The sequence below is a fragment of the Mytilus edulis genome, chromosome 10, assembly GCF_963676685.1.
Source record: "Mytilus edulis chromosome 10, xbMytEdul2.2, whole genome shotgun sequence".
Classification (NCBI taxonomy): Eukaryota; Metazoa; Mollusca; class Bivalvia; order Mytilida; family Mytilidae; genus Mytilus; species Mytilus edulis.
In genome coordinates, this window is record NC_092353.1 from 70,872,476 (window position 1) to 70,944,564 (window position 72,089).

The window sequence follows — 72,089 nt, forward strand, 5'->3', positions numbered from 1 at the left end:
TGACCCGGCCATCAAATCAAGATGGCCGCCACGGCTAAAAATAGAACATAGGGGTAAAATGCAGTTTTTGGCTTATAACTCACAAACCAAAGCATTTAGAGCAAATCTGACAAGGGTAAAATTGTTTATCAGGTCAAATTCTATGTGCCCTGAAATTTTCAGATGAATCGGACAACCCGTTGTTGGGTTGCTGCCCCTGAATCGGTAATTTTAAGGAAATTTTGCTATTTTTGGTTATTATCTTGAATATTATTATAGATAGAGATAAAGTGTAAACAGCAATAATGTTCAGCAAAGTAAGATTTACAAATAAGTCAACGTGACCGAAATGGTCAATTGACCCCCTAAGGAGTTATTGTCCTTTATAGTCAATTTTTAACAATTTTCATAAAATTTGTAAATTTTTATTAACATTTTCCACTGAAACTACTGGGCCAAGTTCATTATAGATAGAGATAATTGTAAGCAGCAAGACTGTTTAGTAAAGTAAGATGTACAAACATATCACCATCACCAAAACACAATTTTGTCATGAATCCATCTGCTTCCTTTGTTTAATATTCACATAGACCAAGGTGAGCGACACAGGCTCTTTAGAGCCTCTAGTTTGTACATAAATTTGTTCGTTTGAATATTGTTTTACAACGTCATTTCAGTGTCTTTTATTGCTGACTATATGCGGTATTGACTTTGCTCATTGTTGAAAGCTGTAAATGACCTATAGTTGTTAGTGTTTGTGTCATATGGTCTTTTGTGGAGAGTTCTCATTGGCACTCATGCCACATAAGGGGGAGGGTTGGGATCCCGCTAACATGTTTAAACCTGCCTTATTTTATATGCACGTGCCTATCTTGTTTTTCGTTTATTTTTTTGTACATTAATTAGACCGTTTGTTTTCTCGTTTGAATTGTTTTACCTTGTCATGTCGGTGCCTTTAATAGCTGACTTTGCGGTATGAACCTTGCTCATTGTTGAAGACCGTGTGGTGACCTAGGCTACATTGTATAATTGTTAATTTCTGTGTCATTTAGTCTCTTGTGGAGAGTTCTAATTGGCACTCATGCACCAGCTTCTTTTATGTATTGTGTATAAGTTTTGTAGTATTTGGTTGAGGCAAACTAAAGTTAGGAGAGCGGAGCCCGTTTTTATGGGACGTTCGGGACAGACGGACTAGTGTAACTCTTTATGCCCCTAAATCATGGCGCCAACACAGAAGTTCTGACTATTGTGCTGGTGATACACATCCCACTAGCACTGTCATTAACACATGTACACATAATTTTATTATAAAAATATTCAATCTTAATTTTGATTTCTTTATTTTAGGCCGAATGAATATATGCATGCCCTTCACAATGACTGAATGAGTATCAAATTTGACAAATTTATTGTACATAATTATACATTTTATTATATTTTATAACTTTTTTTCCAACTCATTAAAGCTTACCAACTTATTGGTCATCACTTTCATTTATATGTCTTTTAACGTTCTGTTTTGAACAAAAATATTTGTTACATATACTTCACATGTATTTCTTTCAAATCTGACATTAATTTATTAAAAAGCCATTAAATAAAATTCAGTCGAACTTGATAATAAATGTGCAATCAAATATATATGCAAGTCGTCAACTGGTCAATTGGCTAGATGCACATATCGTTAGCCATATAAACAACATGTCCTAATTGGGTGGTTTTAAAACTTCTAGCATAGGCGGATCCAGGGGGGGGGGGGGTGCGCCCCCTCCCCCTTTCGTTAGAAAAATTTGGTTGATTATATAGGGAATCATTGAAGCATGACTGGCGCCCCCCCCCCCCTTTAGGAAAATTTCTGGATCCGCCACTGTCTAGATATATTTACGTAGATAAGGGATGAGTAAAGGAAAAAAACCAAAAAAAAAAACCCCGACTGAATTAAATAAAAGGATGTTCGATGTACTGTATACTTCGGTTTGTTTTAAAATATCTATACGATGCTTTATTTTTATCTAGTTTCCTTATCAAAATAATTAAAATGAGGAGATAAAAACCTTATAGCTTTCTTTACCGTCGATGCTAAAATGTTTAATGTTATAAAATAATTTTAGCGTCTTTGACCTACTTTACCTTTTTATTCGGAGACTTGCGGTTATCTTCTGTTATGTTCAACGGGAACATTAGAATGATCTAGAATAGAACCCAGATGGAACCAAGAAGTTGGGTTGCCTTAACCAAACAACCCGGATGTTGAACCAGTTACCATGGTATCGAACCAAAGAACCAAGGTTCAGAACCAGAAAACCCAGATGGAACCAAGGTTTAGAACCAGAGTGCCCGGATATAACCTAATTGCATTCGGAATTCTCATGACTTTTTATACCTTCAATGTATTTTCCAAATCATTTATTTATTTAGTATATTTATATATAATAAAATCAAATACAAGACGGGGACTTCCTATTCCGTCCGCAATTAGACACCGTCCGTATTTAGACGAATTTCCCCTAATCATAAATCAGGATAGTGTATGTACGATTAGAAATGTTCATTCAGCAACAACTGTATACTGATTATCATTGTATATTAAACATACTGTCTCAACGTTCTGACGAATGCACCAAACGTTATCTTCTTTTTGCTTTCATTCATTAATTTTTCCAATCCCGACATTCAATGATTCATGATCACGCCATTTGCAAATAGACATACATTTTTTTTATTTATACAAGATCCTACAAATAGAATTAGGATAAAGTTCATAATATCATATCGTTTGTTAATCTTTCTATAGCAAGAAACCAACCTGACAGCTAGTTCAAAGCTAAACAAAAAGTAATAGAAAAAATAATGCATCAATCAAAAATTAAATTATCAATCAGTTGACATCCAACATCCGATGAATTTAGTCACCGTGTATCATCGTACAGTGGATATAGGTACTAACCCAGCGGGCGTGCCGTGAGCGATTTTGACTTTACCATGTTTACACAGTAATCGAAAATCTTTGTTTTGTTCATATAATATCAATGTGTACTTCAATCTAAACACAATTGTTGTTTTAAGGAATGATTTGATCGTAGGTTGATGATAAGGGATGTCTCATTATTTCCCCAAAACATGAACGATTACCAAAACATGTGCAAATACTTGTCAAAGAAGTTGGCGCTCGTCTCTACCGATATAATTCTATATTCAATGCAACTCTTTTTCTGATAGAAGGCCACTGTGTGTGTGTAATAAGTATGCTGTTTCAATAATTGGCATTGCAATGTTTCATACATATGTTATTTTCGATACTTTATTCGGAAATGAAGCGTTGTGTACGGTGTTTAGCTGACCACAAAAATCCTTCTGTACGATGCATAGTTAAGTTGCTGTACACCGTACACAAAAACGTTATTTTGATACTCGTTTATTTAAGAATTGAAATTCAGAATGCTTCTTTTTGTAACTTTATTGGGCTGTAAAAGCGTTGACCTAAGTACATTTTGTATGAAGCGCGGAAGCGCTTCATAAAAATATGCGCACGGTCAAATCTTTTACAACCCTATGAAGTTACAAAAAGAAGCATTCAATACTTATAATTACATTTTTTAGGATCATGAAAACACGATTTACATCAAGTTTTTATTTAATTTACCTGTGCACTTTATTATTGGACCTCGTGTCTTCCATCTTCGCTAGCCAAGGGTTACGATCCACTCCCGATCTGGAGAGAGCGGGAGTGGATCGTAACCCTTGGCTAGCGAAGATGCGTGTCTTCATGAATGATAAGTTTTATTGTGTAATGCAATTGCTTAAGGAATAACACGTGATGTACAGTTAGCCAATCAGAAATTATAACGTATTATAATGAAACATACATCTAATGTAATTATTACCCAAAATGTTTCAAGAAATGAATAATCACAGGTAGGTTTATGATTGGTAACTATTACTTTTGCCCTGTATTAGCTTTCTTTCAGATAAAACATGTAAAAGTCTTGACAACTGTATCGAAATTGAAAGTTTGTTGACATTCACAACTATTTGCGCATATACAAGTTAATTGTTCTTTTTAGAATATCAAAGTTGTTTTATAAATAGAAAAAAATCGATGCAAAAATTATTTGGGAGCAGGAATTTCAGATGTTGAGAAATGTACACTGAATGTTGATAAAACAAAACAAAGATTTTCGTTACCGTGTCAGTTCAAAATCGACCATTCCCCCTTGGTTAGTATCTTTATCCGCTGTACCGATGATACACGGTGTTAGTGTAAAGTCTAAAGACGTCATAAACAGTCAGAGAAAAACATGATCTTGTACAATGCAAAGATAGAGGTATCGACAGACTGTAGAGCCATGAATGTATGAGTTTCACTTTGAATGTCCCTCAAGGATCTTTTTCTCTTTCATTTCCCTTGCAACTGGGATCATACCTGTTACCTGTTACCTATTCTGTATTTTCCACCTTTACCAGATGAACCACTTCAGTTTGAAAATCCTCTTGAAGTGTAGAATCCCTTATTGTTGATAAACTGACAAACTGTCACATTCTATTTGCTTTGCCACGTCAATAAAATCTTAAACACAAGAATTACCGTTTTACGGCGCTAAACTTTGAATAGATAGCTTGTGCCACAGTCAATCATATTCGGATTATTCCTCCTTCTTTGCATCAACCTGATGTCTTTCAAGAACTTCGGAAAAACTGATGATAGGTTGATTGATTGATTTATTATTGCTTAACTCGAATCGCCAATATTTAACAGTCTGCACGGTTAGCCACTAGTCCGATGCCCCCGACTATTAAAATTTCATTCGGTCTAGACTCTAGTAAGTTTTTGCAAAACTTTGTATGAACCAAAAATGTCAGAATATTGGTCTTCAGACTTATAGTTAAAAAAGGTTTTGGTGCAGACTGCCAATATTGCGACGGATTGGGTCATAAGTATTTGTCTTTATTGAGTACATATTTCTTTGTGCAGAAGTATCGAAAAAGACAAGTTATAACATTGAAACACCATTGTGACGTCCTCTCCTTACACAAATAATGAAATATCAATACAAATAATTCGATGATGACGAAAACATAGTAGTGCACGTATAACAAAAACCAAAAACAAACCCTATCACCGAAAAATCAAAAATACAATAGAATATGAAATAGATAAGACTGGACTAAAGTGAAATGTGATACAGTAGGAATTTATAATTTTATTGCTTGTATTAACATAACTACCCAACCCCAACCCACCCCAATAATAACTTCTTTTTGCAAATTCATTGTGGTGTAAAAACGTTGACCGACGTACATTTTGTGCGTATGTACAGTCAACGTTTTTGCAACCCTATGAAATTACAAAAAGAAGATCAAAGAAACATTCATTTAAAATTACAATTACATTTTTTTTTATCAAGGATCATGAAAACGCGATTTCTATCAAGTTTTTCTTTAATTTACCTATGCACTTTATTGTGGAACCCCGTGTCATCATGCGTCATGACTCATGAGGCATGTAACATTTCATTGTGTAATGAATGTTAATTTCAGAAGGACGCGAGATTACTGTTAGCCAATCAAAACAAAGGATCATAATGAAAAACACATTCAATGAAATTATTTAAATGTCACCAACTTTATAGTTAAAATAAACATAAATTGATAAAATGTTTGAATTTGATATTTCAGGCAGACGAAGAAGCAAGCATGGAGTTTTCCACGCAGCTAAGATATATTGTATTGATGTTTTCTGTATTGACAGAATACATAGCATGTGCAAACGATACATTAGGTAATCTTTTTTTTTTCTTCATAGCATCAGTTTTTTTTTAATACTTTTCATATATACAATGTACGTCTCTCGAAGACTTCAAGTGAAAGAAGACATCGAAATTTTTAACTCTCTTTACCCTTTTATACACAGAGAAATGTATTTTTAAGTCCGTTAGTTGAGCCGGTAACAGCATTTTTATTGATTTAAGATTGATTTTAAGGTCAAAATAACAGTAAGAATTGTTCTTATTCTTAATCATGTAAGTGTTTCCCAAATAACTTATACTTTAGAATACGCCTTTGACAAACAGCGACAACATTTTTTGTCAATCAAGACGCCCCGAGGAGCAGTACAACTACAGTTTGAATTAAAGTTTACAAATGATTGTAGTGATTTTTTTCATTGAACTATTTGAAATTACAATACATGACAATAAAACTAAAAGTATATAGGAGAAAAGAGGGACGAAAAATACTAAAGGGACAGTCACACTCATAATCTAAAACAAACTGACAACGCCATGGCTAAAAATGAAAAAGACATTAGAACTTAGGGAGACAACAAATACAGTATATTTTTCAAAAGATTATGAGTGAGTGAACATAATCAGTACCATAAGAAATTGTGAAATATTTAATTAATAAACCATGTATTTGTATTTCAGTGAGTTATTATGGTCATCCAGATATAAAGGCAGAAAGACTTTATGATATGGCGATGGGGATAGTTGTTGGTGTTAGTTTCTCCGCTGTGTTCTTGGTTTTGCTGTTGGTGACGTTTGTCTATTATCGGAGTATAAAAGCATAAATAGTAACGAAATTTCAATAGAACACTTTGGAAAAATAACTGCGCTCAAGGACTATGAAGTGACTAATTTACAGATAATTGTCAAAATTTTGACAAGATATAAAAACTAAAACAGTTGTTGTATGACAATTTTAATCCTGATTCATATGTGATCATGAATATTGTACAGTAAACTATTAAATGAAATTTCATGATTAAACTGTAGTTTTGTTTTACTTAAAAAAAAGGGGATGGCATGGGGTGCCATTAGATAAAAGTGATTATCAGGTATGTCACTAATACTAACCAATACTGTCTCATGAAAACGATAGAAAACAACACACACATTATTACAAAATTACAAAACTGATTGCGAAGTTTGAAGAATGAGAATTTTAACATGCATAGGTCACAGTGGTAGAGTTTAACAGAATAGTGAATTGTGGACCAAATCTACCGAAAAATTTACCTAAAAAATCAACATATAGACGCATAAGAGATAACTCCTTGTTATTGTCCATACGTTCATGTTTGTCGTTCAGAGTTACCGTGGGACAATTTTTCTCAAATCGCGCACCTCCTCCAGTATTCCTGAATTGATTTCTTCCATAAGTGTTGGCCATAATTGGTAAAAAGGCAGCTCCCTTTTGAATTAGTATTTTTTTGCATGATTTGAACTCTGACTCGGGGTATTCCTCAGCAGATCATGCATTGCAAACTGAGTAATATTTCCGATTTTCATGTATTTGTCAAATCACCGTCGTGTAACCGACAGAATTGTTTTTCCAATTATGCTAAATGGGAGTCTTATGAAAGAATACAAAACTAGGATGTAAAGATACGCAGCTACGTCCTTTATAAAAATGCATACACTATATGCAAGATTACATAAATCATAATTTAGCAATCAGTGGAAGTCAAAACGTCGAAAGTACTGACTACTGATCAGCTCTGGGTCAATATCGCTGTTGGAGTGATATTTCCCGATGATAGCAGCGATATTGACCTAATGCTATAGTAAACAAAAATAACGCTGTATATAAATTCATATATCTGAAGCACTGTTCTGGATGTACTTTCATCAGGAATGCTGAAACCATTTCAAAGGCAAGCGAAATATAAAGTCTCTGGTTTTTGGAAGAGAATCAGATATAAAGTGCGACATACAACCGACACTATAATCAATTTTGAAAACTGTCGCTTCAGCAAACATGGGAATGATTTATTTAAAAAGTAGTATGATAAGTATGATAAGAATATTTTTTAGAAAACAAATATTTTGTTTTAAAACAATAGGAAAATTAAAGTTATTGTTTCCAAGACAATAGTTCATGTTCTGCATCAAGTAAGATCATTCTGATTTCCACCAATACTGTCACCATCAGTGTTAAGGGATGGTTTGTGGTCCTAGAAAAACAAATCAATTGTATTAATACAGTAGTGTAAAGGTATGTCGCTTGCAGTTAACTAAAAACGGCTATACCGGGATCGACAGTTTGCCAAAACAATTATAAAAAAAGGGAATCATTACAATTGCTAACAAAGCAACATTTTTCATTTTCGTTTTTTTTTGATAAAGTATGCAAAAGGGTACACGAATTAGATGTGTTTAACCTGGACATTTAATATGAATAATTAAACCTTAAGTCATGTTCGAAGAAATTGATGATGAACGATATAAGTAAATTCAGAAAACACATTAAAATAGATTTTGTATAGGCCAATGGAAGTAGGTTCTTTATGGTTAAGACTTGAAAACTTTGATAGGACACTAACCTAATTGCCACATGTTAAGATAGTCGGTAAGATAAATTCTTTGCACAGTGTGCTAGTGATATAATACAATATATATATAGTGTCAGTAAATTCCGAATGGGTTCGCTCCAACACCACATGGAATAATCCGACCCAATATATATCTCGTAAATACGTACACTGTGTTACTAATATTACACGAATAGTACGATTTTGAGTCAACAATTAGCTTCATTGGCTAACGAAAGTCTGTAAATAAATGGGTTGACTCGGCTTTGCCATTGAATTTAATATAAAAGCTATTTCAGCTCATCAATGATTTTGATTAAAATATTATTTCAAAAGAAGTCTTAGTCATATTTCACCAGAAAAATCAACAAGGTCATGTGTTTGGACCTGCCATTGTGACAATATGATGGCTTAAAATGTATATATAAATATATATTATATATATTTATATTTATATTTAGGATTATATATTCTCAAAAATGTTTATTAAATAAAATTCAGGGGAATATCTATTAAGAAAAACATGACCTTGTAAAAGGTTGTTCAATTGACCTCTAGGTTATATATATATATATATATATATATAACATGTTTACATTCAGACCCAGTAGTGACATGTAGCAATTAGTTAAAACAATGGACATACGTGCATTATTTGACCATCAATCTCCAGGTTGGTCAAAGCATGTCAAAACATGTCAATTAGAGACAACTTAATAGATATTCATCCCTGTATCTTTTGATTTAAGACTATAATGGTCAAATTAATAGAAACCTTGACACCTTATATTCTGTATATATACTTGTGGATATTATTGTATGAATTACACCGGCTCAGGCAGGCTAATAAACGATAACAAATTCCATCTTGTTATAAACTCTTTTTGGTTAACCGTGACAGGACGAATTCTGAAAAATACTAAGGTACGTGTGATATTTTATTTGATAATCTTAATTATTATATTCTCGAAAAATGGCTGAACAAGAATTTAATGTAGGGTTAGTTTTTCAAAATTTAGCAACACAAGTTCAAGGTCTTACTCAAAAATTAACTGCAAACGGTGTCAATTCGATAGTTGAAGGCTTTGACGGTTCAAATTCAGAAAAATATTCTCAATGGATTCGATCTATAGAAAAATATGCAATGATTACAAATTTAGGTCCGAATGATTGTAAAATGATATGTTATCAAACATCTGTAGGGCCAGTAAGCGATTTCATTGCTAGGTGGTTAAGAGAAACTGATCAGGTGAATAATAATTGGGATAATCTAAAAACTCAATTGAATTTTCGTTATGGGCATATTCCTGATGCATCATATGCATTTGAACTTTTGAACAAGGTTAATCAAAAAATTGGCGAAAATGTTCCCATATTTGGAGAACGAATTTTAACGTTAGCAACAGATGCTTTTAGAGGGCAAGATATCAATCAACCAATAGTTCAACTTCAATTAGTTAACTTTTTCATAAATGGGTTGTATCAGGATTATTTGAGAATGAAAATAATGCGTGAAAATCCACAAACTTTGGCTCAAGCAGTAAACTCGGCAATGGCTGAAACACAATTAAGACGAAAATTTGACTTAAAGAAAAATAACGGTAATGAGCGTAATATAACACCAATGGACATATCGCATTACCGAGAAATAGGTGTGAAATGTAGCAATTGTAACAGATTTGGCCATAAGGCAAAATATTGCAGAGATAAAAAATATCATGTCAACGCAGTAAGTTCGCGTGCCGAAATACATGTACCCCGAGGCAATTTTAATGACAATACGATAGGTAATAATGCAAATACATATCCTAGAAGGTTTAATTCTGTACAAAACAATTTTAATGACAACACGATAGGTAATAATGCAAATACATATCCTAGAAGGTTTAATTCTGTACAAAACAAGTCTGACTCGACAGGACAACAAAGAAGAACATTCTTCTGTTGGAACTGTGGTAAACCAGGTCATTATGAAAGAAATTGTAGGGCAAGATCAAATGAACAATTTTGGAAACCAAGGGAAAATTTAAACTAAGACGGTCTCTTTATGCTGAAGCCAATAGGGAGACTTTTAAGGGAATTAAGGGAAATAAGAGGTTTGAGAGAAAAATTAATTATAGATATACAAAACCTGTATATAATATATATGAATCATGGTTAAAAAAAATAAATAACAAATCAACAGACTTTAACAATGCATGTTCTAACAATTCTACCTATCACGGGAATAAAAGTTATTATAAAAGATTCAACAATCGTTATTCAAAACCGGAAGTAAACAAAGAAAAAATGGCGCGAAATTTCAAATCAAAACCGGAAACAAATAAAGAAAAAATGGCGCGAAATTTCAAATCAAAACCGGAAACAAATAAAGAAGAAATGGCGCGAAATTTCAAATCAAAACCGGAAGTAAACAAAGGAAATATGGCGCGAAATTCAAAATTCAACGGAAATAAAAGGTTAGAGCGCGAAATTCAAATATACAAAATAGAAATTTTGAAACTTATCAAGAACAAAAATCATTTGAAAAGGTATCAGAAAACAAAATTGAAAATGAATCTGAACAAGTAGAAACATTTGAAATTAATTTAGCGGGAAATCCAAATTCTTGTTTGATTAAAATTGCACATATGAAAGTTAGAAGTTTAATTGACAGTGGAGCTTCAGTATCTTTATTGCATAATAAGATTTACAATTCAATTAAGGGATTACCAAAATTAGAAAAAAAGAAAGTCAATTTACAAGGAGTTAACGGGGCTTCTTTAAATGTTTTAGGAAGTATAAATTTAGACTTTAACATGAAAGGAAACAAAATGAATCATACTTTTTATGTAGTATCTGACATGAACAGAAATGCAATTTTGGGTCGTGACTGGTTAGTCAAATTTGGTGTTAGAGTTTATTTTGATTTGGGATGTTTAAGGATAAATAAAACTTATGTACCATTAGTAGAAGATATTCATATAGCTTCAATTGTTAGACTTGCTCAAACCACTGTCTTCAAACCTCAGACTAGTAATATTTGTTATGTAAAAGGTAATAAAAATTATACATTCTCAAGTTCTAAATCTTTTGAAATTTCACCAATTACCAAGGGGCATTTGAGTTATCAACCAGGTTTAATGGTTGCTAATTCAGTTGCAAACATTAATGAAAAGCGTCAAATGCCAGTACTTATAGTTAATACTACGAATAGAACTTATAAGTTTAGAAGGGGCATAGCAATAGGAAGGGCTTCACCAGTTTTAGAAGAAAATGTTGTCTCACTTGAATCTACTCAAGAGCACTCTGAAATTGAGAATGTTTTTGAAACTGATCTTAATGTTCCTGATGTTCATAGGGGTAGGGTGTTACAACTGTTGAATAACAATAGAGATATTTTTGCTTTTAAGGATACTGAATTAGGTCAAACTGACACTGTGAAAATGAGAATCGATACAGGGGATAATCCCCCGGTTAAATTGAAACCTTATCGAACTCCATTACACAAAAGAGAAATAGTCAATAAAGCAATAACTGACATGTTAGAAGCAAACATTATAAGAAGATCTAATAGTAATTATTCCTCACCAGTTGTATTAGTTGATAAAAAAGATAAAACTACACGCTTTTGCATAGATTTCAGGTCCCTGAACTCTTCTACGTTAGCAATCCGATATCCACTTCCGGTTATCGATGATATATTGACACTTTTAGGGGCTGCAAAGTTTTATTCATTAATTGACCTTAGGGCAGGATTCTGGCAAATTAAGATGGCGGAAGAAGATAAATCAAAAACAGCATTTGTTTGTCATAAGGGACTTTTCGAATTTAATGTTATGCCATTTGGATTGCAAAATAGTCCTGCTGTATTTAGTCAATTAATGGAAATAGTGTTACAAGATCTAAATTTTGCTATCTCCTATATAGACGATATTTTGATATTTTCTGAAACTTTGGAAGAACATTTCAATCATATTCAACAAGTATTTGACAGATTAAGACAACATAATTTGAAATTGAAATTAAAGAAATGTCAATTTTTGCAGGAAGAAACTAATTATTTAGGTTTTAAAATCAATATCGACGGTGTAAAACCGGACGATGCCAAAGTTGAAGCAATAAAAACATTACCAAACCCTGTTACTGTTAAGGAGGTAAGAAGTTTTATAGGGGCGTGTTCATACTATAGACGCTTTATCCCTAATTTTTCAAAGATTTCTATACCTTTAGTTGCTTTAACTAAAAAATATGCTAAATTTCAATGGGATGAGGAATGTCAAAGAGCTTTTGATTTTTTGAAATATAGTTTAACAGTGACTCCTTTATTAGCATACCCAGACTTGAAGAAACCTTATGTTTTATATACTGACACGTCTAATGATACCATAGGTGCATGTCTTACGCAACCTTGCGAGGAAGAAGAAACTCATTTATCATGTTTAAGAAAAGAAAAACCCATTTACTTCTTATCTCATAAACTGTCAGATACACAGTCTAGGTGGTCTACTATTGAAAAAGAAGCATTTAGCATTCATTATGCATTACAAAAATTAGATCATTATCTTCATGGAGCTGAATTTATTATCAGAACTGACCACAAGCCTTTAAAGTACTTATTGCTTTCGCCACAATGTAACAAAAAATTACAACTTTGGGCTTTAGGTATTGCAAGTTACAATTGCAAGATTGAATGGCTAGCGGGAACTGATAATACTATTGCTGACTATCTTTCAAGAAGGCCTCCGGGTCAAGAAGGCAATCAAAATCAAAGTGAAAGAATTGAAGTAGATATAAGTGACAAGGCTTTTCAAATCAATACTTTGAATTCAAATGAGTTCAATCCAAAAGATTTTGCAAGTTGTGACTATAAAGAAGATGACCAACTTAGCGTCAAGGAATGTACGATTCCTGGTTATGACATGAAAATTGAACAATCTTTAGACATAGAACTTTCGGAAATTATTAATCAAATAAACACAGGTAAGGCTTCAAGAAGTGTTGATAATAAACATATTATTATCAATGATATACTTTATTACATTTCTCACCCTGATGATGATTTAAAGTTAAGGCTTTATGTTCCATTACAATTACGAAATGAGGTAATCAAAAGTTATCATGATAATCTAAGTCATTTAGGAATCGACAAATGTCATGATTTAATTAGGCAAAAATATTTTTGGCCAAAGTTATATAAGGAACTTAATTCCTATATTAATTCCTGTGTTATCTGTCAATCTCAAAGTGCAGGCAAAACAAAACCTTTATTACAAATATCTGATATACCACCATTTCCATTTGCTAAGATAGGGGTAGATTTATCTGGACCTTATCCTACATCATTGTCAGGAAATAAGTATATTGTCAGCTTTGTTTGTCATTACAGTGGGTGGCCTTTGGCTTTTCCTGTTCCAAATAAAACTTCGGAAAATGTGGTTCATTTATTAATTGAAGAAATAATCCCAAACTTTTCTGTGCCGTTAGTTATAGTGTCAGACAATGGCGGTGAATTCACCTGTAAAATATTTGAAGAAACTTTAAAAGAATTAAATATAAGTCACATAACAACTTCTTTTTATCATCCACAGGGAAACGCGAAAGTAGAAAGATTTCACAGGACGCTTCATGACGTCATGGCAAAGAAATTGCAAAGTGACGCGTCTACTTGGGACGTGTGCCTAAATCAAACAATAGCAGCTATTAGGTTTCAGAAAAATGAATCAACAAAATTTTCTCCATTTTTTCTTTTGTACAATAGAGACCCTGTTCTTCCAATTGATAACCTATTGAAACCTAGAAGGAAATATGTAGGTGAAGATCCGCACAAGATTTTGTTAGAACAACAGCACAAATCGTTCATTTTAGTTCACAGAAATTTGAAAAAGTCTAAAGAAAAACAAAAACAAAACGCAGATAAAAATAGACAAGAAATTAATTTAGAAATTGGGGATCCAGTTTATTTCAAAAATCATTTAAGAAAAAGTAAATTAGACACTAAGTGGAAACCTTATTACCGAATAATTGAAAAAACTTCTCCGGTAACCTTTGTCCTTAAAAACCAATTAGATGGGTCTGTCGCTAAGAAAGTCCATTTAGAACACCTGAAAAAAGCTAAGATTGATGAATGGGTTATTCCAACCAATCTAGAAGGTAGGCAATTAAGGAAAACAAATTATGTTGTACCTCCCGAAGATAGTGACGAAAGTGATAATGAACTTCAAGTCGCTAATCCTCGAGAAAGACTCATAAATCGTTACCGACAAGAACGAGAAACATCTTCCGACGAGGATGATATTCCGCTCGCTGAACTTAAACAAAAAATAGCAAATAGAAACCGACGCGAAAACGAAGAAGACAAATCTTCCGTCACTTCCGGTTCAAACGAAATGTCGGATAATAATAGTTCTGATGGGTATAATTCAGACCGCAGTCAACAAATGTCTGTTGATGAAGTTAGAATACCAAAGAAAAATAAGCAAACAGTTAAAAAGTCTGAAAAGAAAGACGAATTAATTTTAAGTTTTCTCTCAACCGTTTCTTGTTATCTTAATAAAATGAACGACTAACATGTCGTCAAAGTAGGCTTCGTGATGATTGTTTATAAATGAATATATGTGTATATAAAATAATTTTGTTTTGATTAATCATTCTAATTCTCGCTTCAGATTGATCGCTGAAAAAATTGATTGTTTAGAAATCCTATAAATATCAGTAATCTCTGAATCACAGCTTTGTTTATGAAAAAGGAAGGAAAGTGTTGGTTGGATGTCAAACCTTATTTAAATAATTTTTCAGTCCTAACTAGAGAAAAGTTTATCTTATTAGTTTATTGTTTTTGTATTTGAGTTTTTTTTCTTTTTTTGTTTTTATTTTAGATAGATTACATATCGATAAATTATTTTCAAAATTAGAGCAGTTAGAACTTGAGGATGACTTTGAACTATCAATGCAGTAATTTATTTTGTTGCTATATTTATAAGTATTTTGTTATTAATCTATTCTTAAGTTTAATAATAGGTGTTTAGCCAAGAGAATTTAGTAAAAGAGAGATTCAAATAGTCACACGATACCTTGGTGGCGATCAAATGGTGTCAACTAATGTTGAGGGCGATGGTACTGCCTCCAGAGATGTTAAAATAGCTTCTGCACCATTACAAGAACCAGCCACTAAGAACCATTATCCAGTATTGGATATTGGCTTTGATCATTGGACACAATGCAGACGATTAGATGTACATAAAACTATACGATCACATAACTTATATTGGTAGAGGGAATTGTTCTACAGCATCACAGGTAGATTTGCCTGTAATGTTTCAGCCGGTGATAACTGAGCAACCTAGTCAGGGACTCTGAATTAACAGAGTAGGTAAGCTAGGTCAGTTAGGAGTAAATCAACGACAGATGGTGGATCATATGCAGGTTGGATTTTCGCCGATGGATGGTGGATCACATGCAGGTTGGATTTTCGCCGATGGATGGTGGATCACATGCAGGTTGGATTTTCGCCGATGGATGGTGGATCACATGCAAGTTGGATCTTCGACGATGAATGGTGGATCACATGCAGGTTGGATTTTCGCCGATGGATGGTGGATCACATGCAGGTTGGATTTTCGCCGATGGATGGTGGATCACATGCAGGTTGGATTTTCGCCGATGGATGGTGGATCACATGCAGGTCGGAGTAATTGCAGTACTTCTAAATGATGGGAATTGGCGTTGCAGATAAACAAAGGGATTGTTGGAGTTGACAACGACGATCAGAGGAGCAGTTCACTGGAGTCGGGGTTATGAAGACGGTCCGCAGTTAATGGTTGCGCCTTTTTCTGGAAATAAGAAGTTCCGATATTTGATGTTACGAACTTAGTTATTCACACAAGAATTGTATGAACTATACATTGCTGAACATTTAGATGTTGTTGAACTTTTAAAATGATTTTGTTTATGAATACTTTTTGTTGTTTTTAGGGAAATTGCGAGCATTCATATTGTCACTGATTTTAACTAAAATATAAAATTATATTTCTTGAGAAAGGGAGGAATGTGACAATATGATGGCTTAAAATGTATATATAAATATATATTATATATATTTATATTTATATTTAGGATTATATATTCTCAAAAATGTTTATTAAATAAAATTCAGGGGAATATCTATTAAGAAAAACATGACCTTGTAAAAGGTTGTTCAATTGACCTCTAGGTTATATATATATATATAACATGTTTACATTCAGACCCAGTAGTGACATGTAGCAATTAGTTAAAACAATGGAAATACGTGCATTCTTTGACCATCAATCTCCAGGTTGGTCAAAGCATGTCAAAACATGTCAATTAGAGACAACTTAATAGATATTCATCCCTGTATCTTTTGATTTAAGACTATAATGGTCAAATTAATAGAAACCTTGACACCTTATATTCTGTATATATACTTGTGGATATTATTGTATGAATTACACCGGCTCAAGCAGGCTAATAAACGATAACAAATTCCATCTTGTTATACCATTCCTTCAACCATTGACTTACCACATTCATCTGCAATCAACATAATGTTGTCCAATGCAATTTCTCCATAAGAACTGTTTCCATCAATAGCATTAAACATAATCTGAAATAAAACTAATGTGGGTTATGTTTTTTCTTAAAAAAACATTGCAAAGGTAATAGTAAAAGCTAATTCCAAATATTTACATGGTACATAAAAAGTAAAGTAATAAAAAATCAGAACTCTAAGGAAAATTCAAACGGAAGTTCCTTTGTTAAATGGCAAAATCTAAATTTCATAAATGATCAATCGATGGAAAACAACTGTAATATATCCAACGACAAACCGATTATCTACATAAAATAGAGTCTTCAGTCTTTGTTATCTTCATACCCTTCATTTCCGTTCACGTTTTAGAATGCCGTGGATTATTTCTTTGGAAAATGATTTCGTGAATTTCGTGGGTAGAGGTCAACAACAAGTGTAAAACTATAGACTTTGTCTTAAGTTTTCTAAATTGAATTGTTTCTTATTTTTCATGTCGGGCCTTTTATAACGACTATACTGTATGGGTGTTTATCGTTGAAGACCGAACAGTTGCCTATAATTACCTATAATTTTAGCATCCCCTTTATTTGAACTTTTGTGGATAGTATTCTATGTTAAAATGTTGTATGCAGAATATGTTAATACACTGACATGAGGTATCCAAGAATAGACATTTTATCTAAATTCAAAACAAATTGGTATCGAAGAAAACTGGTATCAAAACAATTAAATAAGAACATAAAAGAAAACCTATATTTTTTTGTAATTGTTCAAATCATGTTAACACATTGAAACTCATCCTGTTTCTTTATCATATAATTTTCTCTTCATAGTCTATAAAATAGTTTTATAAGCTGTTAAACCAACATCGCACTATAAGAGTATGCTATTTTTAGTTATCTTATTCAGCTATGTTTTGTGATTTATTCACATTCAAACATTCCTAAAAACAAAACCAACAGCGTATGCTAAAATTTTAGGACCAGCTTATACATTGTGCTTCAGAAATTGAATAGACGATATGACCACGATCAGACACATGTTTTACTGTAGGTAAATATGATATATACCGACAAGAAGTTCAATATTTTCTTCAGATATCCTACATATATACGATCCAATTAACAATCAAAGTTTGTATATCAACCCACCTGTAAATTACTTGCAGACTGAATGTACAGCTTCTGATAATACCATTGGTTGCCCTGATCACCTGACCTTGTGAAGATGGTCTGATTAGTTCCCGAAGAAATAACTATCACCTCCAATGTCCCTGTGCTGCTCCCATACATGTGGTAATTAAAAGACAAAGACAACTTGACATCTGTAACAAAACAAATATACAGTTCATTTTATTTAGGCATAACCTCTTTCATGCCTTTCCAAAACTAAATAAACTTTGATATTGTATATACGAAATATTAAGCTAATACATACCAAACTCACCAAAGATACAGTGTTTATAGTGAAGTAAGTCCTACAGACGCACTCCATCACGATTTGGTTGACCGTTAGCGAATATGCGTTTCACAGATGACAGTGGATATGATTCATATGTCTTAACTACAATCCCGTCCCCTTGCCACGAATTTGACCTATAGAATTAAACTTCTTACCGGGTTTGTACTACACCACGAGTGCCACATGTGGAGCATGATCTGGTTACACTTTCGGAGCACCTAAGATCACCTCAGTTTTTTTTATGGGGTTCGTGTTTTTTGTCTAGTTTCTAAGTTGTGTCTGTCTTTTCAGCCATGGATTCGTCAGTTTATTTTCGATTTATGAGTTTGTATGTCCCTCTAGTATCTTTCGCCCCACTTTTTTTATTGTCTGTTAAGTTTTAACACCTTTATTTATAGTGGATTGGGAAACAAGTTATTGCAACTTATGTTAATCCCTTTCCATTTTGCGGGTGGGAGTGGTGCCTTGTTGCAGAATTAGCCTGCTCTATTTTCGAAATCTACAAGGGTGTCTTTTACGTGCAAGAGATATGACTACTCGCAAATGGTGTCAAGGGAGAGCCGAAAAATCAGTGCGGGAAATTTTCTCCCCGGAGCGGGGATCGAATCAGGAACCTTTGTGTTAGTAGTCCGATGCATGAACCACTACATCTCGGCTCTCTTGTCTGTTTAACCAATCTCAAATTGATTTTTCGCTAATAAATATAATGAAGGCGCATAGAACGTCCTTATTTGCCGGTGCAGTATGTAAGTGAAACATACCATCACTTGCACCACCAGAATTCAAATTTCCGTCAAAAGCCATATATTTGTCCGTAGGTTAGACATGATTTAGTCCCACATATAAGTCTTCATACATCAGTCATCAAAACAGTCATGTTTAACTATCAGTTCCTTTAAAAGCAAGATTTATTAGTGCACAATATACGTAAACAATCTGCCATTTTAATAACGTCTTGCCTTTTGACAAAGTCCATATGGGTCTCCGATTCAGCCTCTGTGCGCAAATTCCAGTGAAGCTAAACGTCATTTACTAATCCTACGACTAAGATGGCGCCGCGTTATTAAGGAATGCTAAAGGCAGCGTTTATAGGGTTTTCACTGCTGTTTCTAAGGTGACCTTATCCAAAAATCTGCCTTGGAGTTGAAGCTTTTGTCCTCCACGACATTGAGTCAAATTTGTAGTGTGAATAGGTTTCCTAACAACTCTACACCTTGGAGCAATATCTGTATGTGAAGCTCTGATTACAACATTCCTTTATCCTCACCTTTGTTTGAAATGTCTAAGCGTTGCTTATTATTTTGATAGGCAAATTCCAAAAAAATATTGTTTTTTTTCCTATTGTTGTTGCCTTAAGATATTGCTTTAACCTATGGTTCTCAATTTAAGTAAAATCTTAAGTCTTCTCTATAGTTTATGTTCCTAACATAGCCACACTTCTACCAATAAACAACTAAAACACAAACGTATGTTTGTCGACTAGCTTGCTGCTTGTGTATTTTCTGAGCTGCCGGTTTTATTAAACAAATATGTACAAACATGTCACATCAATACACATTGAAAATTGTGGCAATCATAATGCCTTCTAATACCTTCTACTAATATCTAATTGTTTCGTGGCCGTCCAGGAAAAACTACTTTTAGAAACCTGTGTCCTTTTGACAATGCCAAGCGAAACCCCAAGTGTTCGACCGCACTTAATATAACAATGTTTAAAAAACATTTAAGAAAACATTTAAATGCAAATAATCAAAAGACTGCGGCTAAATGAAAATAATTTGAAGACAGAAATGAGTCTGAAATAACCAAATTCGATTACGTTTGTATAGCCATACCACCTATATATAAAAAGAGTTTTAACTTTAATGCTAATTTGAACATACTTATATACTTAATATTTAAAAAAACGTTTCTTAACGTACATGTTAAAAAATTTGATGTTCACTCAAGTAAGGCAGAGCTAGAAATGACCATATATACACGAACTACTACGTGAGAAGACAATTAATTCCCGTTACACTACGTTCCACGGAAATTAGGAAGTCTTCTTTATACTTTATGTTCCTAACATAGCCACACTTCTACCAATAAACAACAAAAACACAAACGTATGTTTGTCGACTAGCTTGCTGCTTGTGTATATAGAAAAAAACAAAGATAGCTAGACTGTATAAACAAATAATTTCAAATTAAACAAAAACTTCTAAACACCAAACTTGCGATTCATAAATCATAAACCTAATTGATTCGACACTTTTAATCTGTTTTCAATAGAATCAGCCACATAACCATCTTTACTAGAATCGCTTTTCCATCTACCATGGCGCTTCCAGCACCTTTCGTTAACGTCAGAATTAGCCGCCGCAGTGGCACCACCAAACCTCAAAGAGTGCAAACCAAGATTTAACTCTGGAGCAACTAATTTCAAACGCTTCAGTATGCATTCTCTAGCTGTGCTATATAGCTGATCGTTTTATTAACCTGAATTAAACCAGACTTATTCTTAGATTTGTACAATGGACGAAACAAATACTTGTCTGAAAAAATATCTAAATGCGCCATACATTTTGTACCAACATTCTTTAAAAATAATGTCGTTACACTTCTGATTACTCAACTCACTGTATTTAAGAAAAGCGCTATAACTCAGTAAAATCATAGCCAGATCCCTAACTACTGTTAAATCATTCGACCCTTGAAACATAGAACATAAACTTATCAAATTATCATTGGACACAGGATCTTTCTTTACAACTGGAGCTTTAGCAGTACGTTTAAACTAAACTGTATTTTTTTACAAAGCATTCTCTGTAGGATCTAACTGACCTGACATGTCGTGAGCCCATTTAATGGAATAAAAAACACTATTGATTGTACTGTATGTAGCACATGAATCAAGCAAATGAATTAAATATAAAGAAACATGAATAGGTGAGGCTGGCAAATAAGTCAAATTATGTTCATGCGAGAATGTTTTCCATTATTTAAAAACATAATTATATTTTCTAACAGCACTGTCACTTCTGGCATCAGGCAGTCTCGACGAAAAACTATCCACCAAATCATGTAAAGGATGATCCTCTCCGATACCACTATCCTCCACGGCTTCTGTTACAAAACGTCCAAGCGTTAACTCTGTACAAAAATACAAAATAAAATCAATCAAATCTGATCTTAAATGCAATCAAGGAAAATTTCATATATTTCCCAAATACACCATTATTTCCCCTTCCGGGAGCAACAGGGCTATTGCTCATTATATGATGCTTGTCTGTTATGAAATGTTTCAAATTGCCAAAAATATCATGTAACATCAACCAATAAGGTGAAGAATACCACAATGGAACCACCAATGTACAATTTGCCTAATCACTGCAAAGTTTTCTTATAACCTTACAAACAACATTTGGTGGTGATACAAACCAATTGTTTTCACCAAACCAGTTCTGTGAGAACGCATCAATTGCTTCTGTATTCTTACACCAACATTTAGAATTAAATCTCGAACAATTAGCCTTGTAATCTGTAGCAAATCTGTTTATTGTATGTCTACCCCATAACTTATCTAACATTTGAAATACAGATTCTTTAATACCCCAGTCGTCCTATCTGAATATCTACACAGACCATCAGCAATTTTATTTTGTTCTCTTGAAATCCAATGTGGATTAATTTTTATATTGTTCTCTGAACATAAATAATTTAGCTCACAAGTAATATTTTGCAGTTCCGATTTTTTGCGACCATTTTTAACTATATATACTAGTTACATTCTTATTGTCTGTATTCAAATTTAAACAATAGTTTTCTAAACATCTTAACAAACTTTTCACTGTTCTGCTTACTGTTTCAAGCTCATACCATGTTGAACTTTTACCACTTTCCAATACTGTCCAACTTCCTACTACAATATTCAAACTGTTACCTGGTAATTCTAGACCACAGTCAGTCAGAATTTCTAACGAGTCACAGACCGACTCGGCACATATGCCATCAACTGCGGGCACAATATAGCCCCCAAAACCTACTTCTGAGGCATCAGTGAACGCCACCAAATCACATAATCTGACTAATGCAGATCATTACCTTGCTCATTTAACTGTGTTACTGAATTAACCAGTATCTGAGCTCCTCGACAACCAGAGCTGTCAGAGCAACAAGTGACTTCCAACTTGCTCTTAAGAATATACAGTTATACAATTCTCTAGTTCTACGCCTAACTAAATTACATATTAAACACAGCCTGCATTGATATAATCTGACCAACAATTCCGGCAACAAACTTTGCACTGTGCAATTTTTTTTCTTTTCCGACACAGAAAAGTATTTTACTGATAACATCAACTAATCTGTCTATACGTTCACTGTAAACTCTAAGTTTCCCGAACTCCATATCCCTTACTAAACCTATCCAGGTCATATTCTGCTGTGGATGCCAAACATATTTTTCTTCAGCTATTGGAAAAACAAATTCAGACAAACTAGATCTTATGTACGAGCTAGTTCTTTCAGCTGATTGAAAAACATTTGCACTTCCAAGCCCATTATATTATCTTCAACCCCTGATTTCTTCAGTATTTTTTCACTTCCTTAAGAACTTTGGTAAAAATATGACCCGCACTGGCCAGACCAAAAGGAAGAACATTAAATACAAAGTACTTTGTTATACCATTGAAATCCCGACTAAAACTGTAAACCAACTTATTTTCGCGACTTTCGCGAGGAGGAAAATAACGCGAATATAAATCGTCGCGAATAAGTAAATCGTTATTAATCTACATCAAGTAAATAAGAAAATCGCGAATTTTAAAAGGCGCGAAATGGACTAGAATTGGTAAAACGCGAAATAAAGTATCCGCGAAAATAAGTTGGTTTACAGTAAGTTCTATGTTCCTCTAATATTTCCAAATGGTGATATGCACTTTAAAGGTCATATCTAAATAAAAAATTGCCTTTTTCAAACAATTCTCTTGCAACTGTACCATCTTCAAATTTAAACCTAAACTAGTGTATACATTCGTTGATATGCCTACAGTCCAAAACTAAAACGGGGCTTCTTAGATCTACTAAAAGCTACTGTTACAGCAGATTCCAACGAGTATGAAGCTATTGGTAGATTCTTTGGTTAGCTTCCTTGCTAGCTCAACCATGAAATCATTATAAGACCTTATAAGGTAAGGTACAACAATCATTTGGGTGGAGTTAATAGTTAAGCAGAGAACCAATCAGAACTAGTGACAGAATTAAATAGTGTAAAACTAGTTTTACAAGTCAGTTTAGAAATAAGTGTTCAATCTAAATTTAAAATTTAGTGATAATTATAAGCTAATTCACACGCATGTTGTAGGTGTGTTTGATTTGTCAATTTTATTTCAATCAATTACTCAGTTCATTTATAAATCCAGTTATGTGTATGTATAAGGTTAATGATCCCTTCTGTAGCCTTTGAATTACGAATGTTTCAAACTGCAATAATATAAAAACAGCAATGATAATGAATAATAGAGATGGGCCATTTTGTACATTTACAATGAGGAAACTTCGATCAAGCATTATTATTTGTAGTTTTATTGCATTTAAAAGTTAAACGGGATTTTGTGTCAAATAAACCAAGATTTTTGTAGAAAATCCGCAGATATTTTTGTTATAAAATTTTAAGCATAGATTACTCAGACACTTGATTTTCTATGATGTGCTAGCGTTTAATGTTTAAAAAAAGTCCTAGACAGCCGTTAATGTAAATGAAAAAAAGAAGGTGTACTTGAATTGGTCCATATATATATTTGTTTAAACCAATATCTAAATTTATAAACTTGTTTTAATGAAATCATTGCTAGTACTGCTTGCAAAAAATCCTCCATATATCAAGTACTAAATTGTCAACTATGAAAGTGCAAAGGAAATGCTGTGGATTTTCTATAAAATTTCCATTTGTTTAGCATTAAATCAACACAAGGGTACATGATCCTTGAACAAAACATAAACCGTAACTCCGCTTCTAATTTATTGTAATACATAGAATTTTTTAATTCAATCAAAAACTATAAGAAATGAAATTTAATTTGCAAAGTTGTTTAGGGAAACCTGTTTGTATGAAACATACATATTATAAACAGGCCATTGATATGAGTGTTTTCATTGGATGATGAATTGGTGCTATGCTCCTCCCAATTTTGAGGTAATAATCATTTCATGGTTGAGCTAACAAAGAAGCTTACCAAAGAATCTACCTGTAGCTTCATTCTCGTTGGAATCTGCTGTAAAGGATTAACCACAAAAGGTATATCTTTAACTTCTGATATGAAACCTTTTTCTGTCAATTTTAAAATCTCGCCAATAACGAATTTCCCGTTATCCCTAGCAGATTTATTATTTCTCAATATAACATTTCTGGTAGTACTTTGAATGAAATACCGTATCCCTTTTCTATAACACTTAAAATATACATGCTTGTGCCTATATCTCTCCACTTGTGTATTGATTTTTCAATTTACCTACAGGTGTGAGTAAACTTGAATTTACCGTTAACTGTTAGATACGTTCACGCTCGAGTAAACAAATACTATCATCATTCATGAAATATTTTAAAGACTTATCAGTTAGGTGATTCGTATTCACCTGAAAACTATTATCATATAGAAAATCTGAGCAAATGCTACTCAATTTATTAACATTAAATAAATTAGTACTTAACTTTCGTTTTTTCTCTGGACATTCAAATTTCCAGTGACCAGGCTTGTAGCAGTTATAGCAAACTCCGGGCCTCCCACTTGCTTTTCCATTTGTATCACTAGAAGTAGCAGTTGAAGTTTGCCTGCTATACGGCGTTGGTCTTTTCTTCTTAGCTTTCTCTGCTTTTGTTTTCCTTTCCACTCGTGTCTGCGCTCTCAGAATTTTACGATCGTCCTCGGAATCATATGGGAGGGGATTCGCTGTATATTCTTGTACCACTTTCCATTTTACACGGCTTTCTTTGAATTTTATAGACTTCGTTCACCGAAAGTTCATTTGTAACCTGTTCATTTGTAATTCGGATCTCTCCTTCTGTTTGTGATCGAATTCTTGTTTGTTTTATAAAAACATCCCTTCCATTTGTAACAATAAATCATTCTGTGATATTCGAATTTTCTCCACAACAATCCGCTAACACTATTTTCGATGTGCGGATCCATAATGGCACTCAGAAAAAATTTGATGTTCACTCAAGTAAGGCAGAGCTAGAAATGACCATATATACACCTATCATTTAACACAATAATTTTTCCCCGCCCAAAAAATTCATACGCCTTCGAACTACTACGTGAGAAGACAATTAATTCCCGTTACACTACGTGCCACGGAAATTAGGAATTATCATTCAAACAGTATACATAACTAATTCTAGTTCCCAAATATAAAACACCGAAAGGACCTGAGCATTGTATGAACTTTATTTATTTAACTATTTTTTTACTCAACTCACCTTGTTTGGGAATGTTTGAGACAAGAAGAGCATTTTCTAAGTAATCCATACTTCTAGATTTAATATAAATGTAGTCATTCCCAGTCTTGGCTCTGCTTGGACCTGTATTAAGTGAAGATGTTTTGCCCTATAAAACAAACACAACCTGATATAAATAGAATTATAAACATACCCAATCAAGTTTGATTAGAAAATTTGAGGTATCACCTGGTAAATAGTACGGATGACACATGCGTAACCGGATCTACTCATCCTCCCAGAGCACCAGAGATTATAACCGGTTTTTGGTTGAGTTCGTGTTGCTCAGTCTTTAGTTATGTATGTTGTGTTTTGTATACTGCTGTTTGTAACTGATCTTTCTCTTTTTTACCATGTCGTTTTTTTGCCTCTTGGTAACATAGAAAGCTTAAAATTGAGCAACACGAACCCCACTAATACCGGGGGTGATTTCAGGTGCTCCCAAGGATCAGCAAATTTGCTCCAAATTACAGTGCTAGTTTTAGCGGCAGGAAAATTTGAAATTACAATTGTCAAATGTTCAACAATCAAAATGAATTATAATGGCGGTGTTCATGATAGTTATAATCTCAGACTACAGAATTGTTTCATCTTAATGAACTGAAACATTAAACCTGTATCATTATATATCTTATAATTCTTTTATTATAAAGTAAAACCCTCCTTCATAAACAATAGGATCTAATATAGTTTTTCAGGTGTAATACCACCAAATCATGGTACGTCACATCCGGTTGTATACGAAAGTAGGTCGAAAAAAAATATTCCCTTGAATTTGACAGTTGTAGGTAATTAATCCTACATTTTATAGCAGTAAAACCATTTCTGTGTCATAAACATATGTCTTGGGTATTTCAAAACACAATTATTTTTTGTTTGGGATTTCTATAGAAAATTTTGTAATCTTGAGGTTACATGGTGACTAAACCTTGTACACAGATAAAATAAGGGGAGAAATTTGATTGGTTATCTTCCAATGATGGTTATTTCCTTATATGCAATGAAATGTGTTGTGATTTTTTTCTATAGAACTGGACAGTATAAAACTTTACTCATGCCAAGTATTTCTTTATTTGAAACGAGGATAAATTCTTCACATTTTTTTGAAAATTGCAAATTTAACAAAGACTAATAGGGGAAAATCAATGGTGGTATTACACCTATAGTCAAACGAAAAAAATATAGGATCAATTTGAAATAAAACAATTCTTATGGCATAATAAAAGCCTGCATATGATATTATGCCCGTTTTAAACTATCTTTTTCCTGAAAAAGTGAACTGTAAAATCAAGGTTAAATGACATCAATGAATAAGAGTGATACTTTTGTTACATATTATGTCATCGGATTCGGACTTCTCTTAAATTGAGTTTTACTGTGCGTATTGTTGTGTCTTTTTTCTACATTGTCTAGAGGTATAGGGGGAGTGTTGAGATACCAAATAACATGTTTAACCCCGCTGCAATTTTGCGCCTGTCCAAAGTCAGGTGCATCTGGCCTTTGTTAGTCTTGCATGATTTTTGATTTTAGTTTCTTGTGTATAATTCAGAGTTTAGTACGACGTCCATTATCACTGAACTAGTATACATATTTGTTTAGGGATCAGCGGAAGGACTCCCCAGGGTGTGGGAGTTTCTCGATGCATTGGAGACCCCTTGGTGGCCTTCGGCTGTTGTCTGCTCTATGGTCGGGTTGTTGTCTCTTTGACACATTTCCATTTCCATTCTCAATTTTATTTGTTAAATTAATGAGACCACAACTTCATAGTAAACTACCTTTATCAAAAACCTTAGCCCCAAAATGTACTTGATAAAAGATTGAGAAAAGGAATGGGAAATATGTCAAAGAGACAATGTGCTTTCCCATTTCATTTTACGTCGCCCGTGTAATAAGGATCGAAAACGTTGTTCATTATGTCGTCTAATCTTTTAATTACCAAACGTGACTTATTCCCGATTGTGACCGTTTTGCTGAATGTGAATTCGCATTACTATAAGACGTGTTTCTGTACTTGTTTATCCCAAATTCATGTATTTAGTTTACATGTTTAATGTTATATTTGTAATTCTCATCAGATTTTGTCAAATGTGTTGACGTCTTCTTATTATATATTTAGGTATGACGTATAGAAAAATTAACCACCTCCTCTTTATTAATTATATTAAATTTTGTACGATTATTTACGTTTGAAGTTGGATTCATAACAAACTGGACATATATATATTACAGTTAATTGCTATTAATAAGTATTGCAATATGCATTTTGTTTAAATGAATTATCAGTATTTAGTTCTAAATCAATCCTAATTCTATCTCATTTTTGAATGATAGTTTTTCATATGTGACGTCATGCTGTTTCTAAATTTCATAAATTCAAATGTGGCATAACGTTTCTGCCTTTTCGCCATCGTATGTGACGTCACAATTTTTTTAATTACGTTGACGCTTGGACTGATTCGGATGTGTGTCTATTTTGTGATAAACTTGGGTTTAGTTTTCTGTAATTAGTTAATATTTCAGTTTCATTATGTATATCTCTTTCATATTCATTTGTTAACATTTACTGTTTGCAATAGCATTAAGTATTCTATATAATAAGGATGTTCTTATCCCGTGCATAAAAACAATGCCGTATTTGTCAAAACCTTTTCAACTTTTAATCTTCAGTGCTGTACAACTTTGTACCTTTTTCACGTTCGATCTTTTATATCTAGGCGTTATGTATTCAGGTTTAGTTTTCTGTAATTAGTTAATACTTTAGTTTCTTTGTGTATATCTCTTTCATATTCATTTGATAAAATTTACTGTTTGCAATAGCATGAATTGTTCTATATAGTAAGAATGTTCTTATCCCGGGCATAAAAACAATGCCGTATTTTGCGAAACCTTTTCAACTTTTGATCTTCAGTGCTGTACAACTTTGTACTTTTTTCACTTTCGATCTTTTATATCTGGGCGTCACTGGTGAGTCTTGTGTGGGCAAGGCGCGTTTTTGGCGTATTGAATTTTAAACCTGATACTTTTTGTTATCTATTAATCATGTTTTTCTGTGTCTAATATGTTCTCCTATTTATTTGTATTGTAGTCCTGTAATATTATGTTGTCATTTCAATGTTATATTTAACTTTGCCATTAAAGTGCGAGGTTTGGCATGCCTTAAAACCAGGTTCAACCCACCACTTTTATTCCCCTTTAAAAGTGTCCTGTACCAAGTCAGGAAGATGGTCATTGTTATATATTGTTCGTTTCTCTTTGTGTTGCATTTTAACGTTGAGTCGTTTGTGTTTTCTCTTATTTTTGAGATATTGAGATAAGACGTGGCACGGTACTTGTCTATCCCAAATTCATGTATTTGGTTTTCATGTTACATTTGTTATTCTCGTGGTGTTTTGTCTGATGATTGGTCTGTTTCTGTGTGTGTTGCGTTTCGATGTTGTGTCGTTGTTCTCCTCTTATATTTAATGCGTTTCGCTCGGTTTTGGTTTGTTACCCCGATTTTGTTTTTTGTCCATGGATTTATGAGTTTTGAACAGCGGTATACTACTGTTGCCTTTATTTGGCATTTAATCTTTAAGTGCAACATCACAATGAACTTGTGTATGAACTTGTTAAATATTGTAACGACAACTTTTACTACGTACGAAGGGACGAACGGATGATCAGACACAACAGCAGCCGCGTATATAATAGAAAACAGAATGCCCCTTAACTGCTATAGGCGGTTCATAATAAATTAAAATAAGAAGATGACTATCGAAGTCTTAGTTGAAAAATTAATAAAAGAATTTGTCCAAAGAAGAGGGGTGAAAGATACTAGAAGGACATTCAATCTCATAGATCGATAATAACTGACAACACATGGCTAAAAAGAAACAGACAAACAATAGAACACACGACACAGCATAGAAAACTAAAGCCTAAGCAACACGATCCCGATAGAAAAACAGGGGGTGATCTCATGTGCTCCAAAAGGGTAAGCAGATCTTGCTCCATATGTGACCTCCGTCGTGTTGCTCATGTTATTGCAAACCAGGCAAATAGTCTGATTCGGTAGGTTACATTCATTGACAGGGAACAGGGTTGTTGTTACGACATAAGGAACATATCCGATATCATTTGTGAAACGGCTATTCCGTAACGGTCAACCAACTCGTGATTGCGTCCGTAAAATTTATGAAGAGGTTATCTGCTTCACCATTTGGAACTCTTGGTTTCATAGCTTCTTTGTAAGCAGCAACTCTTTATCAAGGAAATCAGGATAGAAAATACAAGCCCGGGAATATCGTTTCCATTGGGATATATATATCGAAGGCGAAGGAGATATAAGCCCTAAGCCGGGAATGTCACAGTATATACCCTTTCTGAGACCTGAATTACACATATATTACGGATTACCCCTGACTTAATGTTATTTTCCGGTGCAGGTATTTGTTGACAACACATATATATTGAAAAACCCAACCTGATATGTTCGGCATACGTGAAGGATTTTCTAATTTGCTGTGAATATAATTTTATCATGTATGTAATAATTTATAATAACACTTTTAACATTAAATTTAAGTATTAAAAGTGTAAATTGCGTGATTTTGTATCAAAAATGTATTATTGACTGAAGCACGTCATTATTTTCCCTCTGTGAGCCTCTGACAGTCTGATAGCTTTTGACTACGTCACATAGTAACCGGTGTTATGATGACGTTTTTGAGGTTCCAATTGGGGATAAAAACGTCGTATATACCCCGGCAGTTTCCTGAATATATACTGACATCTCTGTGTTGTTATCCAATCAAAAACCTCCACACATTTGTAATCCGTAATATATATATATATATATATATAAGTGTCTAAGAATGTAACTTTAACACACTAATGAGTGTTATAAAATAAGATGTTATATTTTATATATTATTCACGCAATATTTCGCTAAACAAATTAGCTTCATCGGGCGTGTGCATCTATCTAGGTGAAATCGGATGCATGACAAAAAATATCTTTGTAGCTTGACGGCTACACAAAATTTGTGTAAAAGTTTAACATATTGATTGATGGGGTATATAAAACATATTTTTGCCGTTTATTGTACATAACAATTTTTAAATCTAAACAAATAGTTGTTTTAGTTAAATAGAATGAAATTCATGATTTATTCCTTTGGTTTTGGGTAGAACTGTTTTTCATCCCTCTCATTAAGTCCATCAGGTTCAAGAGTACGTAGCTGTACGTTTTTCGGAATGTATAATGGCATAACAGTTTAAAATTTTGGGTCCCTCAATGCTCTTCAACTTTTTACTTGTTTGGCTTTATAACTATTTTGATCTGAGTGTCACCTATAAGACCTATGTAGACGTAACGCGCGTCTGGCGTATTTAATTATAATCCTGGTACCTTTGCTTACAATGGTCGTAAAGTTTTGTTTTCAACCGACCCTCATTGTCAATTTTTATATGTAAGTCAATATATGAGGTAGACTTATCTGTATCTGTTCAGGGACTTTCTATTCTATTAGTATAATAAGTTGTATCCTTTATCTCTAGTTCAATGAGATAGACGCGTTCAACATAGTCACCAAAATTGGAATATTTAGGCGAGAGAACACCATATATATAACGAAAAGTAAAGTTAAAGGCTATTGCTAACTTCATTTCTTTTTTCCTATGAAGTCAACCTCATAACAATAATAAAACAAGTTGGCAAGAAGAGGGCACAGTTTGTTCCTAATGGGAATACCGATATTTTGAGGTAAAACACATCCTCCAAACGTAACAAATATGTTGTCAATCAAGAAATCATCTTGATAATGTCAGATTCAGAGATGTTTTGAGTCTGAATCAGAGTGATTTTTTACAAAGTAGGATTTCTCCATCCCTACGACAAGATACTTGTATCTATGTTAGCCATTTTATTTTATGAAACAAAGCAGTACCAACTCCTTCAATTTGTCTTTTAGTTTGGAAAAGGAAATGCTTGTAAAGTGTAGAAAAGTAAAAATTTTAATACTATTGCAATATAGGAGTCTTAGATTGTATGTTGTTTAAAAGATCTTTTGAACTTTTAAGTATACACATCTGATTTACGCCAATTCCAGAATAGGCAGTTTCACAATAACTTTGAATCCCGGCTTTGATTGCTGGTGAAATTGATGTTCATAATTTAGAAAGAGGTTTCGTGGAGCCCTTGGAAGACTCAGCAATATACTGTTGTTTATAAGGTCACCAAAAAAATTTAGGTTTCCAATACAATAATGGAAGATCCAGTTCCTCATCTTTTGTTGTAATTCAAAAAGAACATAGAACAGACCTATGTTTATCAAGGATATCCTCTTTAGTCAGTGTCGTGGAGTATATGTTGAGTTTCCAAGTGAATTTTAATACTAGATTTATTTATCAAGCAGTTTATGTAAATTATTTACACACAAAAATGATGTTGTTTGGGGATTTATCTGCGGGGATAACAACATATATGTCATGGAGATAGGACAAGTGTTTTGTAACATTTGGGTCTTTGAAGATTGACGTAGCATGGGTATTGATAGACCCATTCAGTTTCTTAATTCTCATTGGTATCAACGAGCTCACAGCCTTAATCCATTCGGAAAGAGTATCTACCTCTTCTTTCTCTAGGTTAAACCATTGCCTGGAATACTTGAATGAATCCATCAGTTATTTTTTAGTTGTGTTTCCAATTGATAGATTTAGGCTCACAATATTTCAGACATTTGTTTAACACATTTCGCAGCAAATAGACAATGTTGAAATCACCGGTTATAACGTGGCCATTTGGATAATAAATGAATGAGGAACTAACACAGAAACAATCAGGAAGTTTATTGAGATCCTGCAAAACGTGTTTGCAATTGAAAATATATTTTTTGTATATGTTTAAGAAATGATTGCTACAGACTGATCTTTAGAATAGGGATGTATTTTCGACTGAACTTACTTATAATGAAGGATATTGCCTAAGTTGACAGAATTGACGAAAGTTTAGGAAAGGATCTTTCCTCTTTTCAAATGCGAACTAGTTTGAAAAGTCTGTCACTTGCAATGTCCGAAATGATATCGGTAAGTTTGTATTGGTTTGAATAAGGATTTTTAACATTGGTCTTTTGAAGAAAAAACGTACGTCTGGCGTAAATACAAAATTTAATCCTGGTATCTATGATCAGTTAATTCCAAACATACATTGAATAGATAATGAAGTTTTGAAAGGAGTATAGAATGAATTAAAGCTTCGTTGGAATGTGATGAATGCCTAACGGCTAATGTATAAATGACAGCAAGTCATTAATAGAGATATCATTGATAGTTTGTGATATATAATGACTACGGCCATGAATGCGTATTCTTCGAGTAGAAGAGTTGAAAATGTTCATCACATTCATGGAGTTACAGGAAGCACTAGATAGATACCTATACCATCAACTTTGTCATTGCAACCATATGGTGTCTCAGTTCCCAATTGTCTAACCCAGTAGTCCTCTTTTTGTCTAAGGCGAAGAGTTGAAAGATGAGGATTGCTGGTTTGAACGAAAAAGCACGTGAATTCCAGCTATTCTAAGTATATAAGACAGATCTGCAACCAGATCATTTGCTCAAACACGTAAATCAAGTTAAACAAACATGTTATATTCATGACTTGGTACAGACATTTTTTTGTACAAAATGGTGGGTGTGTAGCTATCTAGCTTAACCTCTTACTTGTATGAGAAGTCACCACAAAACATTTACAAAATAGAAAAAAGAAAACAAACCCCCCAAAAATAGAACTCGTCATTAATAAATAATTGTTTTTCTTATTACTCGTATGTTTGAACAGAGTAAAGCTATCTTATTTGGATAGCGTACATCACAACACAATTAAAATGTTTCCATATGATCTATTCAGAACTTACCGAATGTCGTCTCCAGTTCTTTTTGTCCAGTCCAGTTTCATCATCATAGAATAAACAGTTTTCGTCCACTTTAGTTTCAAATGTACAAATACTGACCACTCCTGTAACACACAAAACTGAATGTGTGAAATGTTCATTGCAGTATATAATGATGAAGTTTATTTCACCAAAAAAATATTTTCTTGATCAAACAATGGTCTTTCTGACATTCTCTTCCACAAACCTCACAACGCTGCGCGCCATCAATGTTTTGATTGGCGAGATTATCTTATCGTTTCGTCTACTTAAGACTCAAAAGTGACGCCCAGATCAAAATAGTTATAAATCCAAACAAGAACAAAGTTGAAAGTCATTGCCAAATACGGGTAAGATAATCTATTCATGAGATAAAAAAGATGTCTTGATTGGTGAGATTGTTATATAGGAAGTAACAGTAGTGTACAGTTGTCAGAATTTCATAAATCGATTGGTTAAATAAACAAATCCGTGTTACAACCTAAAAACTGAGGGAAACGCATCAAATAAAAGAGAACTACTACACAACACAACAACACAACAACACAACATTTAATTGTAACACATACAGAAACGAACTATAATATAACAATGGCGATTTTCCTGACTAGGTACAGGACATTTTAAGAAAAAAAAATGGTGGGTTGACCTTGTATTCTGACATGCCAAGCCTCCCGCTTTAATGGCAATGTTAAATATAACATTAAAATGACAACATTACATGACAGGAATACAATAAAAATGAATGGGAGAAAATATAGGACAGAGAAACACACGAATAATAACGAACAAAAGGTACCAGGTTTAAAATTTGATAATTTAATTTTAAAAGTAAGAAAGACGAATGTAATTTGTTAGTATTCTAAACATGTTATCCAATGAGTCATTGTTTTCTCTCTCAAAAGACGTATTTTCTTGGATTGTTGATTGTAGAGATAAACTATTTGTTTTCATTAAAATTCTTTTACAAACTATATTTCAATATTTAGTTTCTATTATTATTATGACATAACCTAAAATATCGATTTTTATATTTCTTTATGTGTATGTCAGACATTGAAGCTATAGTGTGGTGACTGAAGGCAGATGTTTTAAAATTTAATCTCCCCAGCGAACACACACCTATATAATATGTCATTGGAAAGAGGAAATCATGTACTATAATAATATGTCTGTCGTCAGGACTTGATATGGTCACATTTTTTTTAAATTGAGGTCAAAGGTCATATGTAAAAATCTGTGAAAATTTGGGAGGGTTTCAATTTTGTCATTTTTTTCTATTTCTAAACTCTACCTAAATATAAATGATACTGTTTTGGCTTGAGTAATGTTTGTTATTATACATAAACCTTAATCATTGAGAATTTTTTATCAAAAAATAAATAAATCCTAAAACGACGTTTTATAAACAAAACTTACAAAATCAAGTTTTCAACCTATAAAATATTTAGAGCACCTTAACCTTATGAAAAATTTCAATTTCAGGTAAAAATCAAGTGTCATGCAGGACGATACTTTAAAATTATTTGTTGAACTATAATATTGGGTGAGGTATCAAACCAAAGCAATATAACACTACAGTCAAATATGATCTCAAATTGAATTTGCGGATACTTCAGGTTTTTTTTATAGACTACTCGTTGCTTTAGGAGTAAAACAAAATGGCCACACAAAAGATTGACTCAACAATTGCTTAGCATTTACGCAAGTTTTCTGGTGCCATTTCCTGAGAATAGTCTTGGCTGTATGCAGTTTCGTCAAGTAACTATAAAAATTTTACATTTTACACGTAGAATATTTTAAATTAGAATCGGCCGGAAGAAAAGATCTATATTTATCAAGGAACGGTGACATGCGGAATGACCATTAAATCGTTGTCAATATTTTTTTCGTTTTTAGCAAATAATTTGTAATGCAACCAAAATGACATCTAGTGCTTGAAGTTTAAAAGATGGACGGGAAACTATTTCAACTTTAACTTTATCTGACACGCATAAAACATTCTTAATACGCTCATCTGATTCAAACTTGAGTAGTTTTTGATAATTCTAAAATGTTTTGTAACAACAAAATATACAAGCGCTCCAGTTGAACGACTGCATTCTAGAACGCGTACAAATACCCGAAACTGAGGGACAACAGTCCGATAATTGTATGTCGTCATTAAATATCAGATTAGAAGCTTCCTCGCTCTAAAAGGGGGAACAAATATGTTTACTTGTGTAACTTTTGTAGCATGAACGATGATAGACTGCCTGCACGGAGTTCTTCAAATTAACAGCTTCGCATGAAACATCTTGATGTTCACCTCATCCAATCTTATATTCAATGCAGATACACAAATCAACTTCCCTATACTGGTAAATTGACTCAAAATCTCAGTCGATTATTTTGGGGGCATATAAAGCACTGGATAAAATTTAACGACTTTTGTCTTTTCTTTGGACTTAATGTGGAGCAAGTTGCAACGGACTTGACATATCACGGAATATTTACTGGAACTATCCGTCTATTATTTTGATTTTACAATAAGACTTTTCTGACGTTTTATAACAAAAAAACAAAAAACAGAGAATATAAACATATACAAACAAAGTACGTGGCACTGTGGCATATATCAGTGCACTTTAATTGAAAATATGTGTATATAATAGCAAAAAAGGTAGTAATTTCATATATCAGTTGAGAGCAAATTATTAACTAATACACAAAATGTGACGGAAGGCAAGTGATTAAGTTCCGTGTTGAAATTGAAGTTTTTTACTCTATTCTTTTTCCATTGATTTCTTAAGTTTTTTTTCATATTTTTGGTTCCAAAATTTTTATCACTTATTAGTTTTATAAAATATTATATGCTTAAAATGTTATGGGATAATTTGTATTACTACACATGTGTACTATGAAGAAGAAACTAAAGTTTGTGTCTGAATTTGCAATAAAAATTACCTCAATTTTAAACAGTCAAAACTTCGCAAATTTTATAGATTAGAAGAAAATAAAATACTGAATAGAATATTTTGACATTATCACATATAAAAATAGCTTCAGGAAAAACTATTTTAATTAAATGTAAGCAAACATACACAATTTTCCATTTTGAAAAAGGAGGGTTGAAACTCTCCAATATACTACTAGTCATTGAAACGACTTTTTAGAAAAATGTGACCGTACGAAATTCTGACGACAGGGCAAAAACTAAGGAAGACATATTTTGTTAAAGTTAAGACCATTATAAGCCGTGTGTTTTTTGGGGAGATTAAACTCGCGATCTAGACGACTTCTGTCACCGCACTACTAGTCTACATTAAAGCGGGAGGTTTGGCTAGCCACAATACAAGGTTCAACCCACCATTTTGTTTTCTTAAAATGTCCTGTACCAAGTCAGAAAAATGGCCATTGTTATATTATAGTTCGTTTTTGTTTGTGTTACATTTTAAAGTTGTGTTTCTGTTGTGTCGTAGTTCTCTTATATTTGATGTGTTTCCCTCATTTTGAGTTTGTAACCCGATTTTTTTTCTATAGATTTATAAATTTCAAACAGCCGCATACTACTGTTGCCTTTCTTTACCCTTCTTAAAGATCGAGGATGTTTTTCGACAACATATAATCTCAGGGCTTTCACATCGATGAGATTCTATCCCAGAAACGCAATCCCATCCGAATAACCCTCGATAATCTATAAGTATTACGTTCTGAACTTTGTGTGCAATTTTTACGTCTACTCAATAAATTTTACTTCCTTTTTTCAGGTTCTTGTTTTTATTATTTCAATTATCTCGTGTTCTAAGAAAAAAACTTTAAAAAATATACTGTGCAAAATTGTCATAAATTTGTGAGGTTGTCAATTTACATACATGTTTCCTTAGATTTAGCTATTCCGTATGTGACTTTCCATAGAATTATAGTGACACATATTTAAGATATCGAGGCACTACATCTGAAGTACCTACCTGTTTCTGTCATGCATTTCATAAATGAATCCCTAGATTTTGACATTTCTAAACACAAGATCTTATTGTCAATCACATCAACCGTACAGCTCAGTTCCTGAACCCTTTTGTTGAATGAATAAGTGTGATTTAACTCAAAATTTGTTTCATTCAGCTCCTTTTGATGCTCTCCAGTAATATCATGTAACACTTCTGTTTCGCATGATAATTGTCTTTTTAAGTTTTCTACTTCATGCTTGAGATACTGCTTATCGTTTTCTAATAATTCAATTGTATTTTCGTTATCTATTACTCTTTTCAGTAGGTCATGATAGTTTTCTTTCATAACGTTAACGTCCAGTCGTATATCTGCGATTTCCATTTCCTTCATATCCTTATTCAACGAATTTTGTGTATTGCTACCAAACACATTAACGTTGACAAAGTACATTAATAAAGAAAATATCATTACTATCCTCATTTTCATTTCATAAATGTCCAAATACAAATTAGTATTTTAAAATTTACATACACCTAGAAAATAAAAAAATCTTAATGTGTCTGGTGAACGACAGATGATGTTAAGAAGTTAAAAATGCAAAATAAAAATGATGCACAAAACACGTTGAATAAAAAGTTCCTGATCTAATCTTACAGGAAGAATATGTCATTGGATGAAACTTCATCTTGCTCTTATGATAAACTCTTACTAAATCTGAAATTACATTACAATTATTAAATGACATCTCCTCGGGAGAAGTGTGTCTTTTAATCACTTTGACATACAACACTAAAAATAGAAAGTATTTTAATGATATATATTTAAACTTCCTATTTGAAAGCAAACATTGGTTAAATGCTGCAATTTGAATTTTGTAGATTTAATGAATTCTAACTGGTATACAGTGATATTTACAGTGAATACTTAATATTCAATGTAGATATAAAAGGTAATTGAAAAAAATCAAAAACAAAATTTTAAAAACAAAAAGTACAGACGTTGAAAGACTGGTTTGCTTTAGTGATTATTACTGCGAAAGAGGGATAATTGAGTGACAAAGCAACGAAGGACCATATTGGGAAAAAACAATGGACACAAAAAATGAAGAGAAGTCAAACATACGATGAGAGCCGTGATTAGCGCATCGTACTACTAGCACAAAGGATCCCGTTTCAATCCACGTCTTGGTGAGATAATCCGTTGCCTTAATTGGATACTGTGTGCATAAATTGTCACACTTCATTAACAACACCTTGGTCAAGGTAGTTTTAATGAAGTTGAAGTCCAACCAACTTGAAACTTAGTGCACATGTTCCAAATGACATGATCTTTCTAATTTCAATGCCAAATTAGAGTTTGACCCCAGTTTAATGGTTCACTGAACATAGAAAATGATAACGTGAGTCGGACATCTGTGTACAATGGACAAATTCTTGTTTATCATAAAGGATATAGAACAAGAATGTGTCCCAAGTACACGGATTCCCCATTCGCACTACCATTTTTCTATTGTTCTAAATATACTGTCGAAACTTACCCAGAATAGTTTTCTTTATGTAAATCATGTTGAAACGGTAATAAATGTCCTTTCGATTTAGATTTAGATGTTCAGTTTTACACGAACTCCACATTTTTAATATTTACGACAAAGTGGTTTAATTTCCTTTCCCTATTGTTACTTTTCCTTTTTGGGATGGTGATGTTTCTTTGGTACCATCTTATGGTACTCATATATCACAACTCGTTCGCTATGCTCGTGTCTTTTGTGTGTTGTAATTTAATGAACGTTATCTATATATTAATGGTTAATCACAAATTACTTAAAACCTTTACTTTATTCTTCCATAGATAAAGATTGGTTTTAGAAGTTTGGTTGTACCTTTTTTTAAAAAGGGATAGCAAATCCTCATTTCTACGGAGATGCTGGTTACCGTGCACGTAAATTAAGAATCGATTCTGGTAAACTTATCGATCCTTTGAAAAAAAATATGCAATTCAACACTTTAATTAGATCTTTATATATTGATTTTATCGGTATTAATATTGATTATTTCGTTATCAGTAAATTAAAAGCAAACTAAATATCATTATTATATGCATATGTATACACATTCATGGATCTACAATCTGTCGATACCTGTATTTTGGCATTGCACAAGATCATGTTTAAATGTAATTGTTATGTGAAAATTCATTCTAAAATGTGTCGGTACCTGTATAATAGTTTTGCACAAAGTCATGTTTTCCCTGTTTTTTGTTGTATTTACACCTAATCCACTGGATGTTGGGTGTATATTAATTGATAATTTAGTCTTAGATGCATGGATTTTGTTGTTGTCATTGGGTTTGAACTAGCTGCCATTAACCGCGGGAACTCTCATATCTGTACTTAATGTCTCTTTGATGTTTGGATGTACTAGTACCAGGTGTCAGAAAAGTTGTTACCGTTGATGTTATCAAAAAAAAAATATAATAGCTACATTAAATCATATCCTCATTCAAATCATCTTAGTACAATCTTAACATCTATGAGTTCAACAAACCAATCATAAACTTGAATGTCGAATCTGTTAAAACAATGAAAGTCAGTGTCAACCCACAAATAAAAAGAAACTAGTGTCCAAATCACCAGGGATCTCCATGGATGAAAATTGAACCATGGAGGAACTTTCACCATTACAAACCTTGTCTACGCTGTACAGTGTAGCGCGATCAGAAGTATTTTATCCCTCCATACAAGGAGTGGTGAACATGCTAATTCATTGCTTATTTAAATTATATTTATTTGAATTTTCATTATAGAATTAGAAGTATCAATATTTTCATTTATTGCCGTTTTTAACCATTCAAATGCCAAGTCTTCATGGTCCCCCCTTAGTCGAGAATGACCAAAAGCTGTCATGAAGGTCCCCATGCAGATTTCTTTTATTTTTGGTAATTGTTATGGGGGTTAAAAATCATCTGATGTGGAGCTTATTTTTCGTGGACACTGTCAAATTCAGAGCCCATTACCGGTATGGCTGATTTGCAGCAACAACAAAACAATTCGTACGGGTTATGTAAAAGGTTAAAGAGATTTGTAAAGCAAACGTTGACAAATGAAAAGGTTTTTAATGACTTATTCTGGAAAAATTGATGCTGTGCAACATGCATCTTTCGAGTCTGAATAGAAACCGGAAACGCGGATGTATCAATTTGATTGTAATATACGAAATGAATTCGGAATTTAGATACGATATTTCTTTACAGGAAATATTTAAGTTTTTACTTTTAAACTTTTAAAGTAATTCTAAATTATCGTTACAGCAGTACTCGAGTTATTTGCGATGAAATAATATTTACTGTTTTGCGTCTTATTTTGTACTTCTTAAAAAAGGGGGATGCTGATTGCGTAAGTCAAAATAAAGCACGTGTTCGACTTGTTAAACTGTTTTCTTTGTAACTGGATTAATTTATTAATTTATTTATTTAATCTAAATGATCATAATCATTTGCTGAAACTTAGTTGATTACTTCGACAAATGGATCGTCTATCCTCAGATAGTATTCTCCTGTCTGGTTTGTTGATCTACCTGTACAAGCTCAGGTACAAGTAATTAGCGATCTTAATCCGGATATCCCTCAGGCGTTAGAACTGTATTGGATTATAACATAAAAAGCCTAAGGGTTATGCAATTACATGCATTTGATTATAATTGATAAAAAAATGGCGTCGGGCTACAAAAAACGATGAAGTTTTGAACGATGGCGGAAGACAATTTAACGATGGCGCAAGACAATTTAACGATGGCGCGAGTCATTTGACGATGGCGCGAGACATTTGAATGATGGCGGGGCTCCATCGTTAAACAGGCCATGGAGATCCCTGAATCACTGAAGAGACATGTATTGTCGAAATGCGCATCTGGTGCAAGAAAATAAGTACCGTTAATTTTATTACTAAAATAACTAAATAAGTGTTTTTTTTGTTTGTTGTTATTTGTCTTTTGGTCTCTATCCCTTTTTTTGCATTGCGTTGTCAGTTTTTGACAGATGCGTTTGAATGTTACTTTGGTATCTTTCGCTTCTCTTTTTTTCTGACACAAAAAGTCCATAATTTGCTTGCAATCTGACGACGCGTGTTATTTTGTTGAAATATGTCGTCTTTTGCAGCAATAAGAGACAGCAAGAAAATGTAATTAATCATTATTAAATTGATGAAAATATGTTGACGGGGATAACTACATACTTTATCTCCAAATATATATATACAACATTTAAGTCAGTTTATCCACGGTTTTTTGGGTGTTTTTTTTTGGATTGGATTCGTCCTAAGTTTTAGTGTGGGAGTCTTGTATAATGTTTTTTTTTTATCTCCCCCCCCCCGTTTTCTTGACATATTGTTTTCAGTTTATTGACAACGTATGAGTTAGATTGTCCCTTTGAGTTTACGCCTTTTGAAGAGTAGTCAATTGAAAAAGTTATAAAACATTGTGACAAATCTGACTTTCATTCTCTTTGCCTGGCGTTTGAAACACAATAATTTTGAATGATTTTCCAATGTAAGGAAAAGTAAACTTACCAAACAAATAAATAACTTGAAAATGGACATTATCACTACAACAGATAACACCCCCCCCCCCCAAAAAAAGAAGAATAACTATAGTACGAACTTTAACATTTTTTAACATTTTTAGAAGTTAGAACGGTAATCTCCAACAATGTGTGTAAAACAATAAATGTGATAAATGTTTTTTTCTTTTCTTTTGTGAAGCCTTACGTTCTCAATAATTTGTAACCATGAAGTAAAATAACTATTTAAATTGCCAACGTAGTATCTAAAAGAAACTACCTTGAAATTAATATATAAGGCATGACACAAATATCATTTTTGTAAAATGAATACTATGATATTATTACGTAAGTATTTCTGTATTGGCCTTGTTATTGGTCCGAGGATTACTGTATTGGCCTGAGGCGAAGCCGAAGTCCAATACAGCTTGCCTCCGACCAATAACAAGGCCAATACAGAAATACACGTTATAGTATCTTTATTAATTAAGTACAGTGTTACAATATTTTTCTTTATTTCATTTCACAAGAGGATAAATATTTTTTCTTGAAGTGGAACTATCCAAATTTCAGTTTCTTTTTATTAGATGCAATATATAATGATCTGTTGCTGTTTCCAGGTGTCTTCAGCATTTTCTCATCTGATGAATTTTTCTACCCTTTCCAGTCACTATAAAATGTTACAACTTAAATTTAGACGCAACACATGAATTGTTATTGGAAAGTTTCTGCCATTGCATGTGTTATGCAGAAACCAATTGAATATATTAAAAAAATGATACAAAAGAGGGACGAAAGATACCAAAGGGACAGTCAAACTCACAAATCGAAAATAAACTGACAACGCAATGGTTAAAACTGAAAAAGACAAACAGACAAACAATAGTACACATGTATATACAACTATCCATAAGACAAATGACCAAAGAATGAAGTTTTGCACAATTACAGAATGCATATGCTTGGTTCGGGTTTAAAGATAAATGACAGTTTACAAAAAAGTTTAAACGTTTTATTCAAAGAACCCAAACTCTTATACGCAGGAAAAAAAAAAGCGAAAGTAAACATTTAATCGATTTGTAACATCAGGAAATGAACTTTATGATAATCTACTTGTTCCCCAAACCTAAAATAATTCCATCGTCTGCTTCCAAAATGCTTTTTTAATGAAAGTGAACGTCTTTAGCCTGACATATAGGCCATACTAAACTTTTCAGCATGTTTATGATGACTAAATGAAAACTGCGTCTTCCTAACTACTGTTTACTTTCAGTTTGTGTTTATCGTGACTTTCGATGTAAAAACTAGAGACGTTCCGAAATCCTGTTTTGTCGCAACTTGGCCAATATAAAATAACTCTGCCAATACAGAAAAAAATCTATATTGGCCGAGTTTACACCTTATATTGCACAGGCAGTTTTCGTCACATTAAGTCCAATATTAGTGTAGTAATATTATTTTAATAATATTAGTTACATAGTGTGGTTGTGACCTAATACCGTATATATGGAATTAAATGACTCGTGTATACCGTATTAGGTCACTAGCACACAATGTAACGAATTTATCTTACCGACTATCTTAACGTGTGAACTTTAGACTAGTGACCTATCAAAATGAGCAAGTCTTCAACATTGTTAGCATTAAGAAACTATAAACTTCCATTGATCCTACAAAAACAGATAACAACAATAACAACGTGTCAGGTTTAAATGTGTTTTATGAATTTATTACAATCTAAATCATCAATTTCTTCATCTGTTGAAACTTTTGGGATTTTTTTCAGTACTGTTCTGTTTTTATAAAGGGACATAACACCGCTACCAACCGTGTATGAAATAAGCCCCGCCTCCCTACTACCTTAAATGGTATATAAAGCGACGTAACACCACTACAAACCATGTATGAAATTAGCCTCACCTCCGTACTAACCTAATATGAAATATACACGGTATCCACGAGGACGCTTTTAACCAATCACATTCCTAGAAACGTAAAGGAGGTAAGATAAAACTGAATACATGAAACCTTGATGAATTGCACTAACGCAATTAAAGACAATTTATGCATACTGAAGTCAAGGAAACTCCAAAAGTAACTTTTATGAAAGTGTGTTCAATAAAATGCATTGATATAGTGTTGCATGGTAAATATAAGCTTCTATTTGTATTAAACGGCGTTTTTGCATAGTGTTTTAAGTAAGGGATATAAGCCGATAACAGTCCATTCTGTAAAATATTGGACAGGTCTGAGGCCGCAGGCCGAAGACCTGTTCAATATTTTACAGAATGGACTGTTAGAGGCTTATATCTTACTTAAAACATTGTTTAACACGTCGATAAAAGGTAAAATAAAAACTAAAAGCAAGCAAAGATTTTTTTTCATCAAGTATGAAAATTGTTTTGTAAATAAACTTTCTTTAAATTACATAAAAATATATCCTACATGTTGGCCCCTTTAAACAATAACTTAACGTAAAACAAATAGACAAAAAGAAAGTACAGCTGAAGGTAAACAACATGTATTGCTACATGAAGAATAAGACACAGGGTATGCGTATCATGATTTTTGCGTGCGCAAGGACTACTCACATTTTCTGCTCATAGTTTTCGTGAATACCTTTACATACGGTTTGTGTTTCTAAATGGATAAAGTGATGAAAGTATATTAATTTAAATGCAAATACGAAGAAAAAGATGTCGTTGCATGTATTAGTGAATGTGTTGTTTCAAACTTTGGATTAAAATCAAATGTGTATTCAGAGTCTATTCAGATACATTATTTCAGTGTGGATTACAAAGAGGATATAGTCAAAGCAGCTAATAATGGTAAGTTATATATATATTATATTTCATAATGTAGTGCTCTTCTATTAGTTTCTTGTTTCTTTTTGGGTTTTATTTTAACGAAGTGATTGAGAAAATAAAAATAATAGGATATGAAAACAGGTTCTTGTCGAACCATATCGAGTGCACCGCAGTCTATTTTATTACAGATATATAGTAAATATTAACAAATGATAAGATAGCAACATGCAATCAGTTATATTCTTTTGTCGGAATTTTCAAGAGACTGTACCCAAACGGTACCACCTAATACCCCCCCCCCCCTAATTTCTTTTTTTTCTTTCTGCAAGATCGTGTCGCTCTTTTTTCATTTATTTGTTTATTGAGTCCCTTGTGGTTTATAAATGTTACCGAAATATATTCTTATCTCGATTTTCTTTTAAACAAAAATCTCTCATAAAACGATCACTGCAAAAAAGTGCGAATCGGAAACACAATTGGTTTGTTTGACAGATAAAATGCGGTTATGTTTTCCTATAAAATTCTACTTCCCATATTCATCGTCGTTCATGAGCGAAGTGTAGCATTATATTCATATTTAAGCAATAATACCAGACTTACAAAAACAAGAACCTCTAAATCAATTTAGAAACTTGAAAATTATAAAAACTATTATAGTCCCCTAGTTCATGAAGGAAGTTCAAGATTCGCACTTTGTACACAGGAGATAAGGTTTATGTTGTTCATTGCCCTTGTTTTGTTGCATGATCAATCAAATTTAAGGAGGATTACTTCATTGCTTTTTTTCATTTTAATTCTAGTTGAAAATGATGTTAGGAAGAATAAGAGCAACACCAGAGGTCAATTTTGATAGTCTAAAGACGGATGAGGATAACTCTTTTGAAAAAAGAAATTAATAAAAGCCAAAAAACAAGACTTACAACGAGCATAATCAACTTATTGAATTAGTTTTAAAAGAGACAACCCCAAAACGTGAGAAAATGGCTATGATATAAGTATTGGATGTATTAAAAATCAATTTAAAAGTGATTTTTTCCTCAAGAAACCGTTTTGATGAGTGACAAGTTATTGTATTTAAAAGTGACTTCAATAAAAATGTTGTTTTTTAATTGTCATTTGTTTTTTGTTTGTATTTTTGTTTACATGATGAAACAATTAGGGTAATTAATATTTTTATTTATTTCAGTGATTTAACTATCATTTATCTGTAAGAATCAGTTATGCTACCTTTAGCTATCCAATATTTTTAAGAAAGAGGAGGGCTATTCTTAAAAATATTGGACAGCTAAAGGTGACATATTGGTTTCTTACAGGTAAATGGTAGTCCAATCACTATAATAAAAAACAGGTAAAACAATAGAATGACGTCACAACAATGTTTTAATTCAGGTTCTTACTCAATTCTTTTCTGAACTGCTGATTTGGTCATGCGATTAAGAAAAGCAACCGGCGGCACAAACAACATTATGGCACTAATACATATTCTCATATCAATTGCAGTGGCTACTTAAGGCAAACTCGTGATAAACAGTTAATTGATATCACTACTGTGTAAATTTCGCGATTATCAATTGGTCGCAAATTGAACATAAACAGAAAAAAAAGTAGGTAGAGTTTTAGGAATATCTATTACTGTTTATCTTCCGGAAACTCCATATACAATTGTTTGTCAAAACATAGACTACAGGCACATGTTGATAAAATGGAACTCCCTGCTTTTCAATTAGAATTTACCCACACCCTCTTATAAGATATAAGATATAATGTTTTGACAATATTTTTTACTGAAATAATCAGTGCAGTTAAGCAACCTATGTTCTTAACAAGTCTTCTGAAAACTGTAAGTGACAGCCATTTTCTCTTTCATAAAGAACATTATACATTCAAGTGTGTAGGAACGTAATCTTTGATATCCGTAGTTTTTTTAAACGATGAATAATTCGTTATTTGTTTACTGTTGAAATGAGTCTTACAATAAGTGATCTGTAGTGACCTGAATTTAGAAGAAGGTGGAGGATTCAATATTATTATGAATGCAACATATTCGTTCTTCTTTTATCACTTATACATACAAACAATATTAGCTTCTTAATCAGGATTCAGGACAGTGTAAAATAAAATACGGTAAGTCTAAAATTAAAATTCATTCGATTACTTTTGAATTGACCTTTTTAAAATCGTTAATTAAAAGAAATTTGGTAGAGCCCACAAATATCCATAATTTAAATTTTGAAATATTTTCAATTTTGTACTTGTTTGCCTTTTGTTATCTATTATTCATGTGTTTCTTTGCCTAATACGTTCTCCTATTTATTTGTATTGTAGTCCTATATTAATGTTATATTTAACATTGCCATTAAAGTGCGAGGTTAGGCATGCCACAAAACCAGGTTCAACCCACCATTTTTCATTAAAAGTGTCCTGTACCAAGTCAGGAAAATGGCCATTGTTATATCATAGTTCGTTTCTGTGTGTGTAACATTTTTACGTTGTGTTTCCGTTGTGTCGTTTGTTTTCTCTTATATTTGAGTGTGAATTCACATTACTATAAGACGTGTCATGGTACTTTTCTATCCCAAATTCATGTATTTGGTTTTGATGTTATATTTGTTATTCTCATCGGATTGTGTCTAATGCTTAGTCCGTTTCTGTGTGTGTTACATTTTAATGTTGTGTCGTTGTTCTCTTATATTTAATGCGTTTCCCTCAGTTTTAGTTTGTTACCCCGATTTTGTTTTTTGTCCATAGATTTACGAGTTTTGAACAGCGGTATACTACTGTTGCCTTTATTTTGCTTTATTACTATTTTGACCTGAGCGTCACTGATAAATAAATCCTTTTTGAAGCTTTTAGCTTCAATACCAATCAAAGCTACTTTGCCTCATAACTGTACAAAATGATTTACATTATTCAAGGATTTGTATAGCTAGACTTACTTTACATATTCCTGTTATATTCATCTTCTTTTTCATCTTATTCCCTGTTTTGTGTTTTTTTTTTCATTGAAACGTTGTTAAGTTTTCATACAACTCATAACTACATAAACTATATTCTGAACTTTTACTTACATAACAATAGTACAAAAGCCGTCCAATATTCACTCCCAATTCGACGTATCAATTGAACGATAACAGCAATATAAATTAAAAATAACAACTGATAATTCACGTACTCGGTAGTGGTTATATTTCTCCAATTCATCGTAAAATTTTAACTGAGAGGATCGATTGGTTCCACTTTAAATTGTCTACCCTTTAAATTTGTAGAGATGCAAATCAGTTATGCCCTTTTTAGATTCAATCATGATCCATATGCGTACTCTGTCGCTTTAAAACTGTTGAAAAATAATCAAAGAATTCAATAAAATATATTTTTTTATTTTTTTCTCGGTTAAGATAAATCGAAAAGTCTTAGTAAAAGATGAAGTGCAGTACCAATATTAAATAACGCTGAGGCGTTATAAAATACGACAAAAATAAAAAAAAGGATTGAAAAGGGCATGGCATCAAGAAAAACTGCAGGAAACTATACCACGCCAAAAATTGAACTCCTGTGAGAAACACTAAGCATGCATCAAATATGCATTTTTGTAACATGAATTCACCTAAATAGATCAACGATTTATTGATTGTATTTACGCAATTGAAAAGACTATATATTTATTGACGTCATTGAAACACCCAATTCAATTATACTTAATAAAATACAATGCATTGAATTTGTGTAGCATAGCAAATATTAGCTTCAATTTGTTTTTTTTGGCGTTTCGTATTGCCGTTCGTTGCAGGATCAAACTCGATTTTAAACTTAAAACCGATTGGATTACTAGTATATAATTTGGAGTAAAAATCGACACAAACAATATCAAGGTACATATTCCAATATATATTAAGTCGCAACTGAAGACACCTTGTAGTTAAACATTTAATATTAATGATATGCCTACTGTATAAAGTTTTCGAATATTAATTGGTCGCAAATTGAACACAAACAGACAAAAAAATAAGTAGAGTTTTAAGAATATTTATAACTGTTTATCTTCTTAAAGTCCCAAAAAATCCATGTACAATTTTTTCTCAAAATATAGACTACAGGCTGAATGAATGGCCCTTCCTGTTTTTCATTTGGAATTTACCCCCATCCTCTTTAAAAGATATAAAGACACAAAGAACAAGATACATTTAATGAATAGCTATTGTTTATTTGGAATTTATTGAAGCGAATTATTCAATGTGAAGAGTCAAAAAATAATTTTATGGGTTAATAAATTCAAAATAAATTATTGCCATTCATTATAAATAAATTTCTATCAAAAATAAGGCTCAAAGAACTTTTTATATTATTTATATTAACAATAACAACGTACGTAAACACATGTTGGCGTATGAATACACAACGTCAGAGTGAGTGTGTCGCCATAAAAATTGACAACATTGAAAATAAAGCTAATACTTTTAACCAATCAGAAGACAGTAAATACACCAAATTTATTTATTTAAGTGTGTAGGAACTCTATCTTTGATAACTTTATTTTTTTAAACGATGAATAATTGGTTATTTGTTGACTGTTGTAATGAGTCTTACAATAAGTGATCTGTAGTGACCTGAATTAAGAAGAAGGTGGAGGATTCGGTATTATGATGAATATAACATATTCGCTATTTTTTTTTATCACTTTTACAAATAAAGACTTAGCTTCGTAATCAGGATCATTAGACAAAGGACGAAACGTTCTTTGAAATACCCCTGGTTCATCAACTTTCTACTCAGACACTGATGACGTTTTACAAAGTCTTAGTAGAAGCTGCAGGCTCTTGAATACCGAGTAAGTTTGAAAATGTATATCTCATATGCAGGTGATGTTGATATAATGCTACTTAGGTGGGGAAAATTGATAATTTCAAAAATAATATCGTTTCGTTTGTTATAGATTCGTGTAATGAATTGACTGTGTATGTCAAATTCAATGTATCAGTCTAAAAATGAGACAGAGTAAGTCGTTTCTGTATTTTCTCTTATTTCAAGTTCTGGGGGATATGTTAATGGAAGCCAATCAGAAAAGTTTGGAATGTTAATGGAAAGAACATCATCATTATATCTGAAAGTGAAATTATATAACCTGGCTTCTTTGATCTGCTTGTTTTAACAAGTGTATGACGAAACATAAATCAATTTGAAAATAAAAGTAATCGGCAAGGAGAGGCACACAGTTCGTTTCCATAGTAATGCCGATAATTTATTGTTGAAAAATTCTACCTCCAAATTCAACAAATATGCTGTCAATAAGAAACTCCATCATACTGATAACTTTTTCCTCTGTGTAGATTGTTTTGTCCTTGTGTTTGTTATTAACAAGATATGCCTTATGGTATGCCAAAGTAATACATTTATAGCGTATGCTACCGTTTTTTTGTTGAAAAGCGTTGTAGATTATTTCTTTTAGAAGATTTTTCAATTTCAAATCGGGATTGGTGGTATATACGGTTGAAAAATCAAAGTTTTGAAAGAAATAATATTCTTAACTTTTGTTTTATTTACATAACATAATTCACGCCTATAAAGGAACTATAGCCGGGTTCCCCTTTAAATTTTCTACCTTTTTAATTCGTAAAGGTGCAAATCGTGGTGCCCTTATTGGATTCAATCATGAACCTTATGCGTACTCTGTCGCTTTTAAACTGTTGAAATCACCAAATTAAATAAAATTGGGGCCAATAAAATTTCGTTTTCTTCCACGTTATAATTAAGTCTTCCTTAAAGATGAATTGCAGAGCCAATATCAAATAACGGTGGGGCGTTATCAAATACGGAAACAGAGGTATATGCATGATGCCAGTTTTTTTTAATTTAAAAGGGCGGGGCTTATAGAAACATACAAGGCCCTATACCACGTCCAAATCTCCTAAAGAAACATTAAGCGCGCAACAAATTTTTTAAACATGAATTCATCTGAATTGATTAACCATTAATTGATTGTATTTACGCAATTGAATGCACTATATGTTAATTGACGTCATAACAACAAAAACATGCAAATTTACTTTATACGAGAGAAGAAAATGTACAATAGAATGCATTGAATTTGTGTTGCATAGCAAATATTAGTTTCAATTTGTTTTTATCGGCGTTTTGTATCGTCGTTATTTCAGATTCATACACGATTTTAAACCTATAGTCGACTGGATCATAAGATTTGGAATATAAACCAACTCGAACAATATTAAGGTACATATTGTAATATAAAGTTATGTCGTTCCTGACGACACACTGTAGTTGAACATTTAAATATTACAATAATGCTGATATGCTACTGTGTAAACTTCGTGAATAGAAAAGAAAAGTAAGTACAGTTTTAAGAATATTAATTACTGTTTATCTTCTTAAAATCCAAAAAAGTCTTGTACAATTTTTATCTGAAACGTAGAGTACATGCACATACATTGAAGTTTTTCACTGGCATTTAGTTTAGAATTAAAATATTTTCATATTATTAATAACTGGAATAACTATTTCGGTTACGCAAAACTAGTTCTCAAAATGTTATTTTTAAACTTTTAAGTATTGGTCGTTTTCAACTTCGAATTCAGCCTATGAAAAACTTTCAAAAAAGAAACGTACGCATTCTTAGAAATCAGTAGCACAACACTTCTCTTGAATGCGTACGCATTTTTATTATATTTTTGATTAATCTTACAAAACCTTAATAAATATTAAAGGGAAACTTCGCAAAAAAATCAAAAATTGATATTATGTCCATTCTGTATAAAAATGCTCAAATTTATAGATATTGAAGTTTTATTCCGCTAAATAAGAGATCACCATCGATTTTAAATTTTGAGTATCAGTTCTCTACTCTCCGCCATCTTGTCACCTTCTCCGATGAAAAATCCCGATATGTCAATAAACCACAAAGGAACAAAACTACAGTAAACGATGTAGTCGTAATTGCGTGTCGATATCTTGTCAATCGTACGGTTGTTTTATCTGACTGACTAACTTGATACGGAAAATGGTCTTATATTTTTAAATAACCATATAGTCTGTTATTTTTAAACTGATAATATTGTAATTAGTTAAAAAGTCAAAGTTCAAATCATAAAATGATAAATAAGTGTTCCGTGGAAATTGTTTTCGAAAATCTAATTCGTTCATAATTCTTTCAAGTAATAAACTTTATTTAAATAAATTCGGATCTTCCCTTATCTGATCACCAGCATGGATAAAGGTATTACTCCCAAAGGTATTGGAAGGGGTGTAAGGTGACACGTCCAGGTATTCAATCGATTTCCTGTCCGGCGGGCTTGCAAGTTCATGCATCGTTTCACTTCTGTAGGTATTGATCAGTGTACACGACCGTTACTTATAACTTTCCATTTTGAACTATCAGGTGCATGTATAATATACATTTTTGTCTTGCGTGTCCGAAAGTGATATAATATACTAGTCATTACTGAACTCATACGCTTGTTTATAAATAACATTTCTGGTGTAAAGAATATTATTTATACAAAAAAAAATAATTGAAGAAATACAAATCTATTTACATATTTTTCCAAGGGTTAATTTGGGAAAATGTAATATATACTCGTTGTTAATAGTTTAGGACAGATTGGAACATACCAGAATTATTGATCTAAAAAAATGTGCGCACTTGTCGACGATTCGTGTATACATACGCCTGGTAGAAAGTTACGGAACTATAGTCAGTAGCGCAATTTAAAATATGTATACATGTATACATTGAACATAAGAAAGAAACATACATTTTGTGTAAATTGTGGTAAAAGTTTTGTAAATAGACTAGTCCATGTATGCCAACAGTATGTAATCAACGAATTCGATAGACTATTGTATACCAAAAGAAGAAGAAGAAAAAAAAAGAAACAATTTGATTTAAATACAGGTCAATTTATAACTTGCTTTGGTTCATCGAAGTTAAGAACATAGTAAACTCACAGATTTATATATCAATTAAATTGTTCTCGAATAAAGGACGAAATTCGTCATCATCACAATTGTTCCAACATTCATGTAAAATATATGCAACTGGACGTACACTAATAATCCCCAAGGAATGTGAATATTTTCTAGGAAAACTATTGAGTATCAATTTCGGGATTTATTTTCTTTCTTGATATTCAATGACAGCAATTTAAAGAATAAACTGCTTGTCGGATATTTGTCCGCTTTAGGGGTATTCTTGCAAGTTGAACAGACTTGTAATTACATTCAAAAATAGGGAAAGATAACATTAAATTCGTTGTCTTTTAATTTTAAACATCGTTGATCAAATAGTTATTTAAGTATATATATACGTTGGGAGACGACGATTATTATAGTTGTCTCAGATTTTAATAAGGACGTTCCCCATTATGAATAAATTTGGTTGACGTTTATCACACTTGAAAAAAATATCTATTCGTAATTTTTCGATTCCATTACAAAAATATTTTTTTCTTTATTCGTACATATTATATTCCGCTTCGGTAGAGTTATCTTCAGATAGTTTCATATATTAATTAATACATGGCTTTCAAAAGTCTAAATGTAAGTGTTCTCGTACATTTTTTCGCCTAATAAAGACAAATAAAAATGATTTAGTAAAGCTATTTCTAATTTCTAAGTCCCCCTTTTTTATGAGACATAAATCAAGGACAAGACTTGTATATCATTTCATTCTGACATATGAATTAAGTTTCCCGTCTTTAACCGAAAATTGTGTATTTCTTAGTAAATTAACTTATTTGAATTCAAATAAATAATAGCACCAAATATAATTAAATAATTCCACGGCGACCAATTTTTATTTGTCACCAACTTGAATATGTATTTTTAATGTGTGTATTAAATGCTACCACTGATCCGAATAGACAGTCACACCTGGCAAGGTGTGCCCTAGAGGCGTGGTTAAATACCGAAGTGCAAATAACAATTTACCTTTCAACAAGCCATCTACTAGTATTGCCACAGAACCGTGAATACACACATCGTATAAACCTAGCCATAGCAGAGATAGTAAAAGGTCAATAATAGTACACCAACATATTGTCTTTACAGATTATTGTACTTTAATTTGTTCACCTTATCAGTCCGAAAATGCATTTATTAAAAATAAATTTATAACTTTTTGTGTTGTCTACAAAAATAATTCGAATATATACGTTTAACATAGATAATTTATCCACGAATGAGTACAATTGAACGTCTGTGCGTTTTATCTTCTTATTATCGGATGGTTATTAGATAAAGCATAAGTCATCGGCGCGCTTACGATTACGTTAAAATATGATTAAAAACCAAGACTTTTAATGATTGTATTTTAAATCCCGGCATGCAAAAATCAGGAGAAAACGTCACGACCTACAGGAAGTAGTTGATATTTTTTCATTAATTATTGAATTTCTCCTTTATTACTGCACATATAGCGATAAAACTTTGTGAATATATATATTATGTCATAATGAACATATTTAAACCATAAGTAAAAAATCGTGAATTTTCCCTTTAAGAATACAATATCCATTATGTCATTGTTAGTGCAGAATACCATATTCATGTGATACAAATAAGGTCTCATTCTTTTATTTTTCAATTTGAATTTCTTTACATTGTCACGTTACCATAGTAACATATTACAAAAACATTGACACATATGTTTTATATAATTGACAAAGGTTCCTTTAGTTTAAATTGTATTTGTAACAAAAGCATTACTCAGTATATCATAGTTACTCTTTTGTTCTATGTGGCCTACGAATGTGTTTATGTTTGGTACGCGCTATGGAATCGTTAATATTAAAGACAAGATGTAAGGACATTATTGAAAAGAACATTTTCTCTGTCAATAATTCTCTTTGACAACAAATCGGTAAAGAGTATTTTAAACTGATTTGTTTGGCACATTCGAGGTTTGTACAGTATGAAGCTCATTGATTATTGACATGACTTTTTTAAAACTTGATAAAAAAGTATTGTGCATACCCGGTTTTTAAACTTAGAGTTCTCAATACAAGGTAGTGTAGCACTACATCTCTTGTATAGTTGCTATGCAACTTCATTTGTAAAAATTTACTAATTTTAATCAATATTTTTCTCGACTTTCAAAAATTTTGTTTTAAATTAAAAAGGTACAATATAAAATATTGATCGTCAACTATTATCTCTCCTACAATGAGGATCAATATTTGTTTTGAAAGCTAAATGTTGAATACATTCTCCCATTCTTAAATTTATATACATTATTGATTTTTGGGAAACTAAGTCGATAAGAATCACTTGTTATTTGTTGCTTAGTAGCTGCCAAAACGATTATTGCCAATACTGTTTTGATCTGGCGTTTTAATATCAATCAATGCTGTGTTGGCTCATGACTGTACAAAATATTTGGGATTTGTTTAGCCTGGCTTATAATTCATATTCTTGTTCAATTCATCTGCTTTTTCATCTGTTCCATCTTAATCAGTCTTCTGTGTTTTTTTTCTTTTGAAACGTTGTTAATTTTTCATACAATTCATAACTATATAAACTAGATTCTTAATTTTTGTTTTAATATACATAACAACAGCATGAAAACCGTCGAAAAAAACCTGATAATTCACGTACTCAGTGATGGTAATATTCCTCCGATGTATCGTAAAATTTTAACTCAAAAAGATCGCCGGGCTACCCTTTAAAAAGTGTCAATCGTTGGTGCCCTAATTAGAGACAATCATGAACCGTATACATACTCTGTCTCTATAGAACTGTTTGAAAATAATCACGAAATTCGATAAAATGGGGACAATTGAAATTTCTATACCCCCCGTTAGAAATACTAAAAGATGAATTGCAGAATCAATATCAAATAACGGTTGGGAGTTATCAAATACGACAAAAAGACGCATGATGCCATTTTTTCCTTCAAAAGGACGGGGCTTAAAAGAAAAACTGCAATATACCAATTCGAAATCTCCTGTAAGAAACATTAAGCGTACAACAAATATAATGTTTTTTTAACATGGTCCATTAACTGATTGTAGTTACACAATTATATGCACTATATGTTTATTGACGTCATAACAACCCACAAAACAAATTTACTTTATACGAGAGAAGAAATTGTACATAGAATGCATTGTATTTGTGTTGAATAGCAAATATTAGCTTCAAGTTATTTTTATCCGCGTTTTGTATCGTCGTTCATTTCAGGATCATACACGATTTTACACCTATAGCCGGTTGGATCATAAGATTTGGAATATAAATCAACACGAACAATATTAAGGTAATATAAATTTATGTCGCTTCAGAAGACACACTGTAGCTGAACAGTTAAATATTACAATAATACTGATATGCTACTGTGTAAACTTATTGAATAGAAAAGAAAAGTAAGTACAGTTTTTAGAATATTAATTGTTTTTCTGCTTCAAATCAAAACAATGCATGTACAATTATTATCCGAAATATAGAATACATGCACATACAATGATGACACTCATTGTTTTTTAACTGGCATTTTTCCATATTCTAGTTTAGAATTAAAATGTTTTATAATTACAAATAATTGTATAAACCAGTTTGGTCACACAAAACTAGTTCTCAAAATTTAATTTTAAACTTATAAGTATTGGTTGTTTTCAACTTCAAATTAAGCCTAAGAAAACTCCCAAAAACTTTAAAAAAAGAAAAAGTACACATTGTAAAAAATCATTTGCATAACAATTCTCTTGAATGGGTACATAATTTTTTTTTTTTTAATTAAGCTTTTAAAAACCTAATATTAAGAATGCAAGATATATTATGTCATCGCTAGGCCGAATTTCGATATCCATGTGGTGCAAATAATGTCTTATTCATTAATGTTTCCATTTCAATTTACAAAGGTTCTGTTACTTTAATTTGTATTGGTAACAAAAACATTATTTCATAGTTACACTTTTGTCCTTTGTGGCCTACGAATGTGTTAATAATAACACGATTGAAAAGAACATCATTCTCTTAAAATAATTATTATCAATGACAAAACAAATCGGTCAAGAGCATTTTAAACTGAATTTTTTTTCACATTCAAGGTTTGTACAGTATGCTTATTGACATGACTTCTCTAAACTTGATTAAAAGGAATTGTTTATACCCGGGTTTTAATCTTACAATTCTCAATTCAGAGTAAAGTAGCCCTACATCTCTTGTCTAGTTGCTATGCATCTCATTTGGAAACATTAATGAATTTCAATCAATGTTTTTCTAGACTTCAAAATTTCTATGTTTTTTTAATTCAAGTACAATGTAGCTACAATATAAAATATCGACCGTCAATCATTCTCCTACGTTTAGGGTCAATAATTTTTTGAAAGCTATATGTTGAATACATCCTCACATTTTTCAGTTGAAATACATTATTGTTTTTTGATAAACCAATTCGATAAGAATTACTTGTTATTTGTATTTTAGGACCTCTTCCACCTAATGTTTCTGTTGAAAACCATAGCATATATAATTATATATCAAAGTTATGTGATATGTTTGAATATATGACAACCATCTACCATGGACACTACAAATTTTCGTTCGCCTTTCAATGATGATGTTCAGTATCAAATTTGAATATTTTGTGTAACACGCAGAAAAAGTAAAAGAAAAACAACAAATAAAACATTCACGTTCGATTCTATTTGAAAAGAAAACAACAAACGATAAAAAGGGAATCAAATATAAATTGTTTTGGGCATTAATCGAGTTTATCCAAAAAGTTCAAAAGAAATAGGAAAAAAAGTTCCTGTAAACACCGAATACATATAATTAAAACTTGATTTGGCATACGTCTGATTGAAACATAAAGTGAAATCAGTTACTCCAGAAGGATACGTTTTTCTTTTTTCATGACAGTTTTTGTGACATTCGTCGTATTGCACTTAGGTGAATAAGAAGTACTGTAATGGTATCCGAAACACTGATGGTTAATACTTCTCGAAACACCTTTATTATGCCGGCCATCTGGTATTTTTTTTTTAAATACCTTGTCGCTTCGTCGTAAAACCATACAAGTCAGACTTGTACCACTCAACAATAAATGGCTATATCACAGGATTAAGTTACGTCAAAAAATAACACATAACTTGAAGGATATTTCTACAAATCCATTATCAAAAAGCTACTAGAGTGGACCAAACTTTTACAAGATACTTGGCTGCAACCATAATGTCATTGGCTATACGACTAACCGACCTTACTTCTAATGTTACGTATTTGTCACGTATGTACCTTCAAACACGTGTGTATTACGTGCGTAACACACACGCTTTCTTTCTTCAATGCATGCCTGCTGGTCACCACATGGAAATAAAACATGTAAAAAAACAAATGTGACTTGTTAGATTCACACACAAGAAAACTAATAAATTTGAAAACGCGTCTCTTTGCGTAAAGGGAAAAGTTTCAAAAGAATATAAATGTTGATTTTTCAATGTATCTGCAAAAACAAATAGACAATGTAATGTGTTTCAAACAATACATAAACACGGTTTAGTCAATACACAGGGAGGGACAGAATGAATAATTTAAAATTATTGATATTTTTTTTCTGTAATTGCATCTAAAATAATAAAAAAATGCCGAATTGCGAGGGAAAATTCAAATCTTTCTAAAAGCGAGATAATTCATGCATAAAAAAAAAACATTAGTGATAAAAAAACATACTAGTATAGATCTTTTATATAATTTTCGTGTTGCTTAGTCTTTTCTATGTTGTATCTTGTGAACTATTATTTATCTGTTTGCCTTTTTCAATTTCACCCTTCTTCTTTGTATAAGCTTCTTATAGACAGGAACACCTCTAATAATATTATATGAGGGTAATTTTGAGGATAATTTTTTATTTGTTTTTTTTATAACTATGTACAGCACACGTTGTGTATGGTTGTTAATATATGTACGCTTTTTTGTTGTTGTTGTTGTGACGTTTAAAGTTATATATACAGATATGGCCTTTTAACTTGTTTATTTTCATAAGCTTATCTTATTTACATGTGACGATGATGTGTGTATCTTATTCATGTCAGTGTCAATAAAATTACATAAATGATAAATGTTTACATAGGTGTAAAAGAGGGACGAACGATACCAAAGGGACAGTCAAACTCATAAATCTAAAACAAACTGACATCGCCATGGCTAAAAATGAAAAGACAAACAAACAACAGCACACATGACACAACATAAAAAACTAAAGAATAAACAACACGAATCCCATAAAAAAAACTAGGGGTGGTCTCAGGTGCTCCGGTCGGGTAAGCAGATCCTGCTCCACATGGGACACCCGTCGTGTTGCTTATGTGATAACAAATCCGGTAAATAGATTCGGTAGGTCACATTCATGAAAGTGAAGGGGATTGTAGTTACGACGTAAGGAACATATCCGATATCATCTGTGAAACGGTTATTCCATAACGGTCAACCAACTCGTGATGGCGTCCGTAAAATTTACGAAGGGATGATTTCAACTTCACCATTTGGAACTCTTGGTTTAATAGCTTCCTTGTGAGCAGCAACCTTCTATCAAGAAAATCATCATAGGAAATGCAAGCACGGGAATATCATATCAATTGGGAGACATATACCCCGTATGCAGGTGCTGCTGAAATGTTGCTACTTAGAAATGGAAAGTTTACAATCATCTCTTTTGTCGTAAAGTTTTGTTTTCAACCGACCCTCATTGTCAATTTCTAGATGTAAGTCAAGATATGAGGCTGACTTAACTGTATCTGTAGTATCCTTTATCTCTAGCTCGATGAAATAGATGCGTTCCACATAGTCACCAAATTTTGAATTATTTAGTGAAAGAACATCATCTATATAGCGGAAAGTAGAGTAAAAGGATATTGCTAACTTCTTATCTTTCTTCCTAAAAAGTTCCTGCATGGAGTCAGCCTCATAATAATAAAGAAACAAGTCGGCAAATAGAGGGGCACAGTTTGTTCCCATTGGAATGCCGACAGTCTGTTGAAAAACACGTCCTCCGAACGTAACAAATATGTTGTCAATCAAGAAATCAAGCATCTTGATAATATCAGTTTCAGAGATTTTTTGTTTGAATCAGAGTGATCCTGTACAAAGTAGGATTTATCCCTCCCTAAGACAAGATACTTGTATCTACGTTGGCCATTCTTTTTTATGAAGCAAAGCAATACCAACTCTTTCAATTTGTCTCTTAGTTTGGAATGTGGAATACTAGGAAGAAAAGTCAAATGTTTTAATAGTGTTACAAGATGAAAGAGAGTTAAATTGTATGTACTCTAAAAGATCTTTGGAATTTTTAAGTATCCACATCTGATTCACGCCCGCTCTAGAATAGGCAGTTTCACATGTTTCACAATAACTTTGATTGCTGATAAAATAGATGTTAATAATTTAGAAAGAGGTTTCGTTGAGCACTTGGAAGACCCAGCAATATTTGTTTGTAAGGACACTTATGTAGTTTAGGAATTCAATACAGTGATTGAAGATCCAGTTCTTCATCTGTGGTTGAAATTCCAAAGGAACATAGAACAGACCTATGATTATCAAGGAATTCCTCTTTGGTAAGTGTCGGGAGGGTATATGTTGAGTTTCCAAGTGAATTGATAATACCTAATTCGTTTATCTAGCAGTTAATGTAATGAGTTTTACACACAAAAACGATGTTGTTTGGGGCTTTATTTGCGGGGACAACAACATATTTGTCATGGAGGTAGGATAGGTGTTTTGTAACATTTGGGTCTTTAAAGATTGACGTAGCATGGGGATTGATAGACCCATTCAGGTTTTAAATTTTGATTTGTATCAACGACCTCACTGCCTTAATCCATTCGGAAAGAGTGTCTACGTCTTCCTTCTCGCGCTTAGCCCATTGCCTGGCATAATCCAAAAGTTGTATTTCTAATTGATGGGTTTAGGCTCACGATATTTCGGACCTTTCGATAACACATTTCGTAGAGAAGTGTTATTAACAATGTTGAGGTCACCGGTAATAACGTGGCCAGCAGGATTATATGTGAATTGGTAACTAGCACAAGTGCAATCAGGAGGTTCAGACTTGAAGTCGTCAATATCGAGATCCTGCAAAACGTGTTTGTAATTGAAAATTTTAGTTGCAATAGGTTTGGTATAGGTATAAGAAATGATTGGTACAGACTGGTCTTTGATGTATAGAGACACACACACGTTAATTTTTATCTCTAAAGAAGTCGCTCCTCACTATTCTACTACCTGTCAATACATTTATTTTTGGCATTGAACAAGTCATGTCTTCTCTGACTGTTCATGTCGTTAATGTTTGCACCTGCCCTAAGTCAGGAATCTGATGTACAGTAGTTGTCTTTTGTTTACGTAGTTTATACGTGTTTCTCGTTTCTCGTTATTTATATAGATTAGACCGTTGGTTTTCCCGTTTGAATGGTTTTACACTAGTAATTTTGGGGCCCTTTATAGCTTTTTGTTCGGTGTTAGCCAAGGCTCCGTGTTGAAGGCCGTACATTGACCTATAATGGTTTACTATTATAAATTGTTATTTGGATGGAGAGTTGTCTCATTGGCACTCACACCACATCTTCCTATATCTAGTTAAGTCCAGGCGCTTTCAAAGGTTGCAGATGGAGAAGCTCGAGATCGTCATATGATCACAGAGTTGAATGATGCAGACATTTCATGTATGTTGATATAAGGACTCGCGACCGGAAATGAGAATGAAGTAATACCGTATAACACACAAGTTCAGTGTTATACACACCAAACATAGCTTTGTTTCGAGATTTTAAACAATCAGTTAGCTTATTCATATTTACTATGGCTTAACTCACCGCATTTGTCTATTTCGTTGTATGTAGTATAGATTAAATACATATATTTTAAAACCTTAATTATTCTTCAACAAAAGAGATACGCATCGTTTATATACATTTGAACAAAATATTAACTTCTTTTTTAAAAATGAAAAATTTCAATGAAAAAAATTAAGTTTGCAAAAAGAACAAAACGTTCGGTATTGCTTATACATTATATTATATTTTCTTTATAGAAATGATTTTTATTTCAATAATAAGAAGTGGTGAGTAGTCGACTTCGTTGCAAAGAATCATATGTTTAATTAATAGGTAACAGAAATAACCTATGTAAAAGAGATAGTTGACATGAGGATTAGATAAGACCACGATGATGCCGTTTTTAGTTCTAAATATCAGGGGGACAAAAAAGGTAAGAAATGAGAAACAGTATAATTCCTTTAATATTACAGATAACGTAAAGTACACAAATGAGTTTTACTTTGTGTTTTTTACTTTAGAAACATGTAAAAGACAACTTTTATGTATGACATTGTTTTATTAAATAATACGATTAAAACAGCCCTAATACTACCAAAACGTTATGTGTCATACTGGTGACGTTGTCATGGTCATATAAATCACATGATCTATATTGCTTTTCGGCCCGGTCCAATATTTCCAATACGGACTGGCAATGAATCCTGAATTACATGTAGACATATATTGTGCATGTAGTTCAGGATTCATAATGCCAGTCCGTATTGGAAATATTGGCCCTATATTCAAATTTGATGTATGTAATACAGCATTCAGAACAAGTCTGTATTGAAAAAGTTGGATTATTTAATAAAAGTGTTATGAACTGGCTGTTTCTGTATTGGCACTGGTATAGATTCTCGGTCAGCTGTATTGGCCCTTGACCCTACGGCAAACCTTAAATATATGCCAGTGCCAATACAGAAACAGCCAGTTAATGTCACTATATATTATTATTTTTATTATGTGTCTCATTTGTATGCCAAAAAACAGTTATTTTAATGTATGCAATTCTTATCAAATAATAACGCCATCTAAAAATGATAAAACAACTTATACAATGGAAGTTGCTTTAAGAGAGCATAACATTTCACTGGCTTAATATCGTATATTTTATTCTTTAATTTTTAGTGATTCCACACGCAGCTATGATATATCATTGCTGTCTTTAGCAATAATTTGTTTCGCTTCATATAAAACAAAAGCGTTAATTCTGTATGAAGGGAAATTGAATTGGACACGACCATTCCTAAAAACGTGTCAAAAATTGTGCAACAAGAGAAAAAAAATATTTCCACTTTGATAACAATGTGTATAGGAGATAAACATCAAACTGTTGAGTTTTGTTATTTGCAATCAATTTGTTATGCAACATCAAACGCCTAATGCATATATTTATTTATGTGTTCAAATGTAGGAATCCTGCTGCTCAACCTTAACTCTTTTGATTTTATCCTGTGGAGGTGATTTTTGTCTTTGCATCGTTTTTCTTTTAACCCGAAGAAAGGTTTATTTACTATTATTTTTTTTAAGAACACATGAATACACAATAGGTTGAATTGTGTAATAGAATCATATATTTGCCTATGTAAATATCTGATCTATAAATAGGAAATCTATCTTCTTCCCATCAGTGTCGTCATATCGAACACTACATAAATTTGTTTGGAAGTGACAGTATGGGACAGGCTTCTGATTGACAAAAAGACGTAGAAATAGAGAAAAAAATATCATCAATTCTTTCAAATTAATCTCTGTCTATGAACAACACTAAAAAAAAACTTAATAACTTTGTAATAAAATACCAATCAATCAATACTATTACGTCATTCATTTTTACCAAATCTTACATTCACTTATTCTGCGTAGTAGTGTGTATGCAGTATTAATTAGATGAAAAGTTTTAAATGACTTCAATTATTCTTGAACAAAAGAGATACGCATCGCTTATATACATTTTAAATAGTAAACAACTCATTGAACGCTTTAGTTAACAAATAAAACGTAACGTTCAAAATGGCTAATACATCATATTGGATTTTCTGTATTGCAGTGATTTTTCATTTCATCAATAGTATTGGTGAGTACTAGACTTTGTTCGTTTTGTTGGGAAAAATCATATTTCTATTTAGGGTAACAAATTAACATAGAACGCGGATAGGAAAGAATAAGATAACACAATTTTCAGTTCTTCATATCAAGTGACAAATTGGTAATATCGAGGATAAAAAGTATTTTGAATTTCACCGAAACAGTTTTGATAGAAGAAATTAGCTTCAAGAAAACATTGTTGTAATTTTAAAGAAAATTACAACACAGCAGTAAATAGTCCACATTTGTTTTATCGCTTAATTGTCTTTAACTTGGAGGTTGTTAGATAATTTTTTAATTGACAAGAAGTAATTAAAAAAATATACCACTGATTTAAAAACTATTAATCAACAAAATGCGAACCTGTTTATCGATCTGCTCTTATACATTTCTATGATGCTATCTTTTATTTTGTGAACAGAGTAAATTTTCGACAATAATATCTGACCAAGATAACTTTCTGAGGGGAAAACTATAAAACGTTTAATGGTTGTACCAGCTTATATTTGAAACGTTATCTAGAGATATAAAACACATGACCATCCCTGAGTTAAACTGTCGAACAGTAAACCTCCTGCAGTCTGTTAAACTGAAGATATAAAGTAAACTAATTAATACACTGAGCTCCAAGGAAAATTCAAATCGAATGTCCCTTATTAAATGGCAAAATAATTATAGATTATTACATGGCATTTTCCATATTGGCCATGGTATCAGCCCTAGACTCCTATATCAAGCCAGAGGGCTTTAGCCCGAGGGCTTGATATGGGTCGAGGGCTGATACCAGGGCCAATATGGAAAATTATGTCATAATCTATTTATCACATATTTTCATGCTGGAGAAAAATGAAGGAATATTTCAAATTATTTTTTTTTTTTCAACAATAATAACATTTGAATAAAGAAAAAAATAAAAAAATGTACCACAGTGCATTAACAATTTGTATCACAGTGAAAAAGTAAAGTGATGAGAATAATTCAACAAATATATAACAATAATCTTATTTTTCAGAGTTGTAAATGTTTATTGTAACATTGCCAATTAAAGCTTGTGGAACATTTTCCACTGTTTATTTTTACATTTTTTTCTACAGATTCAAAATTTTCTATTGTTTTGCAAACTTCATTTAATTCAACACTGTCAAAAATATCGTCCTCCGGAAAATCTGCAGATTTGGCTTCAAAGCTAGTGTTTGGAGTTGGTTCTTGTGGTATTAATCCCCGGCTTCCTGAACCAATATCTGATAAGATATTTGACATAGTTTGCTGTTGCTGTAATGATGCTGAACTATACTCATTGACGGAAGCAACATTCTTATGGCCTGTCAACTGCATGACGGTAGTAGCCTCCACATTGGAGTGAAGAAGTGAGGACACTGTAGTTTTGCGAACACTATGGTTAACCTTTCTTCCTGTAAGACCACCTTTCATAGACATTTTTTTAGCTAAATCTCCTAGAGTATTTTTACCCAATGGCTGCATGGTAAACCATGTTTGTTTAGCATTTTCACTGGCATCAGGTTGTACCATCCTTTTAATACTTAGATAAAAGCGACTGTCTGGAGTCAGAGCATCTTCAGGGCGGTGACAAATATATTGCTTGAATGCATTCACTGGACAGCGTGGATTATCTATTTTAAGAAAATGAAAATAATCAAGGACATGCATCATATTAAATTGAAACAATATCTACATTTTAAAAAAAATATTTTAAGGTGAATAAGCTTTAGTGATATATATCTATTCTTTTCATTTGTTCATGTTTCCATTTTGAGTTCTTTGATGTGCATAGCTAGATATTTCTGGATATTTTGTGTTTTTTTGGGGTGTTTTTTTTTATATTCTTTTTAAAAGTACATGTAAGTTATATACATGATATATGTATGAATTAATTTTGTAGGCATACTTGTGTGGTGGTTTCTGTATTTATCATTTACTGTCAATTTTATATTAATTCTTAATAAATCGAAAGAAAGTTACCTGGTGTTGCAAACATTTTAGGTGCAAATGCTCTACTGTCACTGTGTCCCGTCCTAGTTTTAGTCAGCCTTTCATTGTATTCCAAATATTGCTCTCCACTTGCTGTTGTCATCATTTTTATGTCTCCAAATAACATGTCAGTATGCTCCTTCCTTCCCCTCATACCAAAGTGCAAAGTATTATTTAACCATATGGTATTAAGTAGTGCCTCAGGGTTGCCTAAAAGTAAGAATTGACAGTTCAGATTATAGGATAATATTAAAACGTTACGTACACTATGTATAGCTAGAAATTGTTTACATTCATTATCAATAATGACACCTTACATGTATATAGAAGACTGAAGCATATTTAAAAAAAATATATACGTGTTCACTGTCTTGAAACATGTATGACAAACTACATTCTATGTTGATGTTGCCTAACATGTCTTATTCTGTTAAAACTTAAAGATATATTTTTGAAGCTGATATCATAATCATTTTATGTACATGCACAGTCACATGATAATATTGCATAAACCTACCTGTTCCTAGGAGATTCTGTTCAAATAGCATATCTATTTCAGAGGATGAGAATGGATCAGCTTTCATCTTTTTGTTTCCCAGTCCCTGTGACTTCAAGTGCTTTCTTTTCGCGGATAACACCTCTCTACTGTGGTGAAATTCTTTATCTTTAAGAATATTTATTCCACTCTTTTCCATCAAGTGCCTATTAATCGATGACTGTATTGACTTCAGGCTGTCTGGCTCATACTCCTCATTTTTCCGAGACCGGACAGACAAATAAAATCTGGCCAAGTACTGATTGAGTTCAGGTACAGATATATCCTCTATTGCCCGTAATTCGTTGTTCGCCTTTAACCATTCAGTTAATAATTTTATGTCACTTTTAGTTTTTCTCTTTGTGTTATCATTTTTCATTTCTTCAATGAAATTACTGGTATCATCATTCGTTATAGTCATTAACCTCTCGTCGTCTGCTTCTGTTGCCATCTTGTTTACAAATAGTATTTGATTGACAGGTTACCGGAAGTCAAACTCGGGGGCACGATATGGGTTTTTGAGGGCTGATATCGATATCAGCCCCGGGGGCTGATAACCAACCTTGACTTCCGGCTATTATTGGCCAAGCAAAAACGTACATATCAGTACTAAATATGTGATAAAAAGCCCTATCACATCAAACATTAAGAAAAACAACTGTCATATTCCTGACTTGTATATGCGCGCTATTTATACCAATTTGCTTTTTCTTCACGACGATTATGAAATTATTTTCTTACAAAAATAAAATATAAATTTCTACAAAACGTTAACGTCATTTGAAATGGTAAAGAATCCCATTGGAAAATATAAATGTATGTTTAAAGTAGTACAAAACTTTAGCAATGGCTTATATTGCATATATTTTATCTTAAATTGCATCAGCAGTATATTATTCATCTGACGAAAAAGAGTGTTTTCAGGACTTAACGCATGACAACACTTTAACAACTTTAAAAAGATATATGCATTTCAATAAAATAACAACGTCATTTGAATTTATGCTTACAAACTTTAGATAAATGTGCATGCCTAGTAATATTTACGTCGTGTAATATGTCCTGCACCAAGTATGGATAATGGCCATTGTTAAATTATAGTTAGTTTCTGTGTGTGTTGCATTTAAGTGTTTCTGTTGTGTTGTTGTTCTCTTCTTATATTTGATGTTTTCCCTCAGTATTATATTCAAGACAAACATTGAAGACGTCGAGTTTAAGTTATAAGCAATAAGTTATTTTCAATACAATATCGTACCTTTCGACTCAAATCTGTTTGACCTTATTTGCTGTTAGCTTAGGCACCTTGAAAGGTCGTGGATGGAGGAATCTCGATATAGTCAAGTGATAAGACAAGTTACTCGGAGTACGATAATTCATTGATTATAACAGATAACGTGTGGACAAAATGTCACATTTCATGTACGATAATACAAGGACTTTCATTTCCATCGCAACGACTTTATTGTGATTGTAAAATTGAAGGGAAGTGGTTCTGTATACCAACTTAACTAAGGGTAAAACACAATACTAAATTTGCATGGAAAATCAATCAATCAATTCAATTAGCTCATTCGTTCTAAACTTAAAATTGGTTCGTATTTGTAGTACAAAGTAGTTGAAAATATTTAAATGACCAATTATTTCTGTACAAAAGAGATAAACAACGGTTGATATACATTTAAACGAAACAATTACTTCTGTTTAAATAGTAAAAAATCTCAGTGACAACTTTAGTTTGCAAAGAAAACGTAATGTTCGAAATGGTTTATACCTCATATTATATGTTATCTATTGGAATGATTTTGTATTCCATCAATACTATCGGTGAGTAGTTAACTTCTTTTGTTTATGTTTTTATCAAGGGTTAACTAATGCTACCTAGAATGTGGATAAGGTAAGACCACAGCAAATATTTTAAGTTCTTATTTTTCAGGGTCAAAAATGGTAAGAGATGAACTTTAATTTCGACGGAAAACAGTTTTAATGGAAAATGAACAATATACGTTTTGTCGCATATTTTATTCTGACTTAATCCACCAATTTCTGCATACGAAAATGCCTGTACCAAGTGAGGAATATAACATTTGTTATCCATTCGTTTGATGTGTTTCAGCCTCAGATTTTGTCATTTGATAAGGAACGTTCCGTTTTGAATTTCTCAGAGTTCAATATTTTTGTTTTTTTACTTTTAAAGGTTGTTCAATCATTTTTCATATGAAAGCAGTAATACAAAACGTATGCAATTAATTCTTAGCTATCACTCAACTAAGTGCGGACATGCTTACAAATCTGTTCAAATACATTTATCTTTGATGCTTTGTAAATAGGCTCATTATTATAAATTTTCTGTTTGCAAAACTATGAATTTTGCGAAATACTAAGATTTTTTTTTTATTCCGAAAATAGATTCCCTCAGACGTATTTGACATCCTTTTTGGGGAATAGGGTCCTCAATGCTCTTCAACATAGATTTGTTTGGCTTTCTTACTGTTTGATTTTAGCATCTCTGATGAGTCTTATATAGACAAACTCGAGTCTGGTGTATCACATTATAAGCCTGGTACCTTTGATAACTAAGTATTTTGTCGATACTATAATCTTCCGACAGTAATATTTAACCAAGAGAAGTTACAGAGGGAAAATTATAGAGCGTTTAATGGTTCTATCCGCTTATATTTAAAATGTTATCTAGGGGTATAAACACATGACCAACCTTGACTTATACCGTCAAACAGTCCTGTCGTGTGGATGTATGTTTTTACTGTATGGGATTCGTACCAATTTTACTAATTTTAGGAGAAATATTAAATTATTATTTTAGAAAATAAGTACATACAGTTCCAGAAAATGATAACGTTATTTGAAATGGTAAAGAATCTCTGAAAAATATTGTTTCCAAACAGAACAACATGTTTGCAGTGGCTTATTTTAAATATTGTATTGACTTTTAAATTGTATTATCAGTATACTAGTATATCATCGATAAAATGTTTATTTAATTTCAAGACAAATATAAGGAATACAGTTGATCAATTAAAATTATTCTTTAAAGAAAAACGACATTTAAACAAAACCCTACTGTCATTTGAACTCAAGTTAACTAGCCCCGGCTAGATTTATTTGCGTGCGTAGTATTCTTTCTTGCGTCGTGTCATATGAGTTTAAAACATTTTAAAGATGATTATAATTATATCGATAAACATCTCGTACACGCATGGTATAATAAAGACAATGTTATATGTGACAAAAAATATTTTTGTCACGACGAATACGAAATGAAAACAAATTGAGAACTTGAATAATTATTTAGCAAAAGAGACATATACATTTCAACACAATAATAACCTCACTTGATATGGTAAGAATCTCAAAGGAAACTATAGTTTGCAAATAAAAAATGCCGTCAGCAATCGCGTACATTACATATTTTGTTATCTCTTTTTATTTTTTAAACCATAAGCAATAGCTGTGAGTTTATAGTGGATTTTGCAGCGGACAAACCTTTCCTGAAAGTTCTGAAGGTATAATACATGCAATGTATATAAAAGAAAGATGGTCTTCTCTTTATATGAGCTTTAAATACGACCAGGACTTGACAGCTTTTAGTTCCTAATATTAGGAGGACAAATATTATTGGAGCAATAAAAAATGTATTTGAAGTTTCATCTGAAAACTATTCTTTTAAGAAAATAGTTTCAAGATGACTCAAATTTCAAATCATCGTAAATGAGGGCAATAGTAGTATACCGAAAGTCATAAATCAGGCAATATCCTTTGTGTCGGGATTTTTCTATTGTAAAAATACTTTGATATTTTGTTGCTGATATGATGAAGGTAAAATCGTTTTTTCATTCACAATAAATATTTTAAAATATATACGAATGAACTCGTATACTAAAATCCGTTACATATAAGATTTTACGTAATGGAACTTCTCAAATACATGAATATCATCTAGATAAAAACGTTTCATATTGCTATGGCTTTAGACTTTTTGTTGTCGATGAATTATTTCCGCCCGAGATTGAAAAAAAAGTGGCCCCCGTTTTAATGAACGGAGTATACGAGTATTTAGCCACATCCGATCGAAATATCTAGTGGCGTTAAATCTTAAGTTGGAGAAAAAAATAACACATTTTGTACATGGACAAAAATCCTTTCAAGGACAAGGCTTCGTAAGTGATATATTTTAATTAAGGGATTCTGCCCACTCCTCAATCATTTATAACGCACTTGTCAATTTTCAAAAAAAATCAACCTCTGTCCCAGAACATTTTGGAAGAGATCAGCCGCTAGATTTGTATTTTCTGAAAAAGCATGTAATAATTGCAAATGTACGTAGAATAACCAAACAAACATCAGCACAACTGTAATTAGCACCCGTTTTTAATTCAATCAGATTTGTTATATTTTTTGTTAAAATTGGTGTCAATACCTTCTGTATCTTAATCTAATTCAAACCCATTTGCATGTTCAGCCTTTTTTTTTGTGGTTATTTGTTTATGAAGTAATTTGTGTTTACAGTTATTTGTTTTATAGAGATTAAGTTTAAAACACAATTTTGACTGTTGTGTTGTCATTTCTTTTTATAATCACCTTTTTCCGTTTTTTTTAAGAAGCAAAATCTGTAACGCGAAGAACGAATGGGAGCCACACTAATGGAAGGGATATTGCAATAGGCACGACTAATTCATACAAAAGAGACTACGTTATTGAGATTTAACTATAACAACAATATATAAAGGAGCAAACAGTAAAATATATAGTTTGGCATTTAAAAAGTATTTTGCAATTAGACATTAAACGCCAATAATGTACTTTTTGTATGGGCATATACGTATGATTATTTTGCTCTATCTTTGATTTTCTGTTTTGTATCCTGTGGACTGATTTTGTCTTCATGTTGTTTTTCTTTTCAAAAGTTTTTGCGGTCTTTTTAAAGACAAATAAATACATTATAAGGTGACTTGTTACATGTTTTTATTTGCTTGTATATGAAAACCTCTGCCCTACAAATCCCCAAGGTGTTAAAATTGAGAAGCCAAACTGAACTACAACTTCCACTCAGTGACGTCTTTTATACAAATATTTTCATTTTGCGACAGTTACAGTAGCTGTCTTTTATTTTCGTTTTTGAGTACTTGTTCTGTAAAATATGTAAAAAAGTACTGAACTTCTTCGATTTCTATTTCTACTTTGAAAGTTGTGTTTCGTGTCATACAAAATAGAACTAAAAATCATTTTTTTAGAGAATGAATCAATTACATAGCATTCTCTTATTTTTGAGTTTTGAGTACATATTCTTTTAAAATTTCAGGTGGAACTTGTGCGTTGCCTTCTTATATGACTGGTTCCTGGTATGATAATAAATTCATCGAGGTAGAATTCAGCAGTGGAACTGTAATGTACTTAAACCAGTATAGCATTACAAGACAAGGAACTACAACTAATTTGACGTGTCATATAACTAGTGGAAACAAATATGTAATGAGGTTTGAATTATTAAAGGGATTGTTTTATCTTTCTTTGTTTAACATTTAACCAGATAGTTTTGGTTCTAAATATACCCCAAATTTGTTAAACTACAGTATTTTTAAAAGATTGGGAAAAGATACCAGAGGGACAGTCAAACTCATAGATGAAAAAAAATGGCAACGCCCTGGCTAAAAAATAAAAAGACAAAAGACAAATACTAGTACAC

The 72,089-nt window shown here is 32.3% G+C and overlaps 2 protein-coding genes and 1 long non-coding RNA gene across 3 annotated transcripts; 1 reads left to right on the forward strand and 2 right to left on the reverse strand.

Annotated features, from left to right (window-relative positions):
* The first annotated feature begins 2,489 nt into the window (after window positions 1-2,489).
* On the forward strand, window positions 2,490-6,616 carry LOC139491793 (uncharacterized). The gene is made up of 3 exons (XR_011656641.1): window positions 2,490-2,507; window positions 5,656-5,758; window positions 6,405-6,616. It is a non-coding gene; the product is annotated as an uncharacterized lncRNA (long non-coding RNA).
* A 46-nt stretch (window positions 6,617-6,662) lies between these two features.
* On the reverse strand, window positions 6,663-38,121 carry LOC139491791 (MAM domain-containing glycosylphosphatidylinositol anchor protein 2-like). The gene is made up of 6 exons (XM_071279666.1): window positions 37,622-38,121; window positions 33,657-33,757; window positions 25,744-25,870; window positions 17,972-18,144; window positions 16,814-16,895; window positions 6,663-7,933 (listed from the first exon to the last, which is right to left on the reverse strand). The coding sequence occupies exons 1-6, from the start codon at window positions 38,085-38,087 to the stop codon at window positions 7,914-7,916; spliced, it is 969 nt and encodes a 322-aa protein (XP_071135767.1). The 5' UTR covers window positions 38,088-38,121; the 3' UTR covers window positions 6,663-7,913.
* A 26,678-nt stretch (window positions 38,122-64,799) lies between these two features.
* On the reverse strand, window positions 64,800-67,007 carry LOC139491794 (uncharacterized protein KIAA1958-like). Its single transcript, XM_071279667.1, has 3 exons — window positions 66,371-67,007; window positions 65,845-66,063; window positions 64,800-65,495 (listed from the first exon to the last, which is right to left on the reverse strand). Exons 1-3 carry the CDS (start codon window positions 66,837-66,839, stop codon window positions 64,873-64,875), a joined length of 1,311 nt encoding a protein of 436 aa, XP_071135768.1. The 5' UTR covers window positions 66,840-67,007; the 3' UTR covers window positions 64,800-64,872.
* Between the last annotated feature and the right edge of the window lie 5,082 nt (window positions 67,008-72,089).

Excerpts from the sequence above, each read along its gene's own strand:
- LOC139491791 (XM_071279666.1), bottom strand. The coding sequence starts at position 38,087 with ATGAAAATGAGGATAGTAATGATATTTTCTTTATTAATGTACTTTGTC. Across the intron at positions 18,145-25,743 it reads CTCAAACATTCCCAAACAAG|ATGTCAAGTTGTCTTTGTCT; the intron begins GTGAGTTGAGTA and ends GTTTTGTTACAG. Across the intron at positions 16,896-17,971 it reads AGTCTGCAAGTAATTTACAG|ATTATGTTTAATGCTATTGA; the intron begins GTGGGTTGATAT and ends GTTTTATTTCAG.
- LOC139491794 (XM_071279667.1), bottom strand. The coding sequence starts at position 66,839 with ATGGCAACAGAAGCAGACGACGAGAGGTTAATGACTATAACGAATGAT. Across the intron at positions 66,064-66,370 it reads ACAGAATCTCCTAGGAACAG|GCAACCCTGAGGCACTACTT; the intron begins GTAGGTTTATGC and ends TCTTACTTTTAG. Across the intron at positions 65,496-65,844 it reads TAAAATGTTTGCAACACCAG|ATAATCCACGCTGTCCAGTG; the intron begins GTAACTTTCTTT and ends TTCTTAAAATAG.